General features: G+C 39.2%; 2 protein-coding genes across 7 annotated transcripts in view; both read right to left on the reverse strand.

The window, feature by feature from the left end:
* Positions 1-3,413: 3,413 nt before the first annotated feature.
* On the reverse strand, positions 3,414-29,885 carry LOC122565313 (RNA-binding protein MEX3B-like). Its single transcript, XM_043721151.1, has 2 exons — positions 29,199-29,885; positions 3,414-5,353 (listed from the first exon to the last, which is right to left on the reverse strand). The coding sequence occupies exons 1-2, from the start codon at positions 29,737-29,739 to the stop codon at positions 4,092-4,094; spliced, it is 1,803 nt and encodes a 600-aa protein (XP_043577086.1). The 5' UTR covers positions 29,740-29,885; the 3' UTR covers positions 3,414-4,091.
* A 28,940-nt stretch (positions 29,886-58,825) lies between these two features.
* The window catches only part of mbd3a (methyl-CpG binding domain protein 3a), a 27,876-nt gene continuing 14,612 nt past the window's right edge, over positions 58,826-72,089 (reverse strand). For all 6 annotated transcript variants that reach the window (XM_043721154.1, XM_043721157.1, XM_043721155.1 and 3 more), the window contains 3 exons: positions 71,875-72,052; positions 65,559-65,693; positions 58,826-59,435 (listed from right to left, as the gene is read on the reverse strand). In XM_043721154.1, the coding sequence (XP_043577089.1) occupies positions 65,564-65,693; positions 71,875-72,052 (308 nt within the window). In that variant the 3' untranslated portion in view covers positions 58,826-59,435; positions 65,559-65,563. The remainder of the gene's footprint in view (positions 59,436-65,558; positions 65,694-71,874; positions 72,053-72,089) is intronic.

Genomic DNA, 72,089 nt, shown 5'->3' on the forward strand with positions numbered 1-72,089 from the left:
ATTGAGCAATGTAACACCAAGTAAAACTAAAGTTGGGAGGATATCACTAGAGGCTGCCAAGGGGTGGAGACAGGCTATATGAATCACAAAAAAGGTTTCAGTTAGAGCAAGGGGAAATAAAATGCTACTTATTTTAGTAGAAAAAGATATTTTAAAATGGTAATAGCCAGTTAAATGTTGATGTTCTGAGAGATTTGCCAAAAGCTTAAAGTTAGTATGCAGATAAAGCATGAATGAAACATTGGCCTTTATTGCAAGAGTGTTGGAGAACAAGAATCAGTGTTGAGTTTGGATTTCCTTACTGAGAGGATACACTCATCTTGGAGGTGGTACTGCTTAGGTTCAGTAGGTTGTTCCTAGGAAAGAGGGAATTTCTATGATGTGACTTGTAAATGGGCCTACATTTCCTGTGGTTCAGAAGAATGAATGGTGACATCACAAACAGAAAAGACTCCAAAAAGGCATAACTGAGTAGGTATTATCTACTATGGCTGCAAAGTCTAGAAGTCGAAAACAATCTTTAATTACTGCCTCCTTGCCCTGAGACTAAGATAACGAGGAATTGTTTTTCACCGTCGTGAATAAGGTTGAGAACACAACTTAACACTTCTTGGAATTCACCACCACAGAGGGCAATGGATGCGAAGTTGTTGATTGTATATTTAAAGCAGAGACAAACTTTGGGCTTAAGGTAAATCAAGGAATGTGTTAACCTTCAAAGGAACTGGAAAGTTAGATATCAACCATAACTTCATTGAACAGCAGAGCAGTTTCGAACGACTATGACCTGTTCCGGTTTCTCAGAGTTAGAAAATATATCAGCAGTCAGAAGTCCCACGTAAAGCATTAATGTACTCAAGTTTAACTTGCTCCTGCATGCTGCTGCTTTGAATTTGACAGCATTCCCAACAAGCAGTAAATTCATATTACAGAAATGTTGCAGATAATTGTTGTTTAGGTGAAAAATAATTGGGACATTAGGTGACAGATGACTAAACACAAAGCACATACTTTCAAAAAGAAAAACGAATCCTCATTTATCTGACATTACAATTCTAATACCAAATCAAAATATTGGTAATTTACACATCTGATTTCACAGGAAACTATAGACCAGTTAGTTTAACATCTGCCCTTGGTAAATTGTTAGAATCAAATATCAAGGAAGCAAAACAGGACAAAAAGACACTACATTGGAGTCAGCACATTTTTAGAGGGGTGAATTGGGTTATGACTAATTTGCTAGAGTTCTTCAACAACGTAACAAGCAAAGTGGATAATGGGGATCCAACTGTAGTATATGCCACATAAAAAAATTAACATGCAAGCCAAGATCAAATGGGGTTGCAGTAATTTATTAGCTTGTCTAACCAACAAAGCAGTAAGTTGGGAGAAATTGGTCGTCTTCTGATTGGCAAGATGCAATTAGTTTGGTGCCCAGGGTTTGGGCCTTACAGCCCAAACTATTTATAAGGTATATTAATGATTTGGATGCAGGTTAGAAAGTATCATACCCAAATTTGCAGATGACGCTAAAATAGGTGGGAAATTACAATAAAAATCACTTTTGCAAATGGATAGATTAGATGAATGGGCCAAAAATTTGGCAGAACGGAGTTTAACATGGATAAGTGAGAGGCTATGCGTTTTGGTCGGAATGACAAATTATCTAAAAAGAACAACTTCAGAGTGCTTTGATGCAGATGGATCTAGGTACTATGTGCACAGGATCACAGGAAACCCGTATGCAGGTACAACACGTAAAAAAGGCAGGCAAATGGAATTTTGGCATTTATTGCTAAAGGAAGATATTAAAAGTTGGTACTGTTGCTACAACTGTATAAGGCATTAGAGAGAGCACACCTGGAGAACGGAGTACAGCTTTAATCACATTATTTCAGGGATGTAGTGTATTGGAGGTCATTCGGAGGAGGTTAATGAGATTGGTTCCAGAGATGAGGGATATGGCTTATGAAGAACGATTGAAAAGTTTACATCTATACTCTCTAGAGTTTGACACATACAAGATGATAACGTACACATAAAAGGATTACTCCTCTTGTCGGGCAACCTAGAGCAAGACGGCATAACTTTAGGATAAGGAGTAGCAGATTTAAAACAGATGAGGAGAAATTACTTCTCTGAAAGGGGTGTGAATCTGTGGAATTCACAAACTGTGGGGTGGATAGGGCATTAAATAAACTTGAGACAGATTTTTAATTAGTAGAGGCTGAAGGACTGTTGACAGCAGTCGGGAAAGAGAAGTTGAGATTGGTTATGACCGTATTAAATGGCAGAGCAGGTTCAACGTGCTGAACGATCTACTCATGTTCCTAGCTCTTGTACTTCTTTCTTAAAACAGTATTCCTGAAGAAGGGCCTGTGCCCGAAACGTCGAATCTCCTGTTCCCTGGATGCTGCCTGACCTGCTGTGCTGTTCCAGCAATAAAGTTTCAACTAAAACAGTATCAAGACAAGTATTAACAAACATGAGACAATATTCTTATCTGTGCACAATAACAGCCAATGTGTAAATGAGATAACACTGACAATACAAAAATGAACAGGTACTACTGAAGAGCAAACTATAAAATTGTTGTATCCCAGTGTGCAGAACACAAATGTTTGAGTGGGAGAACAAAGTAGATTTGATTTACTTCACCGTTATATATAATCTAAAACTCCACAACTGGGTCTTTTTACATCATGGCTTATCTCAGCAGGTAAATGGATGTTGATGCATTTTTGGTTAAAAGCCCTCATCAATCTCAGTTTCTAAAAGCTATACATTACTGCGTGCACTTACTTTGACATCTGAAATACTGAACATCTAACTCAAACCTGCATTAAAAATTAACCAAAGAATAAGAAAATCAATATATCAAACTATTTGGAAACGAGACAAATTTTGCAGTACAGAATAATTTATTGAAGCAAAACGTTGACCATTTGACACTACAAGTGTCAAGCAAAGTTTAATTTATTTTGAATTGTTATAGATCACTGAAGGATAGTGATCTTTCTCCGCAAAATTTGATGGGTAATCAAAAGAGGTAATGAGAGATGATGGTTGCACTTTTTTGAGATTTTAAATGTTAATGTTTGTTCATTCACGTCATTATATAGTAAATATAGCAGCATCAATTGTGATAGCCCTCCCCCAACAGTCTAATTATACCATGTAGTTGATGCAAGGTTTTATTTATAAACATGTTGGTAGCTGCTTGGCTAAGGCTAGCCCATTTCAGTTTTCTTCTAAACACATCTTCTCCAAGAAACCTTTCACATTCCCTACTTATTTAAAATCATGTGGGTTACTTGTCATGACAGTGCCAAATCAGATCTCAATAAATTTTCTTCATATCCCTCTTCTATCAAACGGTCACAGAACAAAATGGTTTTCTTTTCACACAATGTACTGTAAAAAGCTTTTATTAAGAAGGTTTAAGTCAAAAAATAAAACTCTTAATACAATTTCATACCGTCAAGTCAGTTCAGCAAATATATATCAGTACTTTAGCCATGTAAGGTTAAAGGTCCATTATCTTAAAATAAAATATATTTAGTTTTTAAAATTTATTCAAATAAAGTACATTTTCAATCCTATAAATTCCCTACATATACATAGTAAGAGGTAAACAAATGATAAAACTTGAATATTTAGTAATCTGTACTGGTGCTGTCACAATTAAACTCTGGTGTTATAAAACATACAACCACTTGGCTTTTCTCAGCTATGTGTACAAGATATATTCTATGCATTAAAAAATAAAATGCTAGGTAGAAATTTTAAAAACTCATATCTGCAAAGTGCGGCGGACCTTTCCTTTATTTAAATCTAACTGAATACTGTCATAGTAACTTTGACAAGCAGTACACAATCAGCACATGTGGTTACAACTGCTCAACAATATCTAACTTATTCCAAAATTGCCAATGATGACTGGGTTAAAATTAAAGCTAATTTGTAAACATCTCCTCTAGGAAATATAGTCTTCCAGTCGAAATAAAATAAGGTTTGTCTAGGGTATATTGTACAGCGGTTATTCTGTTCTTTGTGTTGCCTGCAGTACTTGCTAGGACATGATGCCGCTAAGAAAATATACGAATGGCCTGTGATGCTGGTTTTTGGCAGACAGGGCACTTGGGCTCGGCTTTCTCACATATGCGGTTGGCACACTCCATACAGAAGTAATTGTGACCACAAGGAACAAGTGCTGCAATCACTTCGCTCTCACGGCAAACTACACAGTCACGGTTGTTTTTCTGCCTGCTTTCAGAACCACTCGAGTCTGTGGGAGAGCCAGATGTTGCTGAGGTACTCCCTGGGAGTGAAGATGATGAATAGCCTGGACTGTTTGAAAAGGCAGACAGGGTTGTCTGGTTAGGCAGCCATGCTAAATTAGCTAAAGGATCACTTTGCACACGCCTAGCCAGTGGATGATCGAGTGTACTACTATCAGAAATGGTGGGTGATACACGAAGAGTAGAAGAGCCACTAATGCTGTTAGTGCGTCTCTGGACAGTTGAGCTACCATTAAAGGCTTGAATAGGATTGCCATGCTCAAATGGAGACCAGATCATGCTGTGAGGCCCACTTAAGCAATCAATGGCTGGATACTCCAAGCCCACATCACGTTCATCCGAGTTGACAGAGGTAAGTGACTCCCCAAACGTGAAACCACCACTGCCTGTACTGAATGGACTTGTTGGACTGGTATCTGCTAATCTATTGCTGTAATAGGAATCAGTGGAAGTACTTCCCAAAGAACTTAGGCTGTCATTTCGAAAGGTAGCAGCAGATCTGCGGGCTGGATTGGGGGCCTTGGACCAGAGGCTTCCAGTAGTGCCGATGCCATCTAAGCTTACGTCAGTTCCATTGGAGTGAAAGTCATTGTCTGCGGTTAAGTCGATAAGTACTCCAGTTCTCATTGAAATATGAGCCTCTATTTCCTCTCTGGCCCGATCCACATTTTCTGGCATGCCTGTGACCTCAAAAACTGGCTCTTTGTCACGGCTTGGAGTGACTATGTATGTATGAGTTGTTTGCTGAATTCGTTTTATGGTAGCACCTTTAGGTCCTACCACAAGCCCCACCACACGATAAGGCACACGCACCTGGATTGTTGTCTGTCCTGGCAGGTTTGGAGGTCCTGCTACAGCTCCTGCCAGTCCATTCGTTTTGTTGCGAGATGCTCGGATCATCGAGAAATGTTCTGCTGCTGAAAGAATCTCTCTTTTAGCCATGGCTACATCCTCCTTTCTCCCAGTGACAATAAATACAGGCTCTTCACCTCGAACAGGAGTTTTTATGTACGTGTTTGTCTTAGCACGAAGCGCCTTAATTTTGCAACCTTTGAAAAGAAAAAAAGTCAGATAAATTTTAGCAAGTATCAGATCTTGATCATTATAAACACCCAAGCATATTTTGCTTCCTTTAGGTAGGTTGACAAAAGGTAGAGAAATGAAATACAGATATGAGATTCAAGGCTTTTATTTTCCTTTGTGACAACCAGGAAACTGAAGAAATAGTTAGAAATATGTACACATGTACATATAAAGCTGCAATTCCATTATACAAACCCCATTGCATTTTTGACATGGTTAGCTTCTAATTTATGCTGTAATCAGCATGAAGGTAGTGCTCATATTAGAAAAGCTCTTGGGATTAAGTTACCACAGCATTCTCAAGAACTTAAGAGCAAAGCTTGCAAGTACAATGATTGTGCTCTATAGGTTATACCAAATGCAAATATTAAAAATTGCAAAGATATATCCTATTCTTGGCAAGCCAACATTATTAAAACCATATGGGCAAAGTAGAGCTGCTGGCTTTTGGTTTTGATAAATCAAAACTAAGTATGTTTAGGCTAAAACTGGTTAAAAAAAAGGAACTTAAATAATCTGCAAAAGAAAGTTCCATGTCATGACAAAACAAGATACTGTGAACTAACGTACAAATTACTGACATCTGAATGCTAAATATAGGATTCAGTATAGATACATATATAATTCATTAACCTCAAATTGGCAGAATTTCTTTCAGATGGAGATAACACTAACTGCATAGTAATAGGTATAGTAAAAGATGCACTTGTGAAATTGGGATACAGGCATTGAAACAATGTGCACACTGTTTTACTCCGTGATTAGCCAGCATAGTATTGAGCTGAGGAATACTTGTGTAGTTACTGGTCTCAAGAGAAAATTCTCTTAACACTGGTATTAGGATTTATTTCAAAAGGTATAGGAAAAGCTAATTTCAATCACATTATGCATTGTAGGAGCTAGATATAGTTGTTAAATTTCAAAGGGATTAAAAATTGTGGAGAAAGCAGGAACAGGGAATGACGTTTGATGATCAGCCATGGTCACACTGAATGGCAGAGCAGACTTTAAGGGCCAAATGGCCTACACCTGCAACTACTTTCTGTTTCTATATCTTTTACAGTAATGCTGAATATATATAGTAGCATCTTTAGCAACCATGATGCACTCTGTATTTAGTACAGAAAAAGATTGACAATATCAACATTTGAATAGATTTCTGAACACAATCCTCCAGCCATATACTACAATATACCAAAACATCACACAACAAATGTGAGATTTGACAAACATGAAATATGTCCTCGCAAATACTCTACCACGAAGGACGCTGTTTGCACTGTGTTGCATTTAAAGGTCAACCAGCAACATTTAGTAATACAAGCAGGTCTCAAGTTGCTTTGCTCAGGTACTCTGATATTAGGGGGGGGGGGGGTTCTAACTTTTACCATGGCGTTATTGCAGTCCCACAACATTGCTTTGCTTTTCATTTTTAACACTCTTTGGCCCAGGTGTAATAAACATCCTCTCAGCAACACGAAATCTTCTTTGCAAACATAATTAGTTTAGAATGCTTTTACACGTCACATTCAAGGATAGCATGATGCTGAAGGCAAGGGCCAGAGCTGAGAATGGAACATTTTTCTGCTTTGGCTCCCATCAAAATTAAAGGGCTCTAACTGCATAGTTTTACTTGATTTTTAATTTAAGATGTCACATCAACTATCCCTTCCCTGCCAATTTAATTCCAGAATTGGTTTATCCATATTGGTTGCATAATGTTTTGAATCAGAAAGGTGTAGACTCAAGTTCTGTGAGGACTGCAGTACAATACAGCTCACATTCTAGTTCAGATAAAGATCCAATAAATTATTCATAAAATCACAATGGTTACAAAGGGAGGCCATTTGGCCCATCACATTTTCCCTGTCTCTTTGCCAGAATTTATCTAATTCTATTCTCCTGCCCATTTCTGCAAGCCTCAAAATTCTCTCTCCAAGTAATAATCCAATTGCCTCTACTGAATCTACCTCCAACTCAATCTCAGGTAGCACATTTCAGGTTATAACTATTTGCTACATAAAAACGCACTTCCTCCTGTCACTTTGGATTCTTGGGCCACTTGCCGTAAAATAGCTGTAGAGGAAGTTCTCAGCTCTGTGCTGGTTCCTGCACAACAACCAAAATAATTTTTTTGCAGAACTTCAATGCATACAAAACTATTTGCAAAGTTGTACAATGTACGTCACAAGTTTTGAGACCCTGCTGAAATGCAGATTGGCTATTTAAATTCAAGCTGCTTACCATAAACATTCAAGTAGCTCTTGAATTATTTTTAAAAATTGCTCCCAGGTCACTGCCTACAAGATCTCGGAAGCATTACTGAATTGTATAACACAAAGACCATTCATAGTTTCCCCTCATTACCCTTTTGATCATAATTTTGAACATCAAACTTTTTTAAAAAATCTTTATTGCTCTAGGTGCAACAATCTGTTTAAATCTTTTGTACCCTGGAACTAGACTTAATACTTTAGATAAATTTAGGTTTTTACTGCAATTCCTCACTTAACTTCATGGAAGCATTCCTGAGAATCTCCACTTTAAGTGAAGCATGGTTTCCTACAGAAATCAACATTAAAGGCACAGTTAGGTTCTTGCAGACATTTATTCCTCAAAGAAACAACGCATGAGTGGAAATAGGGTTATATATTTTGCAGTACTGTGTACTGCTTGAAACAACTTTTGAAATGCTAGACAGTTTGGTACTTTATGATCTTTGTTAGCATTAAGTTGAAATGGTGTATGTTCCCAAATACTACATTTAAAAACAAAATCTCTAAAATATTTAAATCTAGAACCGTAACTCTTCAATGCAAATAAACTACAAGTGCATTAAAATTACACTAACTAGATTAAATTTTAATTGACCGGAGTGTTGATGTGGATTTGGTGGGCCAAATAGCCTGTTTCAGCACTGTAGGGATTCTGTGATCGAATACCTCACAATGTCAGAAGCTGGTTGGTGCTGATAAAACTACCTGCACCAATACATGCCTCCACTAGGTGGAGCCCAGAACTTCACTGCAAGTTCAGACTGGCAGCCAGGACAGAAATGGACAACAGATTTTTTACAGACAAGAAAATTAGGGCAGGAATGGAAGCCAGGAGAACAGGTGAAAGGCGATGGAAAAGTCTTAAATGCAGCAGGCCACAGAACAGGAAGTCTGGTAAATAATGTTAAACTGAAAACTAAACATTAAAGTCATACCAGTCTTTTTGATTTAACAATGAGAAAGCAAAACATTAGCCAAGTGAAATTTAACAGGGGCTTGCTGCATAGGTTTAAAATATATTTTACTACAAAGAAAATCAAGGTGAAGAAATTCATTCCCAGTTAGATTAGTATAATTCTAACAACTTGCATCCTACCTAAACAGCTCAAATTATCTCAGTTTCACATATCACAGAAGGGAATAACTACACTTATTCTTTGTTCAATACCACATCCCTGACAATTCACATCCAATTTCTTAATGCATCACCCTAAATCATATTGTTCCTCCTTAACAAATACCTCACACCAAATTAAAATTGCTGATAATAGGGATGCAGGGCAAAACAAGAGCCCATCAATGGCTTATGCTCCATCTGATAGGGTGAACTTCAAACGGATCACAGTTCATTGTGGTCTGTGGAACTTCTGCACTCATTGCATCCTTTCCTGCCCACCCAATTATGACATTAAAATCTGGCAAATACAAAAGCTGATGCACGCATAACATTATGAACCCAGGTTCTCTGTATATTCCAGTCAATGTTCTGTTTTTTATTTGCCCAGTATCACAATTTGAATCCCCCTGTTAGTATAGTGCACATGCAACTCTGTAGAAGTCTATGAAATGATGATAAGAACAATGTTAGCCAAATAGAATGAGACCATCTCTTCAGTGGCTATCAGTATAACAACGCAAATGGCGTATGAGCAAAATTGAATTCTGACAGTGTTGTGTGTAAATAAAAGTATCAAAACCTTCCCAACTTTGTTAATAACCTGTTTATCCCCTGAATAAAAAATCTTTTTTCAAAACCTTAAATACTTACTTTTAAAAAAGTTTTGGATTTTGTATTCTTGAATGTGATGGATGAAGCATTGTTTCTAGTATTGTCACCCGAGGTCAGTCAGTTATCTACAGTGCAAAGTTCTCTTTCAGTCTTAGTCCTCTGGACCTGTTCACCACACAACTTCACACCAATTGCTTCAAATTCCCTTTATCTAAGAGGCAACACTACATCTCTACTTTCTTACTTAGGTTTGAGTTTCTTCAGAGACTAAACTATGATTTGTCAATAATCAGTCAGACGTATGTCAAATTTCAGGTTTTGATTTCATTACTTATGTTTTCAGCATCACTAATCTAATACTTGTATAACTGGATCTTTTGGTACCACTCAGTGGATCTGCAGTTTTCTTGGGCATACTCACTCATGCCTCCTAAAAGGTGCAGGCTTGTGCAAGGTATGATGACATAACTACAGATCGCTCTCTTTTACTTCATTTAAATGGACGTGTATTCAGATGCGAGCCTAACCACTGACTGAGCTATTCCATCACAAACTGTAGACTAGTGTAAGCTAAAGGTAGATCATGTAAATGTGATCTTCTGCACATTTTCTCAAAATTGCATTTCTAGCAAGAAGCAGCAATCCAGTTGGATTTTTCTGGTCTCTAGTCTTGAAGACAAATTTTAACCATTTTTCTGTCCACTGCCGACTTGGTTGAGATCAATTGAGAGAGATGAGGAAGCTGAGTCCTTCCTATCTTACATAAAGTGCACTGACCTAAAGCAGTACGGAGATCTATTTAAAGTAATGAAAGCCCCTATTTGGGGCAGCACGGTGGCTCAGTGGTTAGCACTGCTGCCTCAGCACCAGGGTCCCAGGTTCAATTCCAACCTCGGGTGACTGTCTGCGTGGAATTTGCACATTCTCCGTGTCTGCGTTGGTTTCCTCCCACAGTCCAAAGATGTGCAGGTTAGGTGAATTGGCCATGCTAAATTGCCCATAGTGTTAGATGCATTAGCCAGAGGGAAATGGGTTACTTTTAGGAGGGGACTTTTTGGGCTGAAGGGCCTGTTTTCACACTGTAGGGAATCTAATCTAATGTCATTATGATTCTGGTTTAGCTGACTGCACATTGCAAATTTGACCAGTGGCTTATTAAAAGGTTCTGAATTCAGCAAGACTAAAATTTATATAACATTGCAAATATCTGAGACCGGTCATTTGGGCAATGTGAATTCTGGAATAAAGGATATCGAAAACAAAACTGCACATTTAGCATTTGCCCATCACTCCAAAGTTATATTATAAACTGAGGATTCATTTGCTTCATCTCAAAACATTCAGAGGACCTCCCTAACTTCAGCAGCAAGAGATTTAGTAATCATATGCTCAAGAGTGCAAAACCATGGTGCAGTTTTATGCTCTGGACGTCGCCACAAGCAACTGGAGTGGTCCAAACCCCCAATTTGGGACCAAGCAAAAGACTGTCACTTATAGCGTAAAAGGTGAAATGATGGGATTTCAAATCGCAATGCTGTTCAGGATAGCATGATTACCAGAAACATAGGGCCTACGCAGCTGCAGGGTGACTTACTCCAACACTATTCCCATCAGAATCAAAGCATTATTGAGTCAAACAAAACAGAGTCCTAGAGAAATGCAGGACACCTGGCAATATCTGTTTTCTCTACAGAGTTAATGTTGCAAGACCAGAAGTGTTAACTTTGTTTTCTCTCTCCAGATGCTATCAGATCTGCTGCTTTTCTCCAACACTTAGATTCAGATTTCTCGCATCTGCAGTTATTTTTCATTACCAATTTTTATTATTCTATAAACAATCATACCATGGAAAATATACATAAAATGTAGGACATTAACATGGTCACTCATCCAAGCTTAACATTACATCTTTAAGTACATACTAAAGTACTACATACTGTGTAGCGCTTGCACAATGAATCAGATTGAGCAGGACTGTCTTAAATTCTAGAATCAATTACCTCTTCAATTTCAAGTTAACTTCAAACTATGCTATCCCATAAATATCACTATTGTCACAGAAATACATAGAAAGGCTCAAAGAAGGTCCCAAAAAGAGAACATTCCACCTATGGATATACATTAACATAAAACAGAGGTGATTTACAATATAAAATGTCAACGGAACATAGATCTGTCGGGTAGTCTTAATGTATAAATTTCTGCTTTAAAATATACCAAACAGAATTTTGCCACAAGAATGTACTAAGAATGTCCTAACGTAAATGTATTAGGAATTTGATATAACTTATGTTGTTTAAAACACATGAACTGTTGGTTTTGAAGTTTTATCTGTTCTTCTGCAAATTTTCTCCAGCTACTTTTTGCTGGTTTCACCTTTTCCACCTTCCTATGCCTATAAATGTGGCCATCAACCCCAACACAAGTTATCGCTGCACTCTATACCAATGATCTCAAATGTACTTGGCAACAAATTGGATGACTTTATGGAGTATAACTGCAAAATTGTAATATAAAATGTCATTCTGCCACTCCCAACTAAATTGTTTTACTACAGTAGCTTCCCCCCTAAAGACCCGAAATAACTCCACATTTTTAGATCAGAAATTTGTGAACTTATTCTTTTCCCAAGATCTGGACCACTGAGTGTTGTTGCTACACCTTGAAAACTAACCAGCTTTCTCTCCACCCAATCAATCCCTCTCTCTATAGTTTCAGTACACGGTCTTCATTCTCAACATGGTCATTCTTTGCAAGGCTGACCAATTGCACCCTCAACTATCACCCATCCAAACTGCCAACCACAAAAACTCATCTTCAGTCAGCAACAAATTCAATGGCAGAACACCTGACTCAGTTAGGTGGTCATGGGTTCCCACTAAATCCCCACTCCAGAAACTTGAGCAACAGAATCCAGGTACATACTACAATATACCATGCAGGGTGCCGAATGATCAGATGTCAAACTGAGGCCCTGACTGTCTCTCAGGGTAAAATCTACTCAAAAAAAAAAGGAATGAGGTCCTAAAGGCAGAATAGAGAGACTAAGGTTGCAAGTTAAAAAGCAGGACCCCGAAAGGTGGTGATCTCAGGACATGCTAGTTAGAGCAGAAATAGCAGGATATATTAGACGAACACATGGCTGAGGAGATGATGCAAAGGGAAGGGTTTCTGATTCCTGGGGCACTGGTTCTAGGGGGGGTGTGACCGCTACAAACTGGGCAGGTTACATCAGGGCAGGATTAGGACTGGTATCATCAGGGGAGTATTTCCTAGAGTGGTGGGGAGGCTTTGAACTAAAATATGAGGGAAATGGAAACCAATGCCAGGAATTAAAGACAAAAACAGACAGACAGAAAGGGGAATTAGAAAAATGAGAGAGAAATCAAAGGTCCAGGATCAAACAGGGCCACAGTGCAAAAACAAACGACAAATATTGTGATAAAGACAAACGTTAACACTTTGTATCTTAATACATTTACAGTAAAAATGAATTATTCATAAATAGATGAAAATAGGCATGAATTATTTGGGATTACAGCGACATGGCTGTAGGGTGACCAGGGATGGGAATGGAATACCCAGATGTATTCAGATCTTAAGAAGAACTGACAAAAAGGAAAAGGTGGGAGACTTACATTGCTGGTTAAAAAGGAAAGTAATACAATAGAGAGGATAATAGACAATTGGTGCAGGAGTAGGCCATTCAACCCTTCGAGCCTGCACCGCCATTCAATATGATCATGGCTGATCATTCCTAATCAGTATCCTCTTCCTGCCTTATCTCCATAACCCTTGATTCCACTATCTTTGAGAGCTCTATCCATTCCATTTTTAAATGAATCCAGAGACTGGGCCTCCACTGCCCTCTGGAGCAGAGCATTCCACACAGCCACCACTCTCTGGGTGAAGAAGTTTCTCCTCATCTCTGTCCTAAATAGTCTACCCCGTATTTTTAAGCTGTATCCTCTGGTTCGGCACTCACCATCAGCGGAAACATGTTTCCTGCTGCCAGAGTGTCCAATCCTTTAATAATCTTATATGTCTCAATCAGATCCCCCCTCAATCTTCTAAACTCAAGGGTATACCAGCCCAGTTGCTTCAGTCTTTCAGTGTAAGTGCTTACCTTCATTGACTGGTGTACAAGAACACCCAGATCTCTCTGTACTGCCCCTTTACCTAAATTGATTCCATTGAGGTAGTAATCTGCCTTCCTGTTCTTGCCACCAAAGTGGATAACCATACATTTATCCACATTAAACTGCATCTGCCATGCATCTGCCCACTCACCTAACTTGTCCAGGTCACCCTGTAATCTCCTAACATCCTCATCACATTTCACCCTGCCACCCAGAAAGGATATTAGTTCTAATAATATGAAATTAGTATGGGTAGAGGTGCAAATAAACATGAGTGGGGGTCACATATAGACCCCAAACTGTACAGGTGATGTTGGAAGTGACATTAAACAGGAAATTAGGGATGGAGAAAGTGAGGACTGCAGATGCTGGAGATCAGAGTCAATACATATGGTGCTGGAAAAGCACAGCAAGTCAGGCAGCACCCAAGGAGGAGAGTCGGTGTTTCGCGCTTAAGCTCTGCATCATTCCTGATTAAGAGCTTATGCACGAAACGTCGATTCTTATGCTACTCAGTTGCTGCCTGACCCACTGTGCTTTTCCAGCACATTTTGACGGAGGAAATTAGACTTGCATGCAATAAAGGAACATCTGTAATTCTGGATCAAATAAGTAACACAATACAGGAGGAATCCCTAGAGTGTTCCTTACAATAAGAAACAAGAAAATTTATAATGGGGAACACAGATGGCTGACTAATTGAATACATACTTTGATTCTGACTTCACAATGAGAGAACACAAATAACAGACAGAAATGTTGGGAAACATGGTTTAGTGAGAGGGAGAAACCTGAAGCAAATCAACATTAGTTGGAAACAGTGTTGGTGGAAGTGATGGAATTGAAGGCTGATAAACCAGAGACTCTGATAACTTGCATCCCAAATTACTTGGTGATCCTAGAAATAGTGGATACTATGGTGGTCATCTTTCAAGATTCTACATACTCCGGAATAGTTCTTACAGATTAAGAGGGTAGCTAATGTAACCAGTCTAATTAAACATGGGAGGCAAAGAGAACACTGGAAATTATAAACCAGTTAGCCTGATGTTGATCGAGAAAATGGACTGGTGTCCATTATAAAAGATTTAATAGTACAGCACTTGGAAAACAATGGACTGGACAGAGTCAGCATGGATTCACAAAAGGGAGATAATGTTTAACCAATCTATTAGAATTCAAGAATGTGACTCAGTTGATGAGGGGAGCCAGTGGACGTGGTTTATTTGGACTCAAAACTTTCAACAAAGCCACACATAAAAGATCAGCGTGTAAAATTAAAGCACATGGGATTGGGTGCAGTATATTAAGATTATTAGAAAACTGGTTTGTAGAAAGTCTTTTTCTAAATGGCAGGCAATGACCAGTGGGGTACTAGCAGGAATCAGTGCTAGGACCTCACCTATTCACAATGTATAATGATCAGAATTAAGGAATGAAGTGTAATATCACCAAATTTGCAGGTGACACTAAGTTGGGTGGAAGGGTGAACTATGAAGAGGATCCAGAGATTCAGGAATGACGAAGAGCTTATGCGCGAAACGTCGACTCTCCTGCTCCTCGGATGCTGCCTGACTGGCTGTGCTTTTCCAGGACCACGTTTTGATTCTCATCTGCAGTGTGATTTGGACAAGCTGAGAATGGGTCAATACATACTAGATGCAGTAAAACATGGATAAATATGCAGTTATCCACTATGGTGGCAAAACAAAGATGAATTATATGAACAATTATAAATTGAGAGGGGGAATGTGCAACAAATCCCAGGTGTCTCTGTATACCAAAGGTCAGCACGCAGGTGGTCAAGAAGGCAATTGGTACGTTGGCCTTCATAGCAGGAGGCCCAGAGTATCGGAGAAGGGATATCTTGGTGCAAACATACAGGACCTTGGTGAGACCAAACCTAGAACGGTGTGCAGTTTTAGTCTCCTCATCCGAGGAAGGGTGTTGTCGAGGCAGTGCAGCAAAGTTTACCAGACTGATTCCTGCAATGGCAAGACTGATGTATGAGCAGTAGTTGAATTGGTTAGAATTATATTCACTGGAGTTCAGAAGAACGAGGGCAAATCTCAGAAACCTCAAATTTTAAACAGGACCAGATAGGATTGATGTAGGAATGATGCTCTCTGCATCCTTTACCTCATCTTTTCATTCCTTATGTTACAAGTTCTAGCCTACACATCTTGGTCTTACAGTACTATCACCATTCCTTGTTTGAGACACTACAATGGACTTGTGCCATGCCAAAAATCACATGGTTAACATGTTGTATGAAAGTAATCTTTGTACTTGTCCAATTTTCTGCCAACACCTGAGCCAATAACCACTGTATATCCTTCAGCTGGTCTCCTCTGCAGTTCTTCTCAACACAACTTTTTTCCTAATTCTGCTATAACCTTTGCCATGCAAAGATTAAACTGTCAGCAACATTTAAGGCATGTTCTAATCTATCACAAGAATTCAACTTTGGACTGGTCTTCTTAATTACATGATACTCCAAGATATATCAAGGGGCCAATTTACACATGCATGACGACAACTCCCAACTCTATGTATATCTAAATACTATATAAGCACAGATGTTATTATTGCCTTCCAAACCAAATTAATTCTCCTTGGCTTACACCAGCCCATATCTGCTTCTAACTTTGAATCCACCAACTTCAGCTGCCAGACCTAATCACTGGTGGTTCGCTTAATCCCTAAGTTCCAATTTTATTGTAACCAATCCTTATACTTCACCACAATAATATAATCCATCTGCCCCTGCTGATTCAAAACATCTTACTTAATGCACCGTGATTCTTGTTGCAGTATCTCCGAGACATTCTAGATATTCATCCACAACTCCATAAATTACAGTCAACATCTTATCCTAATGTGAAAATCTAACAGGCCTCATGTTGTCCCCACTCCGTGAACTCTTGGTAACTTAAATCTGAACCACCATATCTCACTCCCCTTCAGGTCAACCTTACCCCTAGCTTATGCTCGTGATCGCCCTTCAGCAATACAAACAATGGATTAATTCTGCAGCCATGCCAATTCCTACTTTGCCAGTAGTTGCCCAACACTCCACAGTGCTTTCATGTACTTGCTGCGTAGTGTCCCAGGCAGTTTCCAACTGCATTCCTTTCTTTCACTAGCCTTCAACCTTCCCTTCCACAACCCAATCCTCTCCCTATTTTCGAAAATGTTTTGCTCATTGATTCAAAGTGATTGTGGTGTTGTCTTGTGCATAGACTAATTTTCATGTTTGCACTCACTCTTCATCCCTGAAGTCAGAGCTGATGATTCAGTGGGGCTTGGAAGGCTGTAGAGAACTTAGAACAGGAGGCACTGAGGATTCCTGAGGTGGTGTACAACAGCAATCTTTGCATGTAGTTTCCCTTCCCCACATGCAAAACACATTTAGGACCATTCACTACACGACTAGAAAGAAAATGATAGCTGTTCAATGCATGCTTTAAATATGTGTTCATTACTAGTAAGAAAGTATATTCTCTCTTTTAGAAATAACATTTTGTGGCAACAAAATTCATCCCATCAATCTCACCTCTGCTTTCAAAGGGGAGCTACAAGGGAGTTGCAGCCTGGGAAACCTCTCTCAATGTGGTCATTCTTTTAAAATTAATATATAATTCAGTAAAACTACTTTGTTTTACATTTTTGAGCAATTTTAGCTCCTGGTGAGGTTTAGCTACTTTCAGGTGCAAAAGCAACAAGTGACCTTCACATACTTCAGTCAACTGCAAAGTACAGAAGATTAGAAGAATACCAGAATAATAGCGCGCACAGTTTCTGCTAAATGAATAGATTAAACGGAAACAAATTTTACTGGCAAAGTGTTTAAAAGGACAATGACATTAACACAACAGACACTATGCAATCATGTTATTTATAGACATTTTACATTCTACATAAATCATTGCAGGGAAATCTAGTCTGCATTCAATACTCTTGCAATAATTACAGACTTGATCCCCCTCATTTCATCCTTCGCATTACAAAGGTTCTGTGACTGTGCAGATCTTTATGGAGGTTAAATTCTTATGATTCTTACAATTACTACAGAATTCAGACACAACAAATTCTGACTCTATATTAAGATTGTATAAGGCTGTAGTCAGACCACAGCTGGATAGTGTGAATATTTTGGTCACCTTGTCTAAGGAAAAATGTTAAAAATCACACAACACCAGGTTATAGTCCAACAGGTTTAATTGGAAGCACACTAGCTTTCGGAGCGACGCTCCTTCATTTGGATTTTCTTCACAATACTTAATATGTTTTCTGTTTTGCAATACTGCTTGAATGGTCAGTATTTGCAGATACAACAAGTCTTATTACAATACAATAAATGTACCATCACTCAAAACATCATCTAGCAAATGAAGTTCAGTGTTCCATGATAGGAAGTATCTAAAATTGAATATGAAAACCTACATTTCCTACCCACAAAACTAACTAACTGGTTAATTTGAACCTTGTGCAGAATCCAAATGTCACTATTTTTACTTCTAAAATTTTAATCTACTACTTCATAATTCAACAGGATGGATCATTTCAAAGAAGTAAAATATTCAAACTACTCCACTTGCATTATCAATTTTGTACTTTCTATACTTAGGATTTCCATGTACTAATAGTTTTCCTCTTCATATAAATACAGGTAACAATGTCAGATAAGCTTGCAAGCTTAATAAATAATCTGAACTATATTTCAGCTGTCAGCTGAGTGCCTCAAGTTTTTTTTTAACATCTCTACTAGTTTTTTGTAGCTTTCCATGGTAACATAGGATCATAAGATGGAAGGACAGAAGTAGGCAATTCAACTCATTGAGTCTGCTCCGCTATTCAATAAGTTCATTGTTAATCTGATAGTCCTTAACTCCACATATTGCCTTTTCCCCATAAACCTTGATTCTCTTACTGATTAGAACTTTATCACAGCTTTGAATATACTTAACTCAGTCAAGACAGCCCGCTGCAGTAAAAAAATTCCACAGTTTCACTGCCCTCAAGACAAAAAAATTCCTTATCTGCCTTAAAAGGGCTACCCTCTGGTCTTAGATCCCTTTATTGCATCTATACTGTCAAGATTCCCCAAGAATCCTCTATGTTTCAATATCGTCACCTCTCATTCTTCTAAACTCAAATGGGTACATGCAAAACCAACTCAAGAACTCAAACAGTCTTGCCATTTCCAGGATCAGCTTAGTGAACCTTCTCTGAACTGCCAGCAATGTCAATATATTTTATGATTTGGAGATGCCGGTGTTGGACTGGGGTGTACAAAGTTAAAAATCACAACACCAGGTTATAGTCCAACAGGTTTAATTGGAAGCACACTAGTTTTCGGAGCGACGCTCCTTCATCAGGTGGTAGTGGAGGGCTCAATTCTGTGCGTTAGGATTGAGCCCTCCACTACCACCTGATGAAGGAGCGTCGCTCCGAAAGCTAGTGTGCTTCCAATTAAACCTGTTGGACTATAACCTGGTGATGTGTGATTTTTAACATTTTTCCTTAGACAAGGTGACCAAAATATTCACACTATCCAGCTGTGGTCTGACTACAGCCAAATACAATCTTAATATAGAGTCAGAATCATACAGCACGCAGATAGGCCCTTTGCCCCAAACTGGTCCTTGTCAACCATAATGTCCACTAATGCTAACCCCATTCCCTGCACTTGGCCCATATCCTTCTAAATCTTTCCCATCCATGTATGTGACCAAATGCCTTTTAAATATTGATAGTGCACCTACCTAAACCATTTCCACTGGCAGCTCATTCTATATGCATACCACTCTTAAAAAAAAAGGTGGCCTTCAGGTTCCCTTTTATTCTTTCCCCGCTAACCTTAAACTGATGCCCCCTAATCCTTAATTCTCCAACCTTGAGAAAAAGACTGAAGATTGAACTTTTGAGATAGTGGACGAGAACTTCTAAATCCCACTGCACTGTAGTTTTCTGCAGTCCAGCTCCATTTAAATGACATTCAGCTCATGTTCTTCCTACCAATGTGCATAACTCATTTTCGCACATTTATATTCCATCTGCCAAGTTTTTTGCTCACTTGCTAATGACTATATGCCTCTTTGTATTCATGAATTTGGAGATGCCGGTGTTGGACTGGGGTGTACAAAGTTAAAAATCACAACACCAGGTTATAGTACAACAGGTTTAATTGGAAGCACGAGCTTTCGGAGCGCCGCTCCCTCATCAGGTGGTTGTGTGTCCTCTTCGTATTGTGTCTGTAATCCTCACCACTTGCCTTCTACCCATGCATGTCATTTGCAAACTTGGCTATTATACATTCACTTCCTTATCCAAGTTATTAATATATATTCAAAGTTTGGGAGAAGATTTGTAGCTCGGGTGCTCGTTGTTGTGGTTCTGTTCGCCGAGCTGGAAAGTTTTGTTGCAAACATTTCGTCCCCTGGCTAGGTGACATCCTCAGTGCTTGGGAGACTCCTGCGAAGCGCTTCTGTGGTGTTTCCTCCGGCATTTATAGTGGCCTGTCCCTGCCGCTTCTGGTTGTCAGTTTCAGCTGTCCGCTGTAGTGGCCGGTATATTGGGTCCAGGTCGATGCGTTTGTTGATGGAGTTTGTGGATGAGTGCCATGCTTCTAGGAATTCCCTGGCTGTTCTTTGTTTGGCTTGCCCTATAATGGTAGTGTTGTCCCAGTCAAATTCATGTTGCTTGTCGTCTGCGTGTGTGGCTACTAGGGATAGCTGGTCGTGGCATTTCGTGGCTAGCTGATGTTCATGGATGCGGATCGTTAGCTGTCTTCCTGTTTGTCCTATTATAGTGTTTTGTGCAGTCCTGGCATGGGATTTAGGACACTATATAGGACAAACAGGAAGACAGCTAACGATCCGCATCCACGAACATCAACTAGCCACGAAACGACACGATCAGCTATCCCAAGTAGCCACACACACAGACGACAAACAACATGAATTCGACTGTGACAACACTACCATTATAGGGCAAGCCAAACAAAGAACAGCCAGGGAATTCCTAGAAGCATGGCACTCATCCACAAACACATCGACCTGGACGCGGCAGGGACAGGCCACTATAAATGCCGGAGGAAACACCACAGAAGCGCTTCACAGGAGGCTCCCAAGCACTGAGGATGTCACCGAGACAGGGGAAGAAACGTTTGCAACAAAAATTTCCAGCTCGGCAAACAGAACCACATTAATATATATTGTAAACAACTGCGGCCCAACACTGATCCTTGTGCACTTGTTACAAGGTTACTATTCTGAAAAAGCCCCCCCTTGTCCCACTTTAGTTAGCCAATCCTCTATTTATGCTAATACATTCCCAGTACCATAGGTTCTGAAGAAACCTTGCCTGAGCATCCATTTACCAACTCAAAGAAGCTCCAAAAATGAAAATCATATCATGCTTCATCTCAACTATGAGATACTGTGATCAGACTTCAAGAATGTCTTAAAATTAAATCCCAAAATAACCAACTTTAATTAGCAAGAAAAATGTTCATGCAGAATTCAAGGTACATTTAACCTGCAGCAATATTTCTGAATTTATTGCAATTGATTAATGATTAAGGTGCACTAATTGGCATGCAAGTTTTATTACAACTTATCAAGACATTTATTTTACTTATTGCTTTGACTTAACTATATTTCAAATATATTGCATCTATTTTGTTTTAAAATTTGTGTATTTGGGCATACAAATTTAAGAATATAATTGTTGAACTGAAGACATCAAGTTTAAATATTCCACATCAGGTTTCAAGAACATCCAACTGGATGGATGCTGCATGAAGTGTTCATTTCACTCTTGCCAAAAAACCTCAAATTCATCCAAGACAACATACCTAATTCCTTCTGACACAGTAACAGAAGAGCCCATTTGATCAACCATCTTTATGTCAACATAATAAAGCCGATAGATAATTTGGTGCTGTATTCCATGCCACTCTAAGTATGAAATTAGCTCAAATTAATTCCCAGGGCAGGACTGACTGGTACGAGGAGTCATAGTTTGACGATATTAGGAGGAAGGCATAAAGGAGACATCAGAGGTACGTTCTTTACACAGAGAGTTGTGAATACATGGAATACGTTGCTAGCTGTGGTGGTCGAAGCAGAGTCATTGGGGACATTTAAGCGCATGCTGGACATGCATATTGATAGCAGTGAGTTGAGGGGTGCATGGGTTAAGTTACTATATTTTACATTAGGATTAAACCTCAGCTCAACCCAAGGGCCTGTTCAGTGCTGTACTTTTCTATGTTCTATAGTTTCTACAGAAAAACTGGAAAAAACCCTTGCTATAATGACATACAGGTTTATGAGACCTTTCACCCTTCCAGAATTTTGGTGTGAATAAAGAAAAATACTTTTGAGATGTATATTTATGATATTCAATGTTCCACATTTATTGAAGCATCAACCTTAGTTTTCATTTTAGAAATTACAATTGAAATCTCTTTTCTCACTGAAGTATGCACATTATTCAATTAAGAACTTTGATCTGAGTTATACAACGCATCACTTTACTAGTGTATAAAATAGAAGTCTTTATGGAGGCAAAAAAAAACTAGTTACAGAACAAAAATATTATCTGCTAAAAGAAGTTTAGGTTTTGAACAAAAGCAAGATGAAAGTCAGATGTACAGCACGGAATCAGACCCTTTGCCAACTTATCCACCTGACCAGATATGCGAAATTAATCTAGATCCATTTACCAGCATTTCGCCCATATCCCTCCAAACCCTTCCTATTCATATACCCATCCAGATGCCTTTTAAATGTTGTAATTGTACCAGCCTCCACCACTTCCTCTGGCAGCTTCATTCCATACACGCAACACCCTCTGCATGAAAACGTTGCCACTTAGATCCCTTTTAAATCTTTTCCCTCTCACCTTAAACCTATATTCTCTAGTTTTGACTACGTCCACTCCGGTGCAAAGACCATGTCTATTTACCCTATTCGTGCCCCTCATGATTTTACAAACCTCTAGGTCACCCCTCAGCCTCCGAAGCTCCAGTTCCAGCCTTTTCAGCCTCTGCCTATAGCTCAAACCCTCCAAACCTGGCAACATCCTTGTGATCTTTTCTGAACCTATTCAAGTTTTACAACATCCTTTCCATAACAGGGAGACCAGAATTGAACACTGTATTCCAAAAGTGGCCAAACTAATGTCCTGTACAGCCACAACATGATCTCCTAATTCCTCTACCCAATATACTGACCAATAAAGGCTTGCATGTAAAATGCCTTCATTATCCTTCTGTGACTCTACTTTCAAGGAACTATGAACCTGCACTCCATATTTCAATAGTCTTCCCTGTTTTAGTGAGCTGACATTTTATATTGGAATCCATAGCAGCAACACATTTTGTTTTCACCACAGTTTTCTGCTTGTAACAATTATAATTAAAGTACTTGCATATTTCAGTATAGTTAGTTTTAATCAAATAGAATTATTGGAAGAGCTTCCTTTTTGGGAGGTTTAACCTGTTTGTGTGGAAGCGGTCTTTTTGTTCAGCAACACGCCCCAGGACCTTATCATTACATGTTTAAGTCATGCCCTGATTTCCAAAATGCAGAGATGTTGAAAAATAGATGCATAGAAAATCAGAGTGCTTGGAGAAACATTGAGCACTAGGAGAGGCTCAGCTACATGAAAGTGGAGCAGATCTGAAATGGGAACAGAAGAGGAAGAAATAATACAATTTAGAACAAAATAAAAATGAAAAATGTCAGTGGAAGGATGAGACCACAATGTGGTTAAAGGCAAAAATTGTGAGGGTGATAAATATATAATAGGAAACTGAAGCTAAGAACAGGGGCTACGGTGGAACAGAAGCGCATTTTGGGCAAGATGTAATATGTAACTTTTGGAATTCAGTAATTCATGTTCAAGTAACTGAGTACAGGGCTGACCAAAGACATGAATAACCTTTCAGCAGCAAAATAAAAAACAGAGGGAAAAATATATAGTACAGCATGACAAAGCCAGTTAAGGAATATAGGATTTATTTTTAAAGTCATAACTTGAAAACTAAATGCTTGCTTTTGAAAAAATTATGTACAGATTCCCATCCCATACATTTACAAAGTAATTATCCAAGATCAGGTTTAAGCACATAATTCCGCTTCCACACAAACAGGTTAAACTTCCCAAAAAGGAAGCTCTTCCAATAATTCTATTTGATTAAAATTAACTATACTGAAATATGCAAGTACTTTAATTATAATTGTTACAAGCAGAAAACTGTGGTGAAAACAAAGTGTGTTGCTGCTATGGATTCCAATATAAAATGTCAGCTCACTAAAACAGGGAAGATTATTGAAATATGGACTGTGAGCACAAACAAAATACTGGATGTAGAATACAAATATTAGAAGCCTCAATGTGATTAATATCCAATTTCAGAACTGAAATACTGACTGCATTAGTTGAGTTGTTTGTCTTCATCACAGTGATCCTTGCATCCTATTTGAGTGAGACTTCCAAAGCATTTTGCTAATTTATGCTGTTTCCAGGACCTGGGTTGAAACTCCCTAAATGTTAGCAGGTGAACAGTCAAATTGCAATGACTGGATTAAATCTAGGTGTCCGCAGTAAATGTTGTTCCAGCTGATGGCCCCATCAAGCCCTCGATAGTTTTTTTAAAATTCAGCCAAACTAAATTTGATTTGGCAGAATGAATAAAGTTCAAGGAACTATTAACACAGCAGCAGCTGTGACAGAGAAAATGTTGTGTCTTGCTGCAAATTCAGTACGTTTAGAGATAAAGTTAGGCAGTTTTCAACAAAAATGTCAAAATTAATTTCTCAAAACTTGTTCACTTCTCGCAGAAATATTATGCAAGTTGTGACCAATCATATTCAAGCTTTTCTTTCACATGGTGGTTAGATACTCTGATCTTTGTAACAGATAGAACTTTTTTTCCAAAGTTGCAAATCAATAACATTATCAATATCAGTTTAAACTGAGTAGAGTTAAAAACAAATCTTGCTTTTTTCATTGCTACTCCTTGGCCAAGACCACAGCATGCACTCTAGAACTGCTCATCATCAACACTACAATAGCAAACATGGTTGACTCAATGGAGATGTGTCCTTCCTTTTACCTTTTTGGCCTCTTTCCCACTCCTTCAACTGATTAAATCAATAATTTATATTTCATTTATATCCCAAGGTTACTGAAGTAGTATTCAGCATCCACTATTACATTAAATTCATTAGGGTGAGAGATAAGACAAAGCAAACAGAGTAAAGTTCAAACCAGTGATTAAAATCATTCATTCAACAGAGCAGGAGATAATACTTGTCACAGCTAGTATCATAAGCTAGCTGCTGCCGCTGCTAATTTTAAAAACCGAGTTTTAAGGGAGTTAACTATTTTATTCTTTGTGCCAAAACAAAGAAAACGTGGTTAATAACTCAGTATTGAATTGTATAGGTGGTCACACGTGAGATTGCCAGTACCATAAGAAACAGGTACAGTAGGCAGTTGTTGAGCACCTCGAGTCTGGTCTGCCATCAATAGAATCAGTTCATCTGAAGGGGTGCATGCTGGTTACCCCAAGAATAATGCCTGGTTTAAAGGCAGAGGTCAGGGATTGGTTTGCATGGAGAGGCCAAGTAAAGAACAAGCCTGTTCAGTTAAGTTTTCAAGGTTCTCTCAGTTGTACATCAACTGCAGCTAAACTCATATTAATGTTCTGGTATCACTGTTCTGAAATTGCCAACACAACCCCATGCAACTTTGCCCCTGCTTTATTGGGAAGCAATGGCACACTGAATGGAAAGATCAGTTGCTTAATATATATTGATTTTTACAGATTCCCTACAGGGCGGAAACAGGCCTTGTAATAACCACAAAAAGATGAAATTAAGGCTTAAAAATTAAAAGTATTGAGATATTATAGGAAACCGCAAGAACAGAGAGGAACATGTTAAGAAAGAAAAACACTGACAAAATGGCCATAGCAATCAGCTGACCACACAGTTTAGCCAAGCTTTACACAGCCAAAGTGGAATAAACAAAACCATTTGAACTGAAATTAACACTATCAAAGCACACTGAAACTAGCTCACCCAGTGAGGTAATTAAAGGTCCACATTGCCCAACTTGGTTTTACACCTGTATGATAAGTTTCACATTTAAGGTGAAATACATCAACAATAGTCAAGCTTGGAAACAAACTCCTACGTAAATACACAAACCAATTTTTATTTCAAGCCAGTTTGTAGTTCAACGAACTGTTTTTGGCACAGAGGCATTGCAGACTTGTGACCATAGAACTTGAGAAAACACTCTGCCTCTTAAAGGGCACCCAGTGACAATGCAAATTGGAGAGAAACACCTAGGCACTGAGAACAAAGAGATTGACAACATTCATGATTGCTAACTGAAAACAATGCTGGACACCGAACAGACTCAAGGACACTGCAAGGACATTAAATGTATATAACTTTCTTTTGTGATAGATACTATCCCTCTAGCTTTGCACCTGTGTTTATGCGTCTTTGATGTAACTTTCTTCTCCCCCACACCCCTATAAAAATAGGTAAAAACAATGACTGCAGATGCTGGAAACCAGATTTTGGATGAGTGGTGCTGGAAGAGCACAGCAGTTCAGGCAGCATCCGAGGAGCAGCAAAATTGATGTTTTGGGCAAAAGCCCTTCATCAGGAATAAAGGCAGAGAGCCTGAAGCATGGAGAGATAAGCTAGAGGAGGGTGGGGGTGGGGAGAAAGTAGCATGGAGTACAATAGGTGAGTGGGGGAGGGGATGAAGGTGATAGGTCAGGGAGGAGGGTGGAGTGGATAGGTGGAAAAGAAGATAGGCTGATTGGTGCGGGTGTCCCGGAGATGTTCCCTAAAGCGCTCTGCTAGGAGGCGTCCAGTCTCCCCAATGTAGAGGAGGCCGCATCAGGAGCAACGGATGCAATAAACGATATTAGCGGATGTGCAAGTAAAACTTTGATGGATGTGGAACGCTCCTTTAGGACCTTGGATGGAGATGAGGGAGGAGGTGTGGGGCGCAGGTTTTGCAGTTCCTGCGGTGGCAGGGGAAGGTGCCAGGATGGGAGGGTGGGTTGTAGTGGGGCGTGGACCTGACCAGGTAGTCACAGAGGGAACGGTCTTTGCAGAAGGCGGAATGGGGTGGGGAGGGAGATATGTCCCTGGTGATGGGGTCTTTTTGGAGGTGGCAGAAATGTCGGCGGATGATTTGGTTTATAAAAATAATAAAACTCCCTTTCATTCAAAGAACCCATGCAATTGGATCCTTGATCACAGTTATAGAGTCATACAGCATGGAAACAGACCCTTCATTCCAGCTCGTCCATGGCGACGAGACATCCCAATCTGATCTAGTCCCATTTGCTAGCATTTGGCCCATAACCCTCTAAACCCTTCATATTCATAAAAGGCATCTGGATGGGTATAAATATTGTAATTACACAGTTGACTTTACATATTTACATTTGTATGTCTGGCACTGTGATATCATTGTGGCCAACCATGAAGGTTGAAAAAAAATGTAACTGATTCAACCCTCTTCATATTATAACAAAGTAAAGTCACAACAGATGAACATACATTTGAGCAGTTCAATTTTGAAAAAAAAAAAGCGTTTCATTAGCACAGACTGAAATATTAACTAAACAAATGTACATTTCTGAGGGAAAATACTAAACAAGGCCCAGCTAGTTCCCTCAAGAGATTGCCAAAATCAGAAATTCATGACTCACTTGGTCAGGGTTGTATGAACTAAGTAGAGGTTATTCATCATCTCAACCCCCATATTTAATCAATGGTAGACTACAATTTAAAATAATGTAGTTCTCTTGGAACAAAAACAAATAACTTTAAGTTATTTATAAAAGTGAAGTGGCATAATTGGTTCAAATACAATTTAATTCAATTTCTGGATATCATAACATTGATACACTATTCATACAAAAATTTTAATCTCAGTTAACACTTAAGTGTGAAAACTTTCAATGCATTATTTGTCAAGTCTACCCAAAAACTGAGCCTACACAATAATTACCTCGGGTCCCCTCCCTTGATTTTCACTTCATGACCATAGCAGTGTGAGCACAAGCTTGGATGCGATGAGTCTCTAGTCAAACAGCCCAGAGAGCTCTCAATGTTTAAACTCAATAATGTAAAATGGCTGGTTACTTGTATCAAGAATCCAATGGCTGTCAGATTCCAACACAAGCTTAATAGGTTCAAAATGAAGGATCTGAAAGAGGAAAGCACATGGGTAGTATCGATAAAATTGAAACTCGCAAGGAAGTGACTGTTTACTGAGCATTCCAAATCAGATATATTGACCTGAAATTTCCAAGACTGCTTAGTTTCTAACTAGTATGTTGTGCTAGTGGTCTTTGCAGGGCCATTCTACCCAGTCAAAAATGATGTCAGTGTCACCCCTTAGCAGAATTGCAGTGTTTAAACTTAAATATTTTCAAGATAGCATTCAAGATTCTGCAAAGACTCAATAAGAACCTATGACTAAAGTGTTTAATTGAAGTGAGCATTTAAATCGTTAAAAAGCCTAAAGTGCCTGAAGTCAATGTTGCTAAATTGATAAATTTTGTAAATTAATCTAAATTATGACAATATTTGCATTTCTGGAAACAAAGGCAAAAATGTAAAACACTTAAATCAATCCCAGACTCCCAGCCCTACAGCCTATGATGTCAGCATATAAATCAGAGCATGGTTTGATTCCTGAACAAAGAAAACAATGAACCTGGGAAAAAATTGCCTCTTTTTACTAAAAAAGAATGATCATCACCTTTAATTCCAATGCAAGAACTTACACTTTCTAATTATAACAGTACCAGAATAAAATATTTGTGTCTAATAGGAATTTTCAGTCCAATCTTACACAATAGCCACACAGGATTCGGAATTTTTATCTACCAAGCCTGTGTATGCGCTCAGGGATGCATATCGAGAGAAAGAAAAATAATGGAACCATCCCATTTCCAAATGAACAATTTTCCCAACAAGAGTGTTTTAGTAATTTCCTATCAGACTACAAACACGTCGAATTTGTTGATTTATATCGGATTGGGATTTCGTTATTGAACGGTCCAACGCCTCGACTGCGCTGAAGTATTGCATCCATGAAAGTCCTGCACTAAAGAAGCGATTTCTGCTCCCTTCACGCCTCCCTACACAAAGAAACTACATTCAATCCAAATCTGAATCTTTATCTTCCAACGATGTAAAAACAAACCCATAACCCATTAGTCCCTGGTGTAAAACGGTCAATCGAATCAAAATCGTGAAAGAGCTATCATGAAAGCATCTTTTGTAGGAAACACAAAGACAATGCGAACCCATCCCCAATGCATATAGTTGTACCTACACTCACTAAATTTAACGCATTAGAGAACGCTTTGTCTTCCCTTTCAGAATTTTCCTTTCGCACTCTAGCTTGTTTTATCCGATTTTCTTATTTTAAAAAAGTGCATGTTTAAAAGTATTTACTTTGCAATGCACAATGCAGTGCTTACTGCTGCTGGAAACTATATTTGCACCCTTGGGAGTTTGCAAAACTTTTTAAGACAAAAAAAAGAACAAAAAGAAATGTGGGTTTTTGTTTTGTGTCGCTTCCTCGTCGAGCGTCTCTTTACCTTGCCTTCCAACGATCTCGGCCACATGTTCGGAGCTGGGCACCGGGACACACTCGGTCATGTTGACGCTCTTCCTGCGCCCGGGATCCCCGGGCATGGTGAACAGCGGGGGAGGCGGCGGTACCAGCGGCGGGTGGAACAGCGAGGCGGCCGAGTGCGGCAGCCCGGCCAACCCATTCATGCCGCTCTCATCCTCCAACTCCTCGTCGTCGTCGTCGTCCTCGTCCTCCTCCTCCTCCCCGGCCACCACTCCTCCACCCTCACCACCTCCCCCCCCTCCTCCTCCTCCTCCCTCGCCCAAGAGGCCGTCTCCTTCCTCCCCCAGCCCCAAGATGGAGAGGTGATCCAAGGCGAGCCGCAACGATTTCTGCTCCTCTTCCGTCCCGGCGGCGGTGGCAGTGACTGTAGCGGCTCCACTCGTACCGACAACCGTACCGGTACCGCCACCGCCACTACCACCACCACCGCCGCCGCTGCTGCTCACATTTTCGCCGCCAGCTTCGCTGACAGGCTCCATCTCGGAGAACATGGAGCCCGGCATCCCGCGGCCGCCCGGCCGGCTGGCTGGCTCGCTCTAGCTGTGCGAGAGTCCGGGCTCGCTCTCGCGGGCGCGCAACCCCCACCCCCCCTTCTCCCTCTGTCTCTGTGCGTCCCCCGGGCTCGTGCCTTCCCGCTCGCCCCGCGTAACCCCGAGATAGCGCGCACACGCGCTTTCTCCCTGTCCTACACCACAGCCCCACCCCCTTTCTCCAGATCCGTGTCTCCCCCTCTTCTTTTTCCTCTCTCTTTGTCTGTCTCTCTCTCTCTCTCTCACACACACACACACACTCACTCCCTCCCTCCCTCACACCGGGAAATGTGCTCAGTGACGTCACCGCAGCACAACAATGGGAACCGGCCATCCGCCGCCGGGTCAGGGGTCAAGGCGCAAACAGCCGCCCCCGGGGACGATGGAGCCGGACGGCGGCGAGGCCTGAGGTACAACACCGTCTGAGGGGGGAATAAAAAGAGGGTGGGTGACACGCTTTCATCACCCGCCTGATTCTGTGTTCCTACTCTTTTAAAAACTTCGACGGAAACTTTCATCCTGGCCAGGCTCAGCTCTCTGGTTGACCCTTGTGGCTGAGAGGGCCCCAACTCCCACTCCACGGCTTGGAGACAGTAAGGACAGCGGATGCTGGAAGCAAGAGTCAATAGATGTGAACTAGGAATAGCACAGCAGGTCATGAGAGCTTCCGAGAAGCAGAAAAGTCAGCGTTTCGGGCCTGAGATGTCGACGTTCCTGCTCCTCGGATGCTGTGTGACCTGCTGTGGTTTTGCAGCTGTACAAGGTGCTGGTGAGGCCACACTTGGAGTATTGTGTGCAGCTTTGGGTCTCCTTCCTTGAGGAAGAATGTACTGGCATTGGAGGGGTTGCAGTGGAGGTTCACTAGGATGATTCTGGAGTTGAGGGGGTTGGTTTTTAAGGAGAGCCTGGGTAGATTGGGATTATATTAACTGGAATTCAGAAGATTGAGGGAGGATCTTATAGAAACATATAAAATTATGAAGGGTATAGATAAGATACAAATAGAGAGGATGTTTCCACTTACAGGTGAAATGAGGACAAGAGGGCATAGCTCAGGATTAGAGGGAGCTGATTTAGGACTGAATTGAGAAGGATCTTCTTCACCCACAGAGTTGTTAATCTGTGGAATTCCTAGTCCACTGAAGGAGTTGACACTGTAAACATTTTTAAAGCTAAGGAATTTTTTTTTGAACAATAAAGGAATTAAGGGATACGGTGAAAGCGTGGATAAGTGCATCTGAGTCCACAAAAAATCAGCCATGATCTTATTGAATGATGGAGCAGGCTCGAAGGGCCTGATGGCCTACTCCTGCTCCTAGTTCTTATGTTCTATGTTTTCCAGCTTCCTATCACCACTCTAGGCCATCACGCAAACTTCAAGGCTGACACTATAACCCCCACCCTGTTCTGAAGATGGATCACTGGACTCGAAACATTAACTGTGCTTTTTGTCCATCGATGCCACCCAACCTGCAGAGTTTCACCAGCGATTTCTGTTTTTGTTTCAAGAGGTGTGCCGCACTGTCAGGAATGCCATCTCTTGATAATGTGTGACACTCCACTCAGTTCTCAAGAACAGTCATATCAGACTCGAAACATTAACTTTGTTTTTCTCTCAACAGGTGCTGTTGGTTTTGATGTTCCTCCAGCACTTGCTGTTTTTATTGTCTTTGTCTATCATCTCAGGTGGACATAAAAGATCTTGTGATTGAAGAAAAGCAGAGATGTCCTGGCTGTTATAGATTGGTCAATCAACATTCGTGAAATATTGAAACAAAGAACTGAGGATGCTGGCAATCGAAAACAAAAACAGAAATTGCTGGAGAAACTCAGCAGGTCTGGCAGCATCTGTGAGAGGAAAGCAGAGTAAATGTTTTGAGTCCAGTGACTCATCAGAACTGACCTGACTCAAAACGTTAACTCTGCTTTCTTCCCACAGGTGCCCACCAGACCTGCTGAGTTTCACCAGCAATTTCTGTTTTGTATTATTGAAAGATTATCCCATTGTTGGTACCTTGTTTGTGGAAACTTGCTATGTGTTAATTGGCTGCTGAGCAAACCTACATCCAAACCCTCAACTTGAGCTACAAATCTTCTCAAAACTTGCTAACTGTTTTTCTCTCCACTGATGCCAGATCTGAGTTTCTCCACATCTGTTTTTATTACAGTACTGACAGCTTTATACTATCATCAAGTGAAATATTGTTTAAAAGTATAAAGTATGCTTAATCATGTTAGTCATTTTTAGTTTTGTGCTTTCTGAAACAAAAACAGCAATTTAGTAAGCAGTCATCAAGATCACAAGTTCAATCTCTTGTCTGGTCTATGTGGTGGTAACTAGGATCATTTTATTTATTTGGCATATTTTCACATTCTTTCCTCTCACTCAAGAATGGAGAGTATTGAAAGGGTTTTGTAGCCTGATTAATAGCCAAGGCTATTTTTTTTTCCCCTGTGGTCCTGGAGTGGGTCTTGAATCTGACCCATCAAAAATCAGAAATTGCTTGACAAACTCACCAGGTCTGGCAGCATCTCTGGGAAGAAAAGAGTTTTGAGCCCAGTGACACTTCAGAACTTTTAGTAGCTAGGCAAAACTAGTCTTTATGAGAAGCCAAAGCTTGTTAGTACTGGTGGTGCCCATGGTAGCAGCGGAACATTCCCTTGTTCCAACATTACTCAGCTCTCCTCCCCACCCCCAACACACTTTCTCCGTACAACAATGACAATATCGCCGCTGCTTCCCTCTGCCCCCCCCAATTCAGAATTGGAAAAAATTTTCAATTTCACTTCCAATTTCCACCATGCCCTCACCTTTAGCTGGTCCATCTCCCATTCCTCCCTTCTCTTCCTCAACATCTCTTTCTATTTCTGGGATAGACTGGCCTACAGATTTACACTACAAACCCACTGACTCCATTACTTATTTCAACTATACATCCTCACATCCTGATTTCAGTAAGCACTCCATCCCATTCTCAGTTTCCCCATCTCCATTACTTCCATACTGATGATGCTACCTTCTGCGGGGTGGCCTCAGAAACATCCACCTTTTTTCCTCAAATGATTCCCCACTATCATAGTTGACAGTGTTCGACCCATCTCCTGCACTTCTGTCTTTACCCCTTCCCACTGGTCCTCACTTATCACCCCATCAGCTTCCCCATCCAAAGGATTGGAAGCTTCCATTTCTATCACCTCAAATAGGATGTCACAACCAAACATTCACCTTCCCTCGCTTCTCACCATACAAGTGAAGCAGAGATTCACCTGTACTTCACTCAGTCTAATCTACTGTATTTACTATTCACAGTGTGGTCTCCTCTAAGTTGGGGAGATGAAATGCAAACTTGCTGACTGCTTTACAGAACCTGCACTCTGTCCACAACAATGACCCAAAGCTCCCAGTTGCTTGCAACTTCAACACACTATGTTCTGACGCCAACATTTCTGTTGCTGGCCTCCTGAAATGTTCCAGCGAGCCTCGGTGCAACCTCAAACCTTAACACGAGAAACAAAGATCTTTTAATCATGTAATAATCAAAAACAAAAGAGATATATATCAAGTAAAAAAACAATGATAATGGTTCATATGTAATCTGCATAGCCTCAACAATGTCTAATGTTTTTGCATGCTTCAATTTAACACAGTGACAAATACATTCAGAAGTTTTTCAAAAATCCATATGTCCAAAGTGCTTGATACAGTCATGATTTAATATCTTTCAAATCGGCGTGGACAAATTGGACTGAAGGATCTGTTTCTGTGCTATATTGACTCTAATCAGCTACCTTATTTGTTCCAACTTGTAGTTAACTAAAAGCAGTCTTAAGATTACTTGGCACAATTTTCAAGGGATTTTTAACATTTCAACCTCATTATCACATGGACAAATGTAGAAGCAGAAGTGTCTGTCTCATTTCCTGACCTCATAAGGCCCAGTTGAGGATAGGGAGAATTTTGTTATCTCCCTATTAATTCCTCAGACTGTTTAAAAAAAGGCAATAAGATCAGGTCTTTCATAGTTCAGGTGGAAAATCAATATGACAGGAATATAAGTCATGTCTCCACTTGGATGTGTTCTTTTGTCACTGAATGATCTCTGCCAGAAAATAAAAGTACCATTTTGCAACACATGATAAGTAACATTCTACCACCCATGAACATACTTTTCTTAGTGTAATACCTTGCAACTTAAGAAAGTTCATGAACATATGGCCACACATTCAGGAAATTATATATGAACATAACCAATAAAACATTTAGGGTTGCACATTAAAAAGGGCAGAAATTTGTTTAAAATTCAAACTCTCAATGCTTAATGTTTTGGGGTAATTCCCAAGTTGTGAATGAGTTCTGTTCTGGCATTTGTTTGCAAGTCGATTTGTGTGCAAGTTGGATCACAATGCAGGACAATATAAAGCAACTATTCATTAGTACCAGAAATGTTTGTATGTCGGGTTTTCTAAAATTACATCCCTATGTGGGATCGAACCCGTAAATATGAATATTTGTAAATTCACTGTTTTAATTTCTGTGGACTCTATGAAATATGAGAATTTAAGTTATTGATCTGAATTACAATGTTTAAAATATAAGATTCTCTTCAAACATGTATTTCTATATATAAAATCACTAGTTCAACTTTTTAACATGTTGTCTTTACCACTTAAATGTTATCATTCCTATTTCAACAGGTTTGCAGAATAATCTGAAAAATGCCCAATTTAGGATTATGGAACAAGAGGAGGTCAACCAGTACCTCAAGCTTGCTCTACATAGATAATCAACCATGATCTAGCAATGCCATTTTTTCACCATATCCCCATATCCCACAATGTCATAAGTATTTATCATGTCAAAACAATATGCAACCAATTAAACAATTTTGAAATGTAGTCACTGTTCTAAGGAAGAAAACATATTGGGGGAAGGAGGATGTAAAGGAGTAATCTCTGAAGTAGTCTGTAGATGTGTAACCTAGATGAGGGATCTGTGGTCTGTTATCAATAGACAGAGTCCCTATTATTGGAGTTCATGTAAAGGTGACTATAAGAGGGGTTGTCTGAACTGGTTTGCATGAGTGGTGGTCTTTGGAGAGTAAAGGGTTAACTACCAAATTATAAATTGCTTTGGAATTCACACTCATGTTATAAAGGTATACTATGTCTATTATGCTGAACTTGGTCTAAATTTATATAATGAGACTTATCAATTATTTTTATTCATTCAGAGCAGGTGAGATGTCATAGCTTTGAAAAGCATAAATCCTGTCATAAAACAAAAATAGAACGTTTTCTGCTCCATCCTTTGGCTATTATTTGAGTGAGGATGTATGCGTGGATGGAAGGGTAAATAAGCAACACATATTCTTGGAGATGCAACAAAATAGTGTTTTGTATTTCCAAAAAATTAATTACCTTATGGTGATGTAATGGTCTTGTCACTGTATTATCAATCTAGATACCTTTTTTTGAATCCCATATCATGGTGGAATTTGAATTCAATAAAGTCTATAACTGAAAGGCTAATGATATCAATGAAACCATTGTTGATTTGTGCAGGAAAAACCTACAGTATCGCCTTTTAGATCGGGAAATCTGATGTCCTCACATGATCTGGTCTATGTGTGACTCCAGACACACAGCAATGTAATTGATTCTTAACTGCACTTTAAAATGGCCTAACAAACCATCACATCTTAAAAAGTCTCAAAAAAGGAATGAAAACAGATGGACCAGACTAGGTGCCGAATATAAAAACTAACTGTGCTCTTACAACTCTGCAAAGTCCTCATTGCTAACACCTGGGGAAAGTTGAGAGAGCTGTATCACAGACTAGTCAAGAAAAAGCCTCACATTGTGTATGACTATGTCCAAGACAATACCTTCACCATCCCTGGGTATTTCCTGTCCCCCTGGCAAGACAGATTTAATTGAGCAAGTGACACAGTAGTATAGTCAGGAGGAAGTTGCAATGGGAGCCCTCAATGTTTATTTTGGAGCTCATGAGCCCTGGTCAAACATGTACAAAGTGACCTTCTGCTGATTATGACCTAGTGCAACCACACGGCCATCAGTTGATGAATCAGAACTACTTCATGTTGAATGTAACTTGGATAGAACTGACAGCAACAAGGATATAGTATGTACTCTGCCTGGTGGACTTCAATGTCCATCACTAAGAGTGACTTGGCAGTACCATTACTGACAGCTGATCATGTCTTCAAGAACATAGCTGAAACAGGTAAAGTAATCAATAAGTAGTTAAGAACATACTGGATTTCATTTTTGCCAATCTGCCTGCCACAGATGCAAATGTCCATGACAGTATTGGCAAGAGTGACCACGAGCACTGAAACACAATCAGCAACTTCATGGCTTGAGATATTCCTTCACTCAACTGTTACCATCAAGGCAGGGTTTAAATCCTTATTCAATAAAGCATGCAGGAGAGCACACTTAAAAATGAAGTGTCAGCTTGGGGAAGGTGTACTTGCATGTCAAACAATGTAAGCAGCAAGTGGTAGGCAGAGCTAAGCAATTTCACAAACAATGGATGGGATCTAACTTTGTAATCCTGCAAATATCAAGTCCTGAATGATGGTGGACAATTAAACAACTCACTGGAGTTCCACTCCTCTGGAGCATCCCTCCTGTGACAAATGCCATTCTTTAGCCAATATGGTTAACTCCTTGTGTGATATCAAGAAACAGCTGGAGCTACTGGATACTACAAAGGCTATAGGTCTTGACACCATTTCAGCAATAGTACTGAAGATATGTGCTCTGGAACTTGCTGTGCCCCTAGCCACGCTGTTTCAGTGCAGCTACAACACTGGCATCTACCTTACAATGTGGGAAAAAAGCCTTGGTACACACTCTTAAAAATCACACGATACTAGATTATGGTCCAACAGGTTTATTTGGGAGTACTAGCTTTTGGAGCGCTGCCTCTTCATCAGGTAGCCAGTGGGACAGGATCATCAGACACAGAATTTATAGCAAACAATCATAGTGTCATGCACTGTGATCTTTTGCTATAAATTCTGTATATTATGATCCTGCCCCACTAGTTACCTGATGAAGGAGCAGGGCTCCAAAAGCTCGTACTTCCAAATAAACCTGTTGGACTATAACCTGGTGTGTGATTTTTAACTTGGTCCACCTTAGTCCAACACTGGCACCTCCACATTATAGGTACACACTGTACATGAAAAGAAGGATCAATCTTATCTGGCCAATTGCTGCCCAATCAATCCACTCTCGATCATCAGTAATACAATAGATGATGTCTTCAACAATGCTATTGAGAATACCAGCTTAGCAAATACCTGCTCAGAACACTCAGCTTGGGTTCTGCCAGGGCCAGTAAGCTCTTGACCTAAGTGCAACCTTGGTAAAGCTAAGGAAACTTTTTTTGAACAATAAAGGAATTAAGGGATACGGTGAAAGCGTGGATAAGTGCATCTGAGTCCACAAAAAAATCAGCCATGATCTTATTGAATGGTGGAGCAGACTCGAAGGGCCTGATGGCCTACTCCTGCTCCTAGTTCTTAGGGACAAAATACTTGCAGAGGTTCAAGAAGCCCACTTCAACTTGTAACCCAAGATGGGTAACAAATGTTGGCTCAGCCCACAAAGCTCACTTGCTATGAATGAATAAAATTACTTTGTATTGTAGTTACTGCACTTTGAACACATACTTATGTAATAAAACTTTGAAATTTGTTGTTAAACAGGCATTTCAATTGCCATCTTGTATGCAGCAATGAGTTGAATTGCCAGTTAATTTGTGGTTTTGGAAAGAATGTTAGCCAGGATACTAAATAGTCTTTGAAGGGTGCAGGAAATGTTTGATATACACCTCAACCACTGGAAAATGTACTTGTACAACAGCACCATAGTTTATGGAAATTTAGAGATGGAAATGTGTTGCTGGAAAAGCGCAGCAGGTCAGGCAGCATCTAGGGAACAGGAGAATCAACGTTTCGGGCATTAGCCCTTCTTTATGGAAATTTAGTCTGTTTATGTTTAGAGTAAGTAAATACATCTCAAAATTGAGAAGGAAATTAGACACCAATGTCGGAACCAAGTCTGGCATGAAGGGGTTACATCCAATGTCATTTTGCTACATCAATTCCCAGCATCATCTGATATTTGGACTTGCACAATATGCTGTGGAGTTTTCTGGTGAGGTACAAAAAACTCTTCTTGACATCAAGGCTGTATTTGACAAAAGTATGGCATTAAGGGGATCTAGCAAAACCAGAATCAATTAGTGAAAGCTTTGCTGGTGATAGTCTGAGTTAGCATAATGAAACATGGATGTGGTTGTTGGAGTCAATGGCCTGTATCTGCACTGTAGGAATTCTATGATCTCAGCTTCTGGATATCACTGTGGAAGTTCGTTTGGGTAGTTTCCTCGGTGCATCCATCTTCAGTTGCTTCAATTGCTCTCCTTCCACCATAAGGTGAGAAGCGAGCGTGTTAGCTGATGATCATATAATATTCAGTACTATTTGAGACTCCGCAGTTAGTGAAGCAGTCAATGCCCAAAAGCTTCAAGCTCAACATTCAGGTTCGCTGACAAATGGCAAGTAGCATTTGCACCACACAAATGGTGGGCAATTACTATCTCCAACAGAATTTAACCATCATCCTTTGATATTTAACAAAACTACCATTGCTGAAACCACTATCAACATCTGGAAGGTTACCCTTGACTAGAAACTGAACTAAACTACCCATATAAATCCTATGGTTATAAGACCAAGTCAGAGGCTAGCAATCTTTCAGTGTGTAGCTCATCTCCTGAACACCCCAAATGCTTGTCCACCTTCCACAAGGCTCAAGTCAAGAGTGTGATGGAATTTTCTGCACTTTTGTGAATAAGTGCACAATTCCCAAAAATACTCAAGAAGTTTGACACCATGCAGGACAAAGCAGCCCACTTGATTAGCACCACATCCACAAATATTCACTCCCTCTACCACCAACACTCAATGGTAGCAGATGCACTGCAGTTAGTCATGAAGACTCCTTAGGTAACAACTTCCAAACTCATGACCAGTGCCATCTGGAAGGCAAGGCCAACACATATGGGGACACCACCATCTGCAAATTCCTCTCAAAGCCACTCACCATTCTTACTTGGAAATATATAGCTATTCCTTCAATGCCACTGGATCAAAATCCTGAAACTCCCTCCCTATTAACACTGTGGAGGCAAATATATCAAACGGACTGCAGAGGTTCAAGCACACAGCTCACCACCACTTTCTCAAGGGTAACCCAAAATGGGCAACAAATGCTAACTCAGTCAGCAAAGCTCACTTGCCATGAAGGATTAAAAATAAATTATTTTGAATTATCATTAATGCACTTTGAACACATGCCTATGTAATAAAACTTTGAAATGTTATGTAGGAATTTCAACTGCCATTTTGTATACACTGCTCTTCTATGCAGCAATGAGTTGAGTTGCCAGCTAATTTGTGGTTTTGTAAATAATTTTAGCCAGGATATTAGGAGGACTAAATAGTCTTTGAAAGGTGCAGGAGATGTTTAATATGCACTTGAACCACTGGAAAATACAAACCAGATTACTGTTTCAGCACTTCTACCATATTTTATTGAAATTTTAGTCTGCTTATGTTTAGAGTAAATTAATACATCTTAAATTGAGAAAGAAATTAGGCACCAGTGTCTGAACAAAGCCTAGGATGAAGGGGATCTGACCCAGAATCAGGTTGCTACATTAAATTTCAGGGTCATCTGACATTTGGATTTGCACAATTTGCTCTGGAGGTTTCTACTTCAGGGCAAGTAAAGACTGGGATAGTTGGTTCAAATCTTATTGAAACTATAAATCCTGGTGTGAAAAAAAGATGCTTTCAAATACCAGAGATCTGAATGGGAAAGCCTCTTCTTTGGACACACATTTTGATACCAATGAATTAAAAGTAAAGTGAACAAGAATAGAATCTCTCATAAGTAAAGCATTTGAGTTCTAAACTTTTTCATAAAATATTTTTAAATTTTCAAAGTAGTTTCATGTTTTATTTTTGGTATATTTGTTTGATCTGTCAATTCAGATTCCATTTAGTCAGTGAAACAGAGGTGAGCCACCATTCTTGTAGATAAAGTTTATTATCTATTCAGTCTTCTATGACCTACACACCAGTCCCACCTGTTCTGCCTTTTTAAAAATATTTTTACAAATTAAACTATCACCAAATCACTTATGTCACTAACTAAAGTACCAGTAAACCAGCACTACCCACCAGGGGCAGTACTATAACAACAAAAAAAAGAGGATGGGAAGAGGGGGAGGGATCGAAATTAAAATGAAACTGGAAGGGGAAATAAGGCACTCCAGTGTCTGTAGTGCCCACTTTTCTCTAAATACCTGAAGGATATTGGTGGACATTACATCCTCCCTCTCTAAGAACACCCAGGCATGAACATAACCACAGAAGAGAGACAGTTGGTCAGATACTACAACCTCTTCCATGGCCTGCTGCCCGCCCTGTTCCCCCTATTATGTACTATATCCAGAGGTGCTTTCACACATAGTTCCTTGAACATAAGAATCGCAGGTAGATAGAATAATGAAGAAGGCGTTTGGTATGCTTTCCTTTATTGGTCAGAGTATTGCATACAGGAGTTGGGAGATCATGCTTCGGCTGTACGGGATTTTGGTTAGGCCACTTTTGGAATATTGCGTGCAATTCTGGTCTCCTTGGATGTTGTGAAACTTGAAAGGGTTCAGAAAAAAATTTACAAGGATGATGCCAGCGTTGGAGAATTTAAGTTATACAGAGAGGTAGAATAGGCTGGGGCTGTTTTCCCTGGAGTGTCAGAGACTGAGGGTGACCTTATAGAACTTTATAAAATTATGCAGGGCATGAATAGGATAAATAGACAAAGTCTTTTCCCTGGGGTGGGAGCATCCAGAACTAGGAGGCATAGCTTTAGGGTGAGAGGGGAAAGATATGAAAGAGACCTAAGGGGCAATTTTTCACACAGAGGGTGGTGTGTGTATGGAATGATTTGTCAGAAGAAGTGGTGGAGACTAGTACAATTGCAACATTTAGAAGGCATCGGGATGGGTATATGAATAAGAAAGGTTTGGAAGGACATGGGCCAGGTGCTGGCAAGTGGGACTAGTTTAGATTTGGGATATCTGGTTGGCATGGACAAGTTGGACTGAAGGGTCTGTTTCCATGCTGTACATCTCTATAACACAACTTTTTTTACACACCAACTTACTCGTGTTTCCAATCAAGCAAAACAATTTACAAGTACAGTACTGCCAGTTTGTTGCTGGTATTCAGTTTATGAGGACTGATCTCTTAGGTGCCTGACCTTTGCCGTCAGTGTGTTACAGATCTATTTCAATTCTCATTAGGGAATGGTTGTTTCACTGGCTGTTTGCAGCCTGTGCGTTACTCTTTTGTTTTATTTTGAGAAAAGGACTGTGCTGATTTTGTGGCAGGGCTTATCCCTTACACTTGGTTTTTTTAGTGGCTGCACTTTTTTTTTGCATGTGTTTTCACTTTTTGGTTTTTGGACTGAGCCCTTGTGAGTCAACTGTACCTTTCAAAAAAGCAAAAAAATGAAACCAGATTGCGGGTTTCCGCACATCTTCTGAAGTGAGGTGAGCCGTATCTAATTCCAGATAAATAATTCATTTTTATGAAGGATTTGTCTGCCAGGAGAAACAAGTTAAATGTTAGAAGATTAGTCAGTAGTAAGATGGAAACTTAGCTAGATTTTTTTCAATTAGAGAGCAAAACATTAATTGAAGAAATTACCGTGAAATATGTTTAATTAAATTGGTAAAAGTTGATTCAAAAGGTGTTCAGTTGTGTTTGCTAACATGTCTGGGTAGTAAAAGAAAAAAATGTGTAAATTGATTCAAGGCAGGTTTGGAAGTATTTCAGAAGAATAAGGAAATTAATGGAGAAGGTGAACAGTTAACATAGCAATTATAGAAACATGGCTCAGGGATGGACAGGATCAGCAACTTTATGTTCCAAGATACAAATGCTACAGGAATGACAGAAAGGGAGGCAACGGGAGGAGGGGGCAGCGATGTTTTTGATAAGGGATAGCATTACAGGTGTTCTAAGGGAGGATATTCCCAGAAACATATCCAGGGAAGTTATTTGGGTGGTTAAGAAATAAGAAAGCGATGATCACCTTATTGGGATTGTATTACAGACCCCTCCTAATAGTCAGTGGGAAATTGAGAAATAAATCTCAGTTATCTGTAAGAATAATAAGGTGGTTATGGTAGGGGATTTTAACTTTCCAAACACAGACTGGGGACTGCCATAGTGTTAAGGGTTTAGATGGAGAGGAATTTGTTCAGCATGTACAAAAAAATTTTCTGATTCAATATATGGATGTACCTACTAGGGGAGGTGCAAAACTTGACCTACCCTTGGGAAATAAGGCAGGGCAGGTGACTGAGATGTCAGTGGGGGAGCACTTTGGGGCCAGCGGCCATAATTCTATTAGTTTGAAAATAGTGATGGTAAAGAATAGACCAGATGTAAAAGTTGAAGTTATAAATTGAAGGAAGGCTAATTTTGATGGTATTAGGCAAAAACTTTCAAAAGCTTATTGGAGGCAGATGTTCACAAGTAAAGGGACAGCTGAAAAATGGGAAGCCTTCAGAAATGAGATAACGAGAGTCCCGAGACAGTATATTCCTGTCAAGGTGAAAGAAAAGGCTGATAGGCGTAGGGAATGCTGGATGAGTAAAGAAATTGAGAATTTTGTTAAGGAAAAGAAGGAAGCATATGTCAGGTATAGACAGGATAAATGAGTGAATCCTTAGCAGAGAATAATGGCAATAGGAGTATACTTAAGAGGAAAATCAGGAGGGAAAAAAGGGGACATGAGATAGCTTTGGCAAACAGGGTTAAGGAGAATCCAAAAGGATTTTATAAGTACATTAAGGACAAAAGGGTAACGAGGGAGAGAATAGGGCCCCTCAAAGATCAGTAAGGCAGCCTTTGTGTGGAGCCCAGGAGATGGGGGAGATATTAAATGAGTATTGTGCATCAGTATTTACTGTGGAAAAGGACATGGAAGATATAGAATGTAGGGAAATAGATGGTGACATATTGAAAAATGTCCATATTACAGAGACGGAAGTGCTGGATGTTTTGAAACGCTTAAAAGTGGATAAATCACCAGGACCTGATCAGGTGGACCAGAGAGCTCTTTGGGAAGCTAGGGAAGTGATTGCTGAGCCTCTTACTGAGATATTTGGATCATCGATAGTCACAGGTGAGGTGCTGGAAGAATGAACATTGGCTAACGTGGTGCCACTGTTTAAGAAAGGTGATAAGGACAAGCCAGTGGTGGGCAAATGTTTGGAGGGAATACTGAGGGACAGGATGTACGTGTATTTGGAAAGGCAAGAACAGATTATGGATAGTCAGTATGGCTTTGTGTGTGGGAAATCATGTCTCACAAACTTGATTGAGTTTTTTGAAGAAGTAACAAAGAGAATTGATGAGGGGAGAGCAGTAGATGTGATCTATATCGACTTCAGTAAGGCATTCAACAAGGTTCCTCATGGGAGACTGGTTAGCAGTGTTAGATCTCATGGAATACAGGGAGAACTAGCCATTCAGATACAGAACTGACCCAAAGATAGAAGACAGAGGGTGGTTGTTTTTCAGACCGGGGGCCTGTAACTAGTGGAATGCCAAAGATCAGTGCTGAGTCCACTCCTTTTCATCATTTATATAAATGACTTGGATGTGAGCATTAGAGGTATAGTTAGTAAATTTGCAGATGACACTAAAATTGGAGGTATAGTGGTCAGCAAAGAAGGTTACCTCGGATTCCAATGGGATCTTGATCAGATGGGCCAATGGGCTGAGAAGTGACAGATGGAGTTTAATTTAGATAAATGCGAGGTGCTGCATTTTGGGAAAGCAAATCTTTGCAGGACTTAATGGTAAGGTCCTAGATAGTGTTGCTGAACAAAGAGACCTTGGAGTGCAGGTTCATAGCTCCTTGAAAGTGAAGTTGCAGGTAGATAGGATAGTGAAGAAGGCGTTTGGTAGGCTTTCCTTTATTGGTCAGAGTATTGAGTACATGAGTTGGGAGGTCATGTTGCAGGTGCACAGGACATTGGTTAGGCCACTTTTGGAATATTGCGTGCAATTCTGGTCTCCTTCCTATCAGGAGGATGTTGTGAAATCTGAGAGGGTTCAGAGGAGATTTACAAGAATGTTGCCAGGGTTGGAGAATTTGAGCTACAGGGAGACGTTAAATAGCCTGGGGCTGTTTTCCCTGGAGTGTTGGAGGCTGAGGGTTGACTTTATAGAGATTTATAAAATCATGACAGGCATGGATAGGACAAATAGACAGTCTTTTCCCTGGAGTAGGGTAGTCCAGAACTAGAGGGCATAAGTTTAGGGTGAGAGGGGAAAGATAAAAGAGACCTAAGGGGCAACATTTTCATGCAGACATTGGTACTTTTATGGAATGAGCTGCCAGAGGAAGTGGTGGAGGCTAGTACAGTTGCAACATTTAAAAGGCATCTGGATGGGTATATGAATAGGAAGGGTTTAGTGGGATATGGGCCAGGTGCTGCCAGGTGGGACTAGATTGGGTTGGGATATCTGGTCAGCCTGGACGTGTTGGACAGAAGGGTCTGTTTCCGTGCAGTGCATCTCTATGACTCTAGGACAGTTGGGGATAATGACTCAAAGGAACTGATTTTCACCAAGATTCTTATAGAGCCTTTAGTGACAGCTTTGAGATGGAATGGTTCACTAAACGTGGCTTTTGCATCATCATGCAATTTTTACCAGCAATGGGGAAGGTGATGGAAAGTCTATCTGCCCAATATGGTGCTGCCCTGAGTGATTATGGCCATCCCCATGACATGGTCCCTGCCTTTCGTCAGTGATTCCTCTTTGCTGGGCTCTGCCTGACTGGCTCCAGACCCCATTAAACCAACTTTGAAGGCACACATACTATCCAGGTGCTCCCCCAGCAGTGGTGCTATTGGTCTGTAACTGCACAGGCTCTTGGGTGTGGACGGTCATCAATATTCCCTTAGCCCCTTAATTGGATAATAGTAAAATGTGACAGTAGATCCTGTCACCTCCCAAAGTGGAGTAACTTGTACTCCTCCCCACTCCTCACCTTTTGGTTAGATTTGCAAGATCCCTAGCACCTCAGAAAATTCAGGCCTTATGGTCAACATGATTTTCCTTAAATACTTCAATTGCGTTTATTGATTTAAACTATGTTCAAATTGGTATGGTGAGGTAGCTTCGTAATGTAAACAATTTGCACACGTCTTACTCAAATATTGATTCCATTCAAGGTGCAAGAAGAGTGTATAAATTTAACTCAATAGTTTTCAGTGATTGTTATGTAGTTTCCGTCTATGATGTGATGGCAACGAGATACTAAAACTAATTTAATTATTTTAATAAAAATAAAAGAACTGCAGTTTCTATAAGAAAGAAAAACAGAAAGAAACTCAGAAGGCCTGGCAGTATCTGTGGAGAAGAATGCTTCAGAATGTGCTGCAGAACGGTCATTGGACCCAAAATGTTAACTTTGCTTTCTCATCAAGGATGTGCTAGACCTACTGAGTTTCTCAAGCAATTTCTGTAAATTATTTTTCAGGTTCCCTGTTTTATGTACTGAATAGGAATTAATGTTTCATTTACTGAATATTGAAAAACACTCCTGCTACATTTCAGAGGCTTATGAAACAAGTCATTCCTGATGTTTGTAATTGTGTAGCTTATTTAGATGACGTTGTGGTATATGGTAACACATGAGACCAGTAGAAGATCAATACAAAACAAAATTTGTAAAACCTAGGTTTCTTTATTTGGATGGCTTAGGATTTAATGCAAACTCTCCAACTTGCCCACCCATGAATCCACAGAGAAACTAAATCAATGATAGCAAAAGGATTTTACATGAGAAATTGTACAAGTAAAAAATGGAGAGGGAAAATCTAATAAACTAGTTATCAAGGCAGTGATTTTTTTGTCTTTATAGATATTCAGAAGAGAACTTGTCAAATGGATCAGTTTACGGTCTGCTAATTATGTGGAAAATCAGCCGGAGCAGACCAGACAAATAGAACACAACCTATTTGGTCTCTGATGCTTGGTGATTGAGATGCCAGCATTCATTTGTAAAAAAGGTTGAATACAGACTAAAGTCGATTTGGTAATTAGCTTTCTTTAAAGTATTTTTTTGTCATAACTTGAATCTTCGAAGAAACAAAAACAAAAATTGCTGGAGAAACTCAGCAAGTTCAGCAGCATCAGTGCAGAGAAAACAGTTAATATTCTAGTCCTGTGACCCTTCTTCACCACAAATCTCCAGCATCCACACTTCTTTCTTTTTTGTAATTGAATCTTGGAAGCCTATCCTCGAGCTGCAATCAGTTTATTTTCCTTAAATATATAAGGTAAATTACAGTTTGATTAATTTCTTTGTATCTTCACTAGTAGCTTTAATTATATTAAAATATCTGATTTGAGATGAGGAAAAAATGACATTAATTTATTACTAATTGAAAGGTTGAAAATATTTACTATTTGTGTAACTGTCACAAGCACGTAATAACTGAGGATTCACTTTGTACCTATGCCATAAATCCTTGTATTTCTTGACCAGTAGCTTAACTGGATCATTCACATGAATACTGTGGCTTTAAGAGCAGTTCAGAGGCTAGAAATCCTGTGGTGAGTAACTCACCTTCTGGTTCCCCAAAGCCTGTTCACTCTCTTAAGATACAAGTCAGGAGCTTTATGGAATACTTTTCACTTGTCTGTACAAGTGCAACTTAAGAAAATCTCATGAAACTTATCACCAGTCTGGAAATAGGTAACTATTTAATTGGAACCCCGTCCAAAACCTGAAACTCCGTTTACCACTGACACAGTGATAACAGTGTGTCCCGTCTACAAAATGCATTGTCACAACTCACCAAAGGCTCCTTCAACAGCATCTTCCAAACCTATGATTTCTAGAAGGATAAGCGTAACAGAGACCCATCCTGACTTGGGAATGTATTTCTGTTCCTTCCCCCTTGGAACTATACCACATGGACTACTGTGAATCACCTTCTCGAGTGTGGATAGGCAACATTCCGTTTCATTTTTTAAGGCACCTCCCTCACTTTAGCTGACTTACAAATAAAAACAAGATAAATATACAAACAATGAAGATATTTTTTTCTGAACCATCCTGCAACATAAGTAGATCTCCAACAAATGGGACACAATGCAACCAGTGACTGAAGTTAATTAATGAGCGAAGTTAATCAGAGTTCTGAAGACGGGTCACTTAACTTGAAATGTTGATTGTTTTCTCTCCACAGATTCTACCAGCCTGGTTGAGTTTCTCCAGCAACTAGTTTTTGTTGCAAATTAAAATATGATATGGGAGAGTGTACACTTTCCCATCAATTCCAATTAGTTCTGTTTTTTCAGTAAGATTCAAAAAGCTGGAGGCAGCAATATACATGCTAATTAATTGATATTTCAGAATGTTCATCTTAAAATGAGAAAGAGCATAAGATGCAGTTCTACAATATAAAAACCCACAAGAACTTTTTGGAAGTTATGAGCAATATCTCATCCACGCTCTTCACAGCACCTCTCTTTAATGATTGCTCACTGACTGAATTATTAAGCAAAAGTTTCCCTAATCCAAGTGTTAGGGAAAATAGCAAGGATCCCTGTCAGAAAGGCCTCCTGACATATTCCCATGATCAGGAAAATTTCCCAGAGATGATTCGGAATGTGGATTGGCTATCTTATAAACAGAGGCAGGTTACCATTTGAAATAATTAAGGCTCCAATTAGAGTTCATATGGCATTTTGTGAGCAGTGGAGCAGCCCTTGAGTAATTGGAGTCGTCGGAGGGCTGCCCCTTAATGAAGACAACCTCCTTATGCCAGACTGGAATTTCAATCTCCTAAGAATAGGCTGCTAGCAGGAACAGCTACACTCACAGCCAGACACTGCTGCAGGATGGATTCCACACCCCTGCAAGCAGCCACCTCTGAATTTGTATTTTAAATCTTTGGCTCAGAGTGCTTTTGGTTAGAGGTTCCGTATCTGCCTCCTTAGCAATGGAGCTGCAAAGGCTCAAGCTACTGACCAAATAATTGGACTGGCAGCCTTATCACCTTCCTTAATTAAATTGCATGAAAGGAAAAAAGCAGCTCCCAGTCCACCTTCCATTTGGTCTTGATGTCAGTGTCCTGAAATCTGCAGGAAAATTCTGCCTTTTATGCCCCTCTTTATATTACATAGAAACCATAAAACATCCTCTAATTCTTGGTGACCTTTAGGTCATCAACAGATAGCTAAACATTCACAGTAAGTGGGACCTCATCCTGGTAAATATCCTGTTCTATTTTTTCCAAGTTTAATTTTCACTAGTGTTATTGTGATCTAAAAAAACATACAAAGTTTGCTTTGGCACAAAGATTAGTGGCATATTTAGTGTAAACAGGAACATAACATTGTGAAATGGTGCAACTACACTAATTTTAATGCAGGCAAGTATCAGGTCATTCATTTTAGTCCAAAATGTGTAATATCCAAGTCATATCTAAATGTGAAAAGTTAGGAAAAAATACAGGAAAACAGATTACTGCCAGGTAATCAGCTACAAAAAGAAGTCAAACAAGCTAATTATTAATCTTGAGCTAGAAGGCTACAATAAAAGAAAGAAGTTGTGTCACTTGCATTGTCACAATTGAGTTTTTTTGAGATTATAGTTTGGAACCAAACCTTTCCATCTACTGTAAATGAAGGGGGATATAATATTTGTTCTGAAGTCTGTTTGACAGAAATCTTAGTTGGTTTGATTGCTGGAGATGAAAGGGTTCACATTTTCTTTACTGATTAGGTGAAAGATATTTACTTCATTAAGATAATGACAACAGTCTGAATATATTACGAGTAGACCCTGAGTATTCCAAATCCCAGAAAGGAGCTATAACTATCTGGTGCTGTAAACTATTCATTTACCTCTAAGATGAATGAGATCAAAAATAACTAAATTAGCATTTCTACCTTAATACATGATTGTCAGACATCATACTGCCATAAGAAAGAGGGTACAGGAAGTTATTTTTGAAATTTGGTTGCAGCAATTCCTAAACATTCATGAATAGAAGAGATGATGATTTGTTTGATGTGATCTGCAGCCAACTGAAACGCAGAGATCAAGAGATAGTGGGAGTCAGACCTGCAACTGAAACAGAAAAACACTGACCCTATTATTCACCAAAAGAAGAGTGGGAACTTAAACTCAGATTGACATGACTGCGTTTGTCAAGATTAGAAGCTTCACCTAATGGGATATTGGGAAGCAATACCTTGTACAAATCTCATTGTGAAAATGAGTTCTAGGATTATAAGTTATTCAGTTGGGAAATTGGGAAGGAAATAATCTATTGGGAGTTAAAAATAATTTTAGACTGGCTCCTTCAGGATAGATGTCCATTTAAGGAGCAAAATAATGCATAACTATAGTATGATATTTTCAGTTACGAAGTTAAATGGGAAATCTCCTTCTGTAGTTAGAAGTTGCCGATAGAATGAAAATGGTGTTTAACTAGTGGTGTATTTTTTAAGTCATTTATTACAGTAAAAGCTTTAAAGCATGAAATCTTGAGGTTATTCTTTCAACTGCTAACTGATATTCTGTTTAAAAGTTATTGGTGTTTACGGAAATGTAACATTGCACAAAGCCTTTGTTAGGTCACATCTGGTGTAAGTTGAGGCATGGCATCCCAGAAACTATATACAGTATTGCTATCAAGGGAGTGCAGGGGAGATTTAACAAGATGTTACTCGGGCTCGAAAGATTATAAAGAGAGCCATAAAATGTGAAGCTATGATTTGGTTGTGGCTTTTAAGAATTTGTCTGCAGTAGGGGAAGTCTAGGACAAAAGGAATTAAATTTAAAATGAGGACTAGGCCATTCAGAAGACAAATTTGGAAACATTTTCTCATGCAAGGGGAGATTCTAAAATGAATGCTTCTTCAAAAGGCAGCAGATACCAGCTCAATTAAAATAAATCTAAGATTGGTAGCTTTTTGTCAAAGGTATTAAGAGAAATGGAACAAAGGTGGATGAAAGGAATTAAGATACACATATTAAAAATCACACAACATCAGGTTATAGTCCAACATAGGCGGCACGGTGGCTCAGTGGTCAGCACTGCTGCCTCACAGCGCCAGGGAACCGGGTTCAATTCCTGCCTTGGGCAACTGTCTGTGTGGAGTTTGCACATTCTCCCAGTGTCTGCATGGGTTTCCTCCGGTGTCCTCCCACAATCAAGAGATGTGCAGGTCAGGTGAATTGGCTATGCTAAATTGCTCGTAGCATTAGGTGCCTTAGTCAGGGGTAAATGTAGGGGAATGGTTCTGGGTTGGTTGCTCTTCGGAGGGTTGGTGTGGGCCGAAGGACCTGTTTCCACACTGTATGGAATCTACTCTAAAAGGTTTATTTGGAAACACTAGCTTTTGAAGTGCTGCTTCTTTATCAGGTGGTTGTGGAGCAGAATCATATGACACACAATTTATAGCAACAGGATTGCAGTGTCATGGAACATACTATTAAACAAATTTATCTTAAGTCTTTCATCTTTTAGAATAATCATGTTAGTTTTGGTTCCTTCATATGTAAATCCCATATATGCACACACACATGCACACACTCACTCGGTCTCCCCTGCACACACAAAAGTTTGTGGGGTGAATTTGTAATTTTATTTTGCTCAAAAACTGCATAAATCCATGCAAAATTCTGTAAATCCCACTTTAGAAAGAATCAGTCTGACCTAACATTGGGACACAGACAGACTTTAACTTCACACCTTCAGTGCATTATCTGAGCCAAAATGGCACCTATTGTTAAAAGCTATCTTAAGAATGTAATTTAACTGAAACTAACGGTCATTCTAAAAGATGAAACACTCAAGCTAAATTTGTTTATTACCTTCTATGACACTGCAATCCTGTTGCTATAAATTCTGTGTCTTATGATTCTGCTCCATAACCACCTGATGAAGCAGCACTTCGAAAACTAGTGCTTCCAAATAAATCTGTTGGACTATAACCTGGTGTTGTGTGATTTTTAACTTTGTCCACCCTAGTTCAACATCTGTATCTTGATGTGGAGGAGCCGATGAGCAATGACCTCCATGAATTGTTGATCACGTTGGGGGGGGGGGGGGGGTGCTGAATGGTTTATTTCTTTTCCTGTCTTTTTACTTTGTTGAAAAACACCAATGGATTGGCACTCTTGACATTCAGCAACATCAGATTCTGTTGATCACAGAGCAAGATTGCCATACCATATAACCTTATAGGACTGATGGAGCCAATTGATCCAGCCTGCCTGTGCTGGTACTTTCAAAAGGACAATCCAATTACTCCCACTGCTTTTCTGTTTTCACCCAGGTCTGTAAATTTGAACTTTTCAAGCATTTCTAAACACTTATTTAAAGCTACTACTTAGTCTGGTTTCATTGCTGTCAGGAAGTACATCTCAAATCATACATTCAGTGTGCAGTAAACCCCATTACCACTGCCTGGTTCTCTTGCCAACTATTTTAAACCCGTATTCACTGGTTGACCTGTATGGTAGTGGAAACAGTATTTCTAACAACTCTACAAAAATTCTTCATAATACAAAATACCTCTTATTAAATCTTCATTGTCCTTTTTCTGCACTAAGAACACTTGAGATCCCTCATCCTTTGAAACCCTTCCTAAGGGCTGGTGGCTAAAATTGGACATGACAGCTCCTTTAAAAGCACCCTCCATCCCCATAGCCTGTACCACATAGGAGAACAAGGGCAACAGACAATTGCAACATTTAAGAGGCATTTGGATGCGTATATGAATAGGAAGGGTTTGGAGGGATATGGGCCGGGCGCTGGCAGGTGGGACTAGGTTGGGTTGGGATATCTGGTCGGCCTGGACGGGTTGGACCGAAGGGTCTGTTTCCATGCTGTACATCTCTATGACTCTATGAGATGAATTTTGGTAAATATATATCTATAAGTTCCCCTCCAAGCCACACAGCATTGTGAGATGGAATTACATTGTCGCACCCTCACTGTGGTAGGACTAAAACTTCATACCATTGAGGTTGTACCACACCAGGTGGACTGCAACAGTTCAAAAAGGGGTCTCAACACCCCTTCCTAAAGCTTAATTACACATACGGAATAACCACAACCACTGAAAATAATAATCAAAAATAGGGTCTTAATCAGTGATTTATGAAGTAATTTTAGAGTTATGTTGTAATTTAGTTTAAAGATGAGCATCTATTACATTTTTCAGTGTCAAAATTATGTCTCAAAATAGAATTGTTATAATTATATAATCTGTACCTATAGGGCTAGGTAATTAGGCATCTCATTAACAGCAATAGTTGTAACAATGCAAGTATTTGACTACTTGAAAAACTTGGAACATGCACATTTCAATGTTGTAAATAGTTAAATGATTGACAATTCAACCCATTCACATTGTGGTCACAGTATATGCAAAATCTGTTCTTTGGAAGAGTTAGTTACTCTAAAATATGCATTTATCCTTCTATCTCAGGTACTAAAATTAGGATTTTAACATAGAAAGTAACTATGGAACTTATTGGCACAATGTCATAAACATAAGTAACTGCAATACATTCCAATTTAAGCTGCAACGGTAAGATACATTTAGTTGCTTAGTCTTTATTATTAGTTTATAACATATGTTCAAAGTTTGTGCGAAGATTTGTAGCTCGGGTGCTCGTTGTTGTGGTTCTGTTCGCCGAGCTGGAAGTTTTTGTTGCAAACGTTTCGTCCCCTGGCTAGGCGACATCATCAGTGCTTGGGAGCCTCCTGCGAAGCGCTTCTTTGATGTTTCCTCCGGTGTTTATAGTGGTCTGTCCCTGCCGCTTCCGGTTGTCAGTTTCAGCTGTCCGCTGTAGTGGTTGGTATATTGGGTCCAGGTCGATGTGTTTGTTGATGGAGTTTGTGGATGAATGCCATGCCTCTAGGAATTCCCTGGCTGTTCTCTGTCTGGCTTGCCCTATGATAGTAGTGTTGTCCCAGTCAAATTCACACACACGCAGACAACAAGCAACATGAATACGACTGGGACAACACTACTATCATAGGGCAAGCCAGACAGAGAACATGTATGGTAGTGTGGCTAGTCCTTTTGGTTGTGGTATGTCCTCGGTCCGTGGTCTTTCTCTTAGGCATCTGTTGATGAAGTTGCGCGGGTATCCGTTTTTGGCGAATACCTTGTATAGGTGTTCCTCCTCTTCTTTTTGCAATTCTGGTGTACTGCAGTGTGTTGTGGCCCTTTTGAATAGTGTCCTGATGCAGCTTCGTTTGTGTGTGTTGGGGTGGTTACTTTCATAATTTCAACAAACACATCGACCTGGACCCAATATACCAACCACTACAGCGGACAGCTGAAACTGACAACCGGAAACGGCAGGGACAGACTACTATAAACGCCGGAGGAAACATCAAAGAAGCGCTTCGCAGGAGGCTCCCAAGCACTGATGATGTCGCCTAGCCAGGGGACGAAACGTTTGCAACAAAAACTTCCAGCTCGGCGAACAGAATTATAACATATGTTGCAGACTAAGTGTATGATGGATTATTAATGACATCTGAAGTGGACTTAACCAGAGTTGCAGACCAAAGCCTCATAAGAAAATCATGGGATTATACCTATTGGCAACAACCTAAGAACTGTATCAAGACAAAGCTGAGACAATTCTAGGCCAGGCCAACTCAGCCCATTACGATTCCTGGACCAATTCTTACAATAACCCAAAAAGCCAAATTTACTGGTGATGTTAAAAGCAGTAAACAGCTGTTAACACATCAGCCAAATAGCCAGATATCCTCTCATAGTGGGAATGATTTACTGGTCCCAGATCAAAGAGAATGCTGATCTCCATGATTGATCATGGTAGTCTCTTCTCCCTGAGCTAACCAAAACATTATTCCAAAGCCAGCATGACCCACTATGCATCAAAATGATTATTCCCTCTTCAGAACCTTATTTATATACCTTTGTGGTTGGGGCTCAATGGTTACCTTGTGTCAATCCCATGTCAATTTTCCATTACCATGCCAAAGATAATCAAGGTAAATGCTGCTTCTTCTGTTTAATATCCAGTGATATTGCAGCTTGTTGCTTGCTAGGATGTCCTAATATACAGTTCGTATACATATAGGCCATTAGAACCAGCATTATCAGGTTTAAGAATGTCTTCTTTCAGAGCTTGTGAGAGTGTTAAGTCTTGACAGAAATAACAGGTCTATGCTGTGTTGCATTTGTCAGCTCAGAAGGCTGCTGAAAAAGAGCTGTATCTATAACATTAAATAAGATTATTAAAATTATTATTGTCACTTACTACACGCTGCAAAGTACTCTCACTAACTTCTTAGGGATTGATGTCATAGTTGAGAAAGCTGTTCCACCGAATTCAGGTAGCAGCTTGAGTGTTGTACTCCATTATATTTACTGGCAACATGTTGATCATCTCCAGGGCCATTTGAGAGTACGTTCTGTGCTGACTAGTGCAAGGGAAAAGCCAGAATTGGGGCACAGCCATGTACAGTTTAGTAGGCTCAATATGTTGTTCACAACTCATGGATTTACAGTCAAATAGGGCAAAATACACCTGAGTACAATCACTTTCTCTCAATAAGTATTTCAGATTCAATGTTAACTCAAAGAAACATTACTGAAACCCAGGGTTCATAAAATATAATAGATGGCTGACTTCAATGTCCACAAACACGTTAATATTACCAAGAGCTGACTGAGTCCTGAAGGTAGTTGCTTGACTTAATTTGGTGGGTGAAAAAATTAACATGTCTGTCGTTCAGTGGTGTCATCCTCCACTTTAGTGCCCGTGTGTCATGACATGTCTGAACACGTTGGTTAAAAAATATCTACTAGATGAGTTGGATTGGAATTCTTCACTTGTCAGGCATGACCAGTACAGAAAGTCTGAAAACAAAGTCTCACCTTCGTGGAGGGAAAGCTTTCATTGCTTAGAGTGGCACCTTTGCCATGCTTAATATTTGAATTACTGATTGTTGAGAAAGATGATATCCTTTAAAAAACACATAATTAAATTATATGATGTAACAAAATTAGAGAATCCAAAAGCATAAGTAATAGCCAGGAGTTCTCAATTTAATGGGTTTATATAACAATCTCATTAATTTCATGTCAATTCATTCAGCAATCGCTAAGAGCTCTGAGAATGTCACATTCTCCATTATTATAGAATTCTAACTGTCTCATCTATATAAATGTCATTTTCTCGGTAGGAATAATAATCTCACAGACCTATATAACAGTTCACCAATCTACATAGATTTTTTTTTAAAATTCAGCACAATGCAAAGATATTGCCATGGAAATAAATCAGAGAATGTAGTTCTCTTCTCGATCTACAAAAGATACAAGGCCTACAGTGATCTCATCTGCTTCAAACTAATACAAACACAAATTAATGAACGGTAAACATATCATGAGGTTCTATTTGAAAATTGCATTTCTTATTACAAAAAAAAGGGAATAGTGTTGGTTTAAAAAAAAGTTGGCTTCGTTTTTAGATTTGTTTTGGTATTCAATGAAATTTTATTTTAGGTCTTCACCAACAATGCACAAATCATGTATTTGTACTGATCAGGAAAGTGTAATCTGAAATGGTAAAATTAGAAATACAGAAGCGTGAAAAATAAAGTTACACAGAATACAAGATGCAGCAATTTGATAAAAATGAACTCCAAGACAGTATACTAACTGTACAACAAACTATTTTCTTTCGTAACAGACCAACTAAATAAATTCTGCAATGATGGAGATTCTTAGACTAGGTGCTTTTTTCAACCTCTAACAGTTTCCCCTAAAACTTTTCTCCCTTGAAGTCAAATGACATTTAAGATGGCACCTCAAACTGCCCTGAAATCTCAGTTCATTTGAGTTTAACAAGTGTAGAAATAAGTCAATCACTCACTGCTTAGCTTAATCCTGCCCTTGCTCATTATTTGCACAACTTTCAGCAGGGCTTTCATTGTACAGTGAACAATGAGGCAAGCAATTTGTTGCAAAAGGTTTACCATAGCGGCTATCACTACAAAATTGGTATTTTCATTGTTCACGTACTTTTATATAGTCCTGCAAAAACAATTATTCATTAAAAGAATTTGATTAGGTATTTGAAAAGAATATAAACTAATACATAGAAAAAGCAGGGAGATATCATAGTACAAAGCTCTGGTTGAAGAATTAGCAATAAATCTGAATTTTTGCTTTGATTTCTACGATGTGGTGCACACCATACTTAACCACAATTTATCAGTTAGCTACTGAAAGCTCAACCAATATTCTCCTCACTTATCCTCATGTAAGATTAGCAAAATCAATTATTTTGATCTAATGGATTTTAAAAAAGTACAAATATTATACATTAGGCCGTATAGTGCAACATACAAATTCAATAAGACACAATGTCATTCCTCACCGAATTTGCTTCAAGTCAAATTTCTGCCTTGGCATGAGGTTTTTGTTTTTCAAAAAAAAAGCAAATTTAGGAAATGTAGGCTTTGCAGGCTTGGCCAGCATTATTTGGCCATCCCTAATTGCCCCTTGGAATATAGTGGCAAGCTACTGTCTTGAACTTATGTCTATTTGCTGTAGGTACACCCACAATGCGTACCAGAGCTTTTACCCAGCGACTTTGAAGGAATGGTGATATATTTCCAAAAGAAGGTAAAGTTGGTGTTCCCATTAATCTGCTGCTTATCCTTCTAATATGATGATTGTGGATTTGGAAGGTACTAAGGAGTCTTAGTGAATTTCTGCAGTGCATTGGTGGACAGAATGAATATTAGTGCATGTGGTGTTCAAGAATCTAATTTAATTCTCAATCAGAATATTTCTCTGTGACAAGGACCAGCAAGTTCTGAAAGCTCCTTCAAAATGCTCTAGTAAAATTAAATAATTGTGATTCATGTATTCATAGCAACAATGCTGTTGGCAAGGATTAGGGGATGCTATTTAAAGCACAATTATTGTACAGCAATTTAATCAAAAGATAGGAAACACTCCCAAAACTTGCCTTAAACTTAGAATAGTAGAATTTAAAAATGTGACAGTTTTTCCATAGAATATGAATTAAAACAGTTACAAGCTGGAATCCAGATCATTCATGGATAGATATTCAATAGACATGTCTACTGCAGGTCAAGAGGCAGATATACTCTCTCCGCCACTGATATTATTTGAGTTATGCTCTTATACATGAGTCAACTCTAAAGGAGTCACACTGTGGAAATAACAAATTGGGTTAATTTACTTGTATTAGCAACTTAAATCTTTGCTATCTACTAATTTTATCGAATTTCCCTATATCTTTTTATATTCAGCCAGCCACTCCTAAAAGTTTTTTTAAGCAATTAGCCCATCAACAGCAGAGCTGTTCGCAATTCATATGCAAATTCATCTAGGCAATAATTGTGAAAATTAATATATTTAATACTTCAAGGGTAGTCTGAGAAAATCAGGTAAATTCTGTAGTAGAACAATTTCTGATGTGCAATTCAAAACCATTACAGCCAATTTAAACTCATATTCCCTTATTTGGGAATTACTAGTGGATTTGCAAACTTGCAACACAGCCCTGTATGCAGTCACAAAACATGAAAGCATAAATAAATTCCGTTCTCATTCACAAGTACGGGGATCAAGTACCACAAGACTATAAGCACTCGAATCACACTACATGCTTCAGGAGGAAACAAAGGATGCATTCATAGAATTGAACATCAGTACAATTGTAACCCGATAAACTATTAAGTGAAGGCTAGGCATTCAGAGGGAAGGAAAATCAGTGGCTAAACTACGATATAGGATTCACTTTGAGATGTTAAAGCAAGCTATTTGCTCAATATTGCATACTGCAAGATTTTAGCATAAAAATGAATCCTGAAACATTTTTGCATAATTTTCATACAGCTTTAATTTACAGAACTGCTAAATTGATAAGACAGGATGATTATTTCAAGTTAAGGTCATCATTCAAGTTTTGCACCTACATGAGATACACACGTAGCAATTGCAATGGTGATGGTTTTCAGTGGTCCAAACATTTTGCATTCATTCAGGAACATGCTTGAGGTTATGGGTTCATGTTCTGCTCCAAAGACCCAAGTATAAAAGCTAGGTTGATTGTCCAGATCTGTGTACTGTCAGAGGTGCATCTTTTAGATGACATTTCATCTCAAGTGTACACAAGTCCATGGCATTACTTTGAAGAGCAACAAAGGAAATGTTTGCCCAGAGTTCTGTTTAAAGATTAGCTGATTAACTGTTCACTGCCATTTTTCTGCTAGTAGATCCCTGATGAACAGGTTGTCTACATTAGTAAAATGTTTGACTTTATCGAAAAGTACTTGTTTGCAACTTAAAGTGGTGAAAGGCACATCATAAATGTTGGTCCATCTTTCTTATAACTTAGGTTTGCAGCAGAATACCCTGATAGTCTAAAATGCATAACATCTTTTGTGCACATTCTAATTTCATCTTTCCCAAGGTTGACTCAGACACTTTAAGATACAAATTGTTAAACTGTTTGCATTTCCAGACACACAAGAAAGAGATATCAAATCTGACCTTGATTTAAACTAACTGCAACTTCAGCACAAATATCTGAATATTAGCAAGTCTAGTTTCAATAAACGACCCAAATAACTGTAGCCTTTGTTTCAGTGACCTTTTAAACCTAAGGGGCAGTTTTAACACTTCAAATATTAACTCCCAAATCTCTTCCATTAAAAGAAATCCCAAACCATGATAACTGTTCATGGTCTTTTGTCCTTGTGGGCTTGCAGCTGATTCCAAATACAGATTAGAGAAGTACAGTAAATAATTCTATAATCTAATGGCATGGTGCATCAGCTCACCTGCAAAACATTACAAATAAAAAATATTTAGTAAATAGATTTTATTAACAAGCTATTCCAGCTTTTACAGTTTGCTTCAACTACACAATGTACATGTACTGAAGGTGGGGAAGAATTGGAAACATGCATTATAAAACACTTGCAAAACAATTTTCCACAAAACATGCATGAATGCAGTTTGCCTCATTACAGGATTAAGAATGCAATGGTCTAGAAACACAACATACAAAACTAGAAATATTGGATTCATTCTCTGGTGCTCGTCACCAGAGATGTATGCTTATTTCACGATTAAACCACAAACAATGAATATACCTACCAACAGACAACCTGCACATATCAAATTTTACAGTATTTTACATAGCTTTAAAAAATGTGAGCATATAAAAACAAACTTCAAGTTTAAAAATGATTACTGGCAATGGTCTACATGCCCATCACAATGACTGTTTCCATCTGACAAAAAGCACTTTTATTTTTAAACTGGAAAAGTAGTTCTTCAAACATATTATAAACCAGTTTGGATGCAGAAATTCCAAATGATACAGTTATTCAGTGATTCTCATCCTTACGAATATTTTCACTCATCTTTATGTCCATACTTCCCTGAAAAATATTGGATTCTAAGAATCTCCTGCCAAGAAAACAAATGAAAATGAATTGCAGACAAAAGCATTATAAATTGCTGCCAACAAGCATCAAGTTTCTCTGTTAAGGCCTTGAACAACTTATCAGTTGTGAAATGACTACTTGTAACCTAGCTCAGACGTGGTCCATCCAAACTGAATTTTTTTTGATTGGTTTAGATTCAGACTCGGATTTCAGGTGTCGACAGGATATGCCAATGCACCTTTTGAATATGAGCATATTGTATGACAAAATAGAGTGAGCACTTTACTCAACATATGTTATTGCAAATATTTCAAAAATGTTTAACCAGAAACAATGCAAAATGGGTTCCCTGACCGCTTAAAAAGATATGACAGCAAACCATATTTGGCCTCGGCATCAAATCAAAAACTCAGGTCAGAGATAAAATAAAGTTCTCCAACAGACTATAATGTACAAAAACCTAGCAACATAACATTGTGTCAGAGGCTCATTCATCGAAAAGGACATTTAAAAAATATTATATGACAAAATATTATTATATCTTCTAAAAGACAGCCCAATATGAAGGAGCAACAATTGTTAATTGTTCAGTCATCTTTTGCTCTCTCCTGTTATCCCTATCCAATATAAACACTGCAGTACAGGTGGTGCAGTATCATTTCTCTGGAGCTTGAAACCACCAATACACACAGGATGGGTGAATAAAAAGTAAGAATCATCTATGCAAACTCATCAAGTTATTACCCACCTTTCCTAAAACATTAGCAGTTAGAAAAGTAGCAAGAAAGATTCAACCCAATATCAAAAGATGAAAACTATGCTTTTGGTAAATAGATTATTTCCAGGCCGCACAGTAATATCAATTTTGAAGAGATGGATAGGAATAACCACGATCTTACTGACACTGTAGAACGAGACGTGGTATCAAGTGTGAACTGTCTGTGGGTTGGTGATATGAAGGATAGTAAGGACATAAACAAAACAGTAAAGGCACCTACCATCTGGCAATCTGACTTTGACCATAGCAGATAATCCAGTGAGCTCCAAAGACAAACAAAAAGTCTTCACTCTAAAGCTGCCACTGCAGGTCACAACCCTATTTATTCATTTTGGAAACCTCAATTCTACACATTAGCAAAATACAGTCGGTTCTGTTATAATGTGGCAGTTCCGTTCTCGTGCAACCCAGTGTTATAATAAAACCACATAATACCAGCACCATTTAAATGAGTGGGACTGGAATAATGTTATAACAAATCCATGCCTTACAATTCGCACTTTAGAAACAGTGCGCCCAATTTATCAGTTGTGTTACAGCAAATTTGCATTAATGAAATACGCATTATAGCAGAATGACCTGTGCATAGAATAATTCTCAAGTCATGAACATAATCTATCCAAATTGGGCTAATTTTGAAAATACGAAGCTGAGATGTAGGCACTGATCAGTCCAAATGGAAACGGACAACACCAGGGCAGTCATGAGCTGAAAGGACCGAAATAGTGTTGCTGCCGTAAGTCTTTCCTTCATGGCAGTATGTGAACTTTGACTCCAAATCAAATCTACAAAAGGATGTTCAAACCTTTTCTAAATTTCTCAGTAGTGCACAAATGTAAAGCAATGGACAGCATAGACTTTTTGCTCCATCCTGACAATCACTTTAAAGATGCTCTTAGATGCAAAGGGCCTAAGAGGGAAGGCCGATGAACTAAGGTTCTGGTGCCTAACAGGAAAGGCAGGTAATTCAGGGCATGGTTAGGAACATGGGACTGGGATATCATAGCAATTACAGAGACATGGCTCAGGGATGGGTAGGACTGGCAGCTTAATGTTCCAGGATACAAATGCTACAGGAAGGAAAGAAAGGGAGAGTGGCGTTTTTGATAAGGGATAGCATTACAGCTGTGCTGAGGGAGGATATTCCTGGAAATACATCCAGGGAAGTTATTTGGGTGGAAATGAGAAATAAGAAAGGGATGATCACCTTATTGTGACTGTATTATAGACCCCCTAATAGTCAGGGGGAAATTGAGAAACAAACTTGTAAGGAGATCTCAGCTATCTGTAAGAATAGCAGGGTGGTTATGGTAGGGGATTTTAACTTTCCAAACATTGACTGGGACTGCCATAGTGCTAAGGGTTTAGATGGAGAGGAATTTGTTCAGCATGTACAAGAACATTTTCTGATTCAGTATGTGGATGTACCTATTAGAGAAGGTGCAAAACTTGACCTACTCTTGGGAAATAAGGCAGGGCAGGTGACTGAGGTGTCAGTGGGGGAGTGCTTTGGGGCCAGCGACCACAATTCTATGAGATTTAAAATAGTGATGGAAAAGGATAGACCAGATCTAAGAGTTGAAGTTCTAAATTGGAGAAAGGCCAATTTTGACAGTATTAGGTAAGAACTTTCAAAAGCTGATTTGGGGCAGATGTGCGCAGGTAAAGGGACAGGTGGAAAATGGGAAACCTTCAGAAATGAGATAACAAGAATCCAGAGAAAGTATATTCCTGTCAGAGTGAAAGGAAAGGCTGGTAGGTATAGGGAATGCTGAATGACTAAAGAAATTGAGGGTTTGGTTAAGAAAATGAAGGAAGCAATGTAAGGTATAGACCGGATAGATCGACGGAACCTTTATAAGAGAATAACGGCAGGAGTATACTTGAGGGAAATCAGGAGGGCAAAAAGGGGACATGAAATAGCTTGGGCAAATAGAATTAAGGAGAATGCAAAGGGTTTTTCCAAATACATTAAGGACAAATGGGTAACTAGGGAGAGAATAGGGCGCCTCAAAGATCAGCAAGGCAGCCTTTGTGTGGAGCCTCAGAAAACAGGGGAGATACTAAACGAGTATTTTGCATCAGTATTTAGTGTGGAAAAGGATATGAAAGATATAGAAAGTAACAAAATAGATGGTGACACCTTGCAAAATATCCAGATTACAGAGGAGGAAGTGCTGGATGTCTTGAAACACAAGGGTGGATAAATCCCCAGGACCTGATCAGGTGTACCAGAGAGCTCTTTGGGAAGCGATTGCTGGGCCTTTTGCTGAGATATTTGTATCATTGATAGTCACAGGTGAGGTGACGGAAGACTGGAGGTTGGCAAATGTGGTGCCACTGTTTAAGAAGGGTGGTAAGGACAAGCCAGGGAACTATAGACCAGTGAACCTGACGTCAGTGGTGGGCAAGTTGTTGGAAAGAATCCGGAGATACAGGATGTACATGTATTTGGAAAGGCAAGGACTGATTAGGGATAGTCAACATGGCTTTGTGCGTGGGAAATCATGTCTCACAAACTTGATTGAGTTTTTTGAAGTAAGAGGATTGATGAGGGCAGAGCGGTAGATGTGATTTATATGGACTTCAATAAGGTGTTCAACAAGGTTCCCCATGGGAGACTGGTTAGCAAGGTTAGATCTCACGGAATACAGGGAGAACTCACCTTTTGGACACAGAGCTGGCTCAAAGGTAGAAGACAGAGGGTGGTGGTGGGAGGGTGTTTTTCAGACTGGAGGCCTGTGACCAGGGGAATGACAGAAGGATCGGTGCTGGATCCTCTACTTTTTGTCATTTACATAAATGATTTGGATGTAAGCATAAGAGGTACAGTTAGTAAGTTTGCAGATGACACCAAAATTGGAGGTGTAGTGGACAGCAATGAGGGTTATCTTAGATTACAACAGGATCTTGATCAGATGGGCCAATGGGCTGAGAAGTGGCAGAAAAAGTTTAAATTCAGATAAATGCGAGGTGCTACATTTTGGGAAAGCAAATCTTAGCAGGATGTATACACTTAATGGTAAGGTCCTAGAGAGTGTTGCTGAACAAAGAGACCTTGGAATGCAGGTTCACAGCTCCTTGAAAGTGGAGTCGCAGGTAAATAGGATAGTGAAGGCGCCATTATGCTTTCCTTTATTGGTCAGAATAGTGAGTACAGGAGTTGGGAAGTCATGTTGCGGTTGTACAGGACATTGGTTAGGCCACTGTTGGAATATTGCGTGCAATTCTGGTCTCCTTCCTATCAGAAAGATGTTGTGAAACTTGAAAGGGTTCAGAAAAGATTTACAAGGATGTTGCCAGGGTTGGAGGATTTGAGCTATGGGGAGAAGCTGAACAGGCTGGGGCTGTTTTCCTTGGAGTGTCGGAAGCTGAGGGATTGACCTTATAGAGGTTTACAAAATTATGAGGGGCATGGATAGGATAAAAAGACAGAGTCTTTTCCCTGAGGTCAGGGAGTCCAGAAGTAGGCGGCATAGGTTTAGGGTGAGAGGGGAAAGATATAAAAGGGACCTAAGGGGCAACTTTTTCATGCAGAGGGTGGTACATGTATGGAATGAGCTGCCACAGGAGTGGTGGAAGCTGGTACAATTACAACATTTAAAAACGCACCTGGATGGGTATATGAATAGGAAGGGTTTGGAGGGATATGGGTCGGATGCTGGCAGGTGGACTAGATTGGGTTGGGATATCTGGTCGGCATGGACAGGTTGGACTGAAGGGTCTGTTTCTATGCTGTACATGTCTATGACTCCACTAAACTGTCTCACTGTTGAGGATCTTGCTGTAGTTCCAAAAAGACAACAAATAAAAAGCAGGAAAGACGGAGTCACTGGACCATGGCTATCTCCACAGTTGCTCTGTTCAGATAGTCTAATGTCAGTACTTGAGGAATTTGGGTGGAGTGGGGTGTCTGGTCATGTAAAAGACTATAAACTGCATTCTTTATCACATAGGTACAGGTGACTGAATCTTAAAATCAATGGATTCAGAGAGACAATCTAATGTCTTTCAGCCCGCTCAATCACCTGGACAGTATTGCAAAGAAGTGCACTTCGAGTCATAGAGATGTACAGCATGGAAACAAACCCTTCGATCCAACTTGTCCATGCCAACCAGATAATCCCAACTCTATCTACTCCCACCTGCCAGCACTCGGCCCATATCCCTCCAAGCCCTTCCTATTCCTACACCCATCCAGGTGCCTTTTAAATGTTGCAATTGTACCAGTCTCCACCATTTCCTCTGGCAGCTCATTCCATACAGGGAAAACAGGCCTGTTCAGCCTCTTCCTATAGCTCAAATCCTCCAACCCTGGCAACATCCTTGTAAATCTTCTTCAATCACAGTCATAGATTTTGTGGTTTTACTGAAGTGTAGGAACTTCTGAAATTATAGCATTTAGCAGAACAGTCAAAGATTTACATTTACACTTACACATATAACATTTTTTAATGAAGTACTTTTAACACATTGTCACTTCACTTGTAACTTGGTCAAAGATTTTGAAAACAAACCTAAAGAAAATGCTCTTTAGCCCAGCAATTGTTCCAGATTCCACCTATTTCTGACTGGAACATTGAGCACTTCCATCCTAAATCCTCTACACGTTCAATGCTCGCTGGTAGTTTTAATTTCTTCTGTTTGTAGCTCATCACCCGACACACAGGAATTCGACTTGGTTGCCTTTTTGATAGTAGTACATGAACAGGGGAGGGCATAAACCACGCTTAACACTTGTAGTTGAATAGGGCCAGTTTAAGATAAACTTTCCTCGAGTTTTTGGGTTTTTCCTTTAATAAATTATCTCGATCGATCCTAGGCATTATGAGGCCACTGGAAATTATTAGGCAAGAAAACCTCTGTGACATTCAGCAATTCAAACCTTTCATTTGGCCTGAAGTCAACATACTGCCAAATTGCATTATGCAGTTAAATCTGTGACTCTGGTCAACTAAAACAGATGTTGAGCAAAGACAGAGAGAGGATGGGCAGAGCATAAACTGATTTTAAAAAATTGCAATCAATTGTCCTAATTCAGGATCAAAATTGTAAACTGAAGGTATCTAATTGTAAATTAGATAGCAAATTTAAGTGTTAAGGTTTACCAAATGTATTCTAGGGTAGAGGAAACTTGTATGTAGCACAGCACAGATAATTTCATGTTATACCTGAAAACAAGTGTGTCACTGGGTCGGTCAGCCATTATGTTGCTTTCCCAACCAACTTGGTTCAACTCCACCAAAGGAATGGAAAATGCTGAATGAAAATTGCGTACTTTAATGCATGTAGTTGGTGGAAAAACAGTAAGATATTAAATTCACAGGAATTGGATAAACACAGAGATTCTGCTCATTCTTAAGGTACCTTGGCTATACATCCTCTTCCTTGTCTTGTGCTATATCTGACTCCTTTCCAGATTCTTCAGCATGTGCTAGCATATCAGCCATCAGTGCCTCCTCCAACCTCTTCCGCACTTGTTGTACAAGTTCTTCTTGCTTCCTGCAATAAATACATGGGCACATTTTAAATAGTAACACATTCAGTTATTAAAGACTCAACAACCAGCACAAACAAGTCTCAAATTGGTATACTAGTATTACAGGCATTAATGTGGACCATGCCAGAATTTTAAAGATATAGGGAGACAACATAAAATCCACTGGCCACTTTATAGCTAATACCACTTCCACTTTTGCCTCATGAATGATCATTCACTTCTGTCTCCTTAATCCCCATTTCCACTTTTACCCAGTCAATTGTCCTTTAGTGAAATGATAAATAATTGACAGCAATAAAAGTTGAGATGATGGTCTGGTGGTCTTATCACTAGATATTAATCCAGAAATCCTGGTAATGTTCTGGGGACCTGCGTTCTAATCCTGCCAAGGCAGATGGAATTTGGAATCAATAAATATCTGGAATTAGAAGTCTAATAACTATGAAACCATTGTCGAATGTTCGAAAAATCCACTATGTCCTTTCAGTAGAGAAACTGTTCTTTACTTGGTCTTGCCTACACCGGACTCCTGCTACCCAGCAATGTTGTTGACACTTAACTGCCCTCTGGGATAAATGTATGGTTATCCACTTTGGTGGCAAGAACAGGAAGGCAGATTACTACCTCAATGGAATCAATTTAGGTAAAGGGGCAGTACAGAGAGATCTGGGTGTTCTTGTACACCAGTCAATGAAGGCAAGCATGCAGGTACAGCAGGTAGTGAAGAAGGCTAATAGCATGCTGGCCTTCATAACAAGAGGAATTGAGTATAGAAGCAAAGAGGTGCTTCTGCAGCTGTACAGGGCCTTGTGAGACCACACCTGGAGTACTGCGTGCAGTTCTGGTCGCCAAATTTGAGGAAAGACATTCTGGCTATTGAGGGAGTGCAGCGTAGGTTCACGAGGTCAATTCCTGGAATGGCGGGCGTACCTTACACTAAAAGACTGAAGCGACTGGGCTTGTATACCCTTGAGTTTAGAAGACTGAGAGGGGATATGATTGAGACATATAAGATTATGAAAGGATTGGACACTCTGGCAGCAGGAAACATGTTTCAGCTGATGGGTAAGTGCCGAACCAGAGGACATAGCTTAAAAATACGGGGTAGACCATTTAGGACAGAGATGAGGAGAAACTTCTTCACCCAGAGAGTGGTGGCTGTGTGGAATGCTCTGCTCCAGAGGGCAGTGGAGGCCCAGTCTCTGGATTCATTTAAGAAAGGAATGGATAGAGCTCTCAAAGATAGTGGAATCAAGGGTTATGGAGATAAGGCAGGAACAGGATACTGATTAGGAATGATCAGCCATGATCATATTGAATGGCGGTGCAGGCTCGAAGGGCTGAATGGCCTACTCCTACACCTATTGTCTATCTATTGTCTATTGAATGGGTAATAAATCCTGGTTTGGCCAGTGACACCCATATCCCATGAAGGATCTTTTTTTAAAAATGAACACAAAGATAGAAGGAATGTCAGGGCAAAAACCTTTACACATTATAGATGACCAGGGCCACATGGAAAAGAAACTTATATATGTTGTCTGATAGCCATAACTTGAAACAGAGACAAGTCATTGCACAGTGGGTACTTAATCTGGGCTTGCAACGGGTTGAATCATTAAACTACCTTACATCTGTAGTGGCAGTGTTGTGGCACAATACTTGTTTTGAAGAAAAGCAAACCCCAATGAGCTTTTAATGCAAAGTAATCAGCACACTTCTCTTATATATAAAATCTATATTTTAATTGGATGTTGCAATGGTGTCTAAACAATTTGATTTTTAGTGAACAGAGTAAAACAAGCCTAGACTTTCATGGTCTGTCAGGGTAAGCATTTTTTGCATTAAATGGCTAAATCTCAATAAGATGAATGCCCAAGAAAAATTGATGTGAAAATTAACTCTGAACTCTCATAGTACAAGCAGCAGCCTGGATTAGTGTATTATCCCAGAGGGGATGGAAGAGAAAATCAATTAACTTTACTTTTCTATTTGACTATTAGTTGCAGTGAAACATTATATATTGCATTCAGTCAAATTGTAGGTAGGATGAGTTTAGGTAGTAATAGATGGGAAGGTAATTTTACTGCAGGTATGGAGAAAAAACTCACGTACAAGTAAACACCCAAATATTACTGAGACAGAAATGCTTGCAACTGAAGGTTGAGAATTGGATTCAGAATGCCTGTAAGCATTCTTCCAACAACACTTGATGTATATGTGAATGGGAAATGGTAATCTGACATGACACTGATAAGAGTGCTCAAAAAAAGTTGGAATGCAGGTTTGTGCAGCTGATAACAGGAGAATGACAGGAATAAAACAAATCGCTTACTGGCATTGGTACAAATTGCAAGAAAAAAGGAAATGTAACAGTTTTGTCATCAGAACATTCTGAAGTGCAATACTGCTAGTATAGTAACTTTAAAGTGTAGACATTTGGAATTGGTTACAGCAGCCAAACTGCAGACAAGACAGCTCTGAATATACTGAGAATTACTGGATTGTGTATTATAATTACTGGATAGTCGGTTTTCAGTTCTATTGGTTGAGGAATAAACATAGGTGGACACTATGGATAACTCCCATTCTTAAATATTGCTATAGGATACTTTACATCCACTTGAAAGCATCAAGAGAACCTCATTAAAATGTCTTATCCAAAAGACGGCACCACTAAAAAGGCCAATATTCCCTCAGAGCCTGCTTGTGTTTCATTTCACAAGAAAGATTGTCTTGACAATGGAAGGCAAATATTGATTATCTCGCAAACATTATAAGGTTGTTAGAATCAGAAAATGTATTTAAAGTAAAATCTAGAATATTTACTGTACAGTTTTGAATAATTAAAAACACATCACTCACTACAATTAACTTAACATTTCAGAATGAGCCACTATGTTTAGGTTTGGCAAATGATGGTGGGAGGAACAAAATAGTAATTTGGTAATAATTTACAAAACAGGTATCAGTTCTAATTTAAAGCCAGAAGAGACGACATACTAGCCACAATTTTAATAAAGCTCAAGTGTATGAACTGTATTAAGTAAAAGTTAGCCGATGCAACATTCTTGTCCAATGAGAGAGGGAGAGGGAGAGGGAGAGGGAGAGGGAGAGGGATGCCAACAAACCATAGACCAGTTAATCTAAATGTCAGTGTAGGCACTTGAAGCCACAATTCAAATTAGCAACAAATTAGTTTTAAAAAGTTGATGTAAATTAAGCTTACAGGCAGAATAACGTGATTAGATATAGAAAAAGTATTTGGATGCAATGTATATACAAAGTGTGGAGAAACTCAGCAGGTCTGGCACCATCAGTGCAGAGAGAAACAAAGTTAACACTTCAAACAGAGTGTGTTCAGTACGATTTCAGTCATAAAATGCCAGATAATTTTTTTGATGCTTAATCAACGGAAGTAGTTTACTGAGAGGTTAACTTTTGTTCATGTAGACAACACACAGTTGGTTGTAAGGAGTGCAAACACACCTGACAAAATCTTACGAGTTAAAAGAGACTGCAAGTACTATCAATAAGTTTAGCTTGTGGAATGGGTAAGTAGGTGCCAAATCCAATTTAAATGTGGAGGAAATGATCATATATACATTCAATGAAAAAATGTGGAAGTTTGAATGAACAGATAACAAGGTGCTCAAACACTTTTTTAAAATTGTAAAGAGCAAATAAAGGGCAATTTAGTTTCAAGTTCTCACCAAAAAATCCAAATAGGGAGTTGGGTGAATTTTCTTTACAGTGAGTTGTTGCTACAGGGAATAGTTCAGACTATTGTTTCTTTTGTCATATGCTGCAAAACAGCACAATCATCAGCAGACAACCCCATTTCTGGCTTTATGAAGGAGGGGAGGTCATCAGTGAAGTAGCTAAAGATGGTTGAGCCTAGGATTCTACCTGGAGGAGCTCTTTTCGTGATATCTATGGCTGGGATGACTGCCCACCCATAGGCATATCATTTCCTTCCTGCTGGATATCATTTCAACCAGCAAAGACTCCCCCCACCTAGTTTCTGTGGGCTCTGTTTTTTCTGGGTTGCCTTCATGCTACACTCAGTCAATTGCTACCTTAAAGAACAGTCATCCTCACTTTCTCCTCTCCCGTTCAGCATTTCTTCCATGCTTTGGCCAAAGATGTAATGAGGTAACAAACTGAAAGAACCCAATCTGTGTTTTATTTCAAGCCCACTGAGCAGGTTATTGTTGAGCTAGTGTTGCTTGTTACTTTGTGAAAATGCCTCTCAGCAAATTCTTTAGGGTTAAGTAGTGTTTATTACTATATTCACTACCCAGCAAAATGGTTTGTGACACACATTAACATGTACACATGCGTCAAGAGAAAGAGATGAAAGAGAAAAGTAGTGAGAGAAGTTACAAATTGCCTAAAATCCAATAAATAATTAAAATCAGTTCACATGAATTAGAGATAGTTAAGCAAATATTTAGTTGAAGTTCTTTAACTAGCTGTGCATAGAAGTCTCTTTTAAAGGAGCTCAGGGTCAAATTGGTGAAGATATAATAGATGAAACTTGGGAATTTATTCACTGTGTAGGCAACTTATAGAAGTTTCTTTCAAGAAATCAGGCTTTTTTAATATAAAGATTGAGAGACATATATTTGGTCAAGTCTGGTGCTGCTTACTCTTTTGGTGTTACAAACTGTGGCAAAATGTCAAAGCCATATAATAATGGGTAATGCAGACAAATCATCAGGTTTGATCTTTGATTGGTTAAGACAAACAGCTACAAGCTGGATGTGATGTCTCATCAAAAATCATTACATTTTGTACTGACTAACTGCAGAGACATTCCACAAGATCAAGCAATAATGGGTTTAAGAACTCTGAGAACAGACTGTGCCAGATACCCTGTCTACTTGTCCTGTGTGTTGGCTTGGTTGGGATTTCATAGAATGCAAGGAGTGCCACTTTCCAGGAGATAAAGAGTTAAGTTTTGATCCTAGTAATGGTTTGAAATTTCTAGCAGTCAACTTGCTCAGGAAGCACACTTCCTTCCTATTCTTTGGGCATTTCGACTCACTATTCATATCTAATAACTCACGAAACAAAAAAAAACAGTGAAAAGGATGGGTACTTGCATCATGTGAAGAATATGCAATATTCAAAGATGATCCTATAACACATTCAATTTTTGCTTCAATCTCCTTTCATAGATCAGCAACAGCAAATCAAACTTTTTTTGCTGTGCTGGGAGATGACTGTCTTTCATTTTCCCCTGCACAATGCTCAAAGCAAAATAATTCAGTAATTATCACCATTGAACTTTGAAAAGTATTTGTGCTTGCAATTAAACCTGGAAATCTTGGCAAGTGAATGAACAAGGCTTATAGTTCAGCTGTGAAATGGTTCACAAACTTTTCAATCTCTACTCTACAAAGTAATGACTATACACAACAGACTGAATTATTCATTGTGTCTAGGGTCCTAGAATCCAAGGAAAAAACAACCCCAAATTATTAAAAGTCAGTACGCCACAAACAGGACTAAACAAACTTGCATTTTAATCAATTTTGTATGCCAAACTAATGTTAGTACTGTCAATACCTGCATGAAGCAGGTCTTCTTCCAATGATCCAAAGTACGAAGTATGAAAAACTGAGGTAACATAAATCCAAAGATGACTTGATTTTAAATCAGTCAAATGCTGAAGATGCTACTGTATCTGAAGGATCATCATGAGATGGAACGAAACAATTTAGACCAATGAAATGTATTTCCCATTTGTAGCTATTAGTTTGGTTACTTGATGTCCAGTGGGAGCTAACCAACACATTTATCACTGAAGACTTGATCTCCTTATCTGGCAATCTCAATTTTTCAATAATCAGAAATAATCATAAAACCCAAAAACTGAAATTTCTGGAAAAACTCAGCAGATCTGGCAGCATCTGTGCAGAGAAAACAGTTAACATTTCAAGTCCAGTAATCGTTCTTCAGAACTTAATCATAACGCCTTCAGGTTTAAGATTTATTAGATTCCAACTAAAATATTAAATCGCACTTCAATAGGATCCTAATTCTGCTTATGCCAAACAAAGCAAAGAAAAATTAATTTCCAAATTAACAGCAAATATTCAAACGCTGTTACAGTTCACAACACTTATGTTTAATAGTATAGCTCAAGGTAGAGGCCAGAATAATTAATGCTCCTACCTAATGTCCTCATCAGTGACCATGAAAGCTTTGCAGAGAGGTTGCGAAGTATTCAGCCACACACCGGGATTTTTTTCTACTGCTGCAGAGACCTGTCCAGTAATAGGATTGGAACTAGTATGTAGAGCACTTGCTATAGCAGACAACAAAGTTTCATCTGTGCATCCTGGCCCCACACCTAAAAAAGAAAATATGCAAACAATTTCTATGACTAA

Source organism: Chiloscyllium plagiosum, chromosome 31 (genome assembly GCF_004010195.1).
Source record: "Chiloscyllium plagiosum isolate BGI_BamShark_2017 chromosome 31, ASM401019v2, whole genome shotgun sequence".
Lineage (NCBI taxonomy): Eukaryota > Metazoa > Chordata > Chondrichthyes > Orectolobiformes > Hemiscylliidae > Chiloscyllium > Chiloscyllium plagiosum.

Bases quoted from the DNA above. Each gene is read 5' to 3' on its own strand.
- LOC122565313 (XM_043721151.1), bottom strand. From the start codon at position 29,739: ATGCCGGGCTCCATGTTCTCCGAGATGGAGCCTGTCAGCGAAGCTGGC. The intron at 5,354-29,198 runs GTAAAGAGACGC...TTCTTTTCAAAG, and splicing joins CGAGATCGTTGGAAGGCAAG to GTTGCAAAATTAAGGCGCTT.